Below are 72,089 nucleotides of genomic sequence, written 5' to 3'. Positions count from 1 at the left end.
CTGCGGCAGGTAGCCTAGTGGTTAGAGCACTGGGTCAGTAACTGAAAGGTTGCTAGATTGAATCCCTGTGCTGACGAGGTAAAAATCTGTTGTTCTGCCCCTGAACAAGGCTGTCATTGTAAAAATAATTTGTTCTTAACTGACTTGCATAATTAAAAGAAACTTGTTAAAAAGCTAAGATTTAAAGTGGCCTTTTTTTTAATAGATCTTGCCTCTCCCTAAACAGCAGGAAACAGACTGTACAGTCAACTTTCACAATACCCAGAATGCAACAAGCAGCCACTAACTACTCTTAAACCTTAGGATGCTGTCAACCATAGTGCCCTTCACTTTATCACAGGTGACAGTTTTAATACTCACCACTGCATCCTGTTTAAAAATTTGGCTGGTACTCATTGAAGTCCCGTAGATCAATTCATTACTCCCTTTTTCTTTACAAAGCTTGTTTACAATGAGATGTTCTGGTGCCGCTCGGGCAGTTTAAGGTGTTAATTGAATACCTTGTAGCTGAGGACTGTAACTGGTGCCGCTCGGGCAGTTTAAGGTGTTAATTGAAGACCTTGTAGCTGAGGACTGTAACTGGTGCCGCTCGGGCAGTTTAAGGTGTTAATTGAAGACCTTGTAGCTGAGGACTGTAACTGGTGCCGCTCGGGCAGTTTAAGGTGTTAATTGAATACCTTGTAGCTGAGGACTGTAACTGGTGCCGCTCGGGCAGTTTAAGGTGTTAATTGAATACCTTGTAGCTGAGGACTGTAACTGGTGCCGCTCGGGCAGTTTAAGGTGTTAATTGAATACCTTGTAGCTGAGGACTGTAACTGGTGCCGCTCGGGCAGTTTAAGGTGTTAATTGAATACCTTGTAGCTGAGGACTGTAACTGGTGCCGCTCGGGCAGTTTAAGGTGTTAATTGAATACCTTGTAGCTGAGGACTGTAACTGGTGCCGCTCGGGCAGTTTAAGGTGTTAATTGAATACCTTGTAGCTGAGGACTGTAACTGGTGCCGCTCGGGCAGTTTAAGGTGTTAATTGAATACCTTGTAGCTGAGGACTGTAACTGGTGCCGCTCGGGCAGTTTAAGGTGTTAATTGAATACCTTGTAGCTGAGGACTGTAACTGGTGCCGCTCGGGCAGTTTAAGGTGTTAATTGAATACCTTGTAGCTGAGGACTGTAACTGGTGCCGCTCGGGCAGTTTAAGGTGTTAATTGAATACCTTGTAGCTGAGGACTGTAACTGGTGCCGCTCGGGCAGTTTAAGGTGTTAATTGAATACCTTGTAGCTGAGGACTGTAACTGGTGCCGCTCGGGCAGTTTAAGGTGTTAATTGAATACCTTGTAGCTGAGGACTGTAACTGGTGCCGCTCGGGCAGTTTAAGGTGTTAATTGAATACCTTGTAGCTGAGGACTGTAACTGGTGCCGCTCGGGCAGTTTAAGGTGTTAATTGAATACCTTGTAGCTGAGGACTGTAACTGGTGCCGCTCGGGCAGTTTAAGGTGTTAATTGAATACCTTGTAGCTGAGGACTGTAACTGGTGCCGCTCGGGCAGTTTAAGGTGTTAATTGAATACCTTGTAGCTGAGGACTGTAACTGGTGCCGCTCGGGCAGTTTAAGGTGTTAATTGAATACCTTGTAGCTGAGGACTGTAACTGGTGCCGCTCGGGCAGTTTAAGGTGTTAATTGAATACCTTGTAGCTGAGGACTGTAACTGGTGCCGCTCGGGCAGTTTAAGGTGTTAATTGAATACCTTGTAGCTGAGGACTGTAACTGGTGCCGCTCGGGCAGTTTAAGGTGTTAATTGAAGACCTTGTAGCTGAGGACTGTAACTGGTGCCGCTCGGGCAGTTTAAGGTGTTAATTGAATACCTTGTAGCTGAGGACTGTAACTGGTGCCGCTCGGGCAGTTTAAGGTGTTAATTGAATACCTTGTAGCTGAGGACTGTAACTGGTGCCGCTCGGGCAGTTTAAGGTGTTAATTGAATACCTTGTAGCTGAGGACTGTAACTGGTGCCGCTCGGGCAGTTTAAGGTGTTAATTGAATACCTTGTAGCTGAGGACTGTAACTGGTGCCGCTCGGGCAGTTTAAGGTGTTAATTGAATACCTTGTAGCTGAGGACTGTAACTGGTGCCGCTCGGGCAGTTTAAGGTGTTAATTGAATACCTTGTAGCTGAGGACTGTAACTGGTGCCGCTCGGGCAGTTTAAGGTGTTAATTGAATACCTTGTAGCTGAGGACTGTAACTGGTGCCGCTCGGGCAGTTTAAGGTGTTAATTGAATACCTTGTAGCTGAGGACTGTAACTGGTGCCGCTCGGGCAGTTTAAGGTGTTAATTGAATACCTTGTAGCTGAGGACTGTAACTGGTGCCGCTCGGGCAGTTTAAGGTGTTAATTGAATACCTTGTAGCTGAGGACTGTAACTGGTGCCGCTCGGGCAGTTTAAGGTGTTAATTGAATACCTTGTAGCTGAGGACTGTAACTGGTGCCGCTCGGGCAGTTTAAGGTGTTAATTGAATACCTTGTAGCTGAGGACTGTAACTGGTGCCGCTCGGGCAGTTTAAGGTGTTAATTGAAGACCTTGTAGCTGAGGACTGTAACTGGTGCCGCTCGGGCAGTTTAAGGTGTTAATTGAAGACCTTGTAGCTGAGGACTGTAACTGGTGCCGCTCGGGCAGTTTAAGGTGTTAATTGAAGACCTTGTAGCTGAGGACTGTAACTGGTGCCGCTCGGGCAGTTTAAGGTGTTAATTGAAGACCTTGTAGCTGAGGACTGTAACTGGTGCCGCTCGGGCAGTTTAAGGTGTTAATTGAATACCTTGTAGCTGAGGACTGTAACTGGTGCCGCTCGGGCAGTTTAAGGTGTTAATTGAAGACCTTGTAGCTGAGGACTGTAACTGGTGCCGCTCGGGCAGTTTAAGGTGTTAATTGAAGACCTTGTAGCTGAGGACTGTAACTGGTGCCGCTCGGGCAGTTTAAGGTGTTAATTGAAGACCTTGTAGCTGAGGACTGTAACTGGTGCCGCTCGGGCAGTTTAAGGTGTTAATTGAAGACCTTGTAGCTGAGGACTGTAACTGGTGCCGCTCGGGCAGTTTAAGGTGTTAATTGAAGACCTTGTAGCTGAGGACTGTAACTGGTGCCGCTCGGGCAGTTTAAGGTGTTAATTGAAGACCTTGTAGCTGAGGACTGTAACTGGTGCCGCTCGGGCAGTTTAAGGTGTTAATTGAAGACCTTGTAGCTGAGGACTGTAACTGGTGCCGCTCGGGCAGTTTAAGGTGTTAATTGAAGACCTTGTAGCTGAGGACTGTAACTGGTGCCGCTCGGGCAGTTTAAGGTGTTAATTGAAGACCTTGTAGCTGAGGACTGTAACTGGTGCCGCTCGGGCAGTTTAAGGTGTTAATTGAATACCTTGTAGCTGAGGACTGTAACTGGTGCCGCTCGGGCAGTTTAAGGTGTTAATTGAAGACCTTGTAGCTGAGGACTGTAACTGGTGCCGCTCGGGCAGTTTAAGGTGTTAATTGAAGACCTTGTAGCTGAGGACTGTAACTGGTGCCGCTCGGGCAGTTTAAGGTGTTAATTGAATACCTTGTAGCTGAGGACTGTAACTGGTGCCGCTCGGGCAGTTTAAGGTGTTAATTGAAGACCTTGTAGCTGAGGACTGTAACTGGTGCCGCTCGGGCAGTTTAAGGTGTTAATTGAAGACCTTGTAGCTGAGGACTGTAACTGGTGCCGCTCGGGCAGTTTAAGGTGTTAATTGAATACCTTGTAGCTGAGGACTGTAACTGGTGCCGCTCGGGCAGTTTAAGGTGTTAATTGAAGACCTTGTAGCTGAGGACTGTAACTGGTGCCGCTCGGGCAGTTTAAGGTGTTAATTGAAGACCTTGTAGCTGAGGACTGTAACTGGTGCCGCTCGGGCAGTTTAAGGTGTTAATTGAAGACCTTGTAGCTGAGGACTGTAACTGGTGCCGCTCGGGCAGTTTAAGGTGTTAATTGAAGACCTTGTAGCTGAGGACTGTAACTGGTGCCGCTCGGGCAGTTTAAGGTGTTAATTGAATACCTTGTAGCTGAGGACTGTAACTGGTGCCGCTCGGGCAGTTTAAGGTGTTAATTGAATACCTTGTAGCTGAGGACTGTAACTGGTGCCGCTCGGGCAGTTTAAGGTGTTAATTGAATACCTTGTAGCTGAGGACTGTAACTGGTGCCGCTCGGGCAGTTTAAGGTGTTAATTGAATACCTTGTAGCTGAGGACTGTAACTGGTGCCGCTCGGGCAGTTTAAGGTGTTAATTGAATACCTTGTAGCTGAGGACTGTAACTGGTGCCGCTCGGGCAGTTTAAGGTGTTAATTGAAGACCTTGTAGCTGAGGACTGTAACTGGTGCCGCTCGGGCAGTTTAAGGTGTTAATTGAATACCTTGTAGCTGAGGACTGTAACTGGTGCCGCTCGGGCAGTTTAAGGTGTTAATTGAATACCTTGTAGCTGAGGACTGTAACTGGTGCCGCTCGGGCAGTTTAAGGTGTTAATTGAAGACCTTGTAGCTGAGGACTGTAACTGGTGCCGCTCGGGCAGTTTAAGGTGTTAATTGAATACCTTGTAGCTGAGGACTGTAACTGGTGCCGCTCGGGCAGTTTAAGGTGTTAATTGAAGACCTTGTAGCTGAGGACTGTAACTGGTGCCGCTCGGGCAGTTTAAGGTGTTAATTGAATACCTTGTAGCTGAGGACTGTAACTGGTGCCGCTCGGGCAGTTTAAGGTGTTAATTGAATACCTTGTAGCTGAGGACTGTAACTGGTGCCGCTCGGGCAGTTTAAGGTGTTAATTGAAGACCTTGTAGCTGAGGACTGTAACTGGTGCCGCTCGGGCAGTTTAAGGTGTTAATTGAAGACCTTGTAGCTGAGGACTGTAACTGGTGCCGCTCGGGCAGTTTAAGGTGTTAATTGAATACCTTGTAGCTGAGGACTGTAACTGGTGCCGCTCGGGCAGTTTAAGGTGTTAATTGAAGACCTTGTAGCTGAGGACTGTAACTGGTGCCGCCGGGCAGTTTAAGGTGTTAATTGAAGACCTTGTAGCTGAGGACTGTAACTGGTGCCGCTCGGGCAGTTTAAGGTGTTAATTGAAGACCTTGTAGCTGAGGACTGTAACTGGTGCCGCTCGGGCAGTTTAAGGTGTTAATTGAATACCTTGTAGCTGAGGACTGTAACTGGTGCCGCTCGGGCAGTTTAAGGTGTTAATTGAATACCTTGTAGCTGAGGACTGTAACTGGTGCCGCTCGGGCAGTTTAAGGTGTTAATTGAATACCTTGTAGCTGAGGACTGTAACTGGTGCCGCTCGGGCAGTTTAAGGTGTTAATTGAAGACCTTGTAGCTGAGGACTGTAACTGGTGCCGCTCGGGCAGTTTAAGGTGTTAATTGAAGACCTTGTAGCTGAGGACTGTAACTGGTGCCGCTCGGGCAGTTTAAGGTGTTAATTGAAGACCTTGTAGCTGAGGACTGTAACTGGTGCCGCTCGGGCAGTTTAAGGTGTTAATTGAATACCTTGTAGCTGAGGACTGTAACTGGTGCCGCTCGGGCAGTTTAAGGTGTTAATTGAAGACCTTGTAGCTGAGGACTGTAACTGGTGCCGCTCGGGCAGTTTAAGGTGTTAATTGAATACCTTGTAGCTGAGGACTGTAACTGGTGCCGCTCGGGCAGTTTAAGGTGTTAATTGAAGACCTTGTAGCTGAGGACTGTAACTCGTGCCGCTCGGGCAGTTTAAGGTGTTAATTGAAGACCTTGTAGCTGAGGACTGTAACTGGTGCCGCTCGGGCAGTTTAAGGTGTTAATTGAAGACCTTGTAGCTGAGGACTGTAACTGGTGCCGCTCGGGCAGTTTAAGGTGTTAATTGAATACCTTGTAGCTGAGGACTGTAACTGGTGCCGCTCGGGCAGTTTAAGGTGTTAATTGAAGACCTTGTAGCTGAGGACTGTAACTGGTGCCGCTCGGGCAGTTTAAGGTGTTAATTGAAGACCTTGTAGCTGAGGACTGTAACTGGTGCCGCTCGGGCAGTTTAAGGTGTTAATTGAAGACCTTGTAGCTGAGGACTGTAACTGGTGCCGCTCGGGCAGTTTAAGGTGTTAATTGAATACCTTGTAGCTGAGGACTGTAACTGGTGCCGCTCGGGCAGTTTAAGGTGTTAATTGAAGACCTTGTAGCTGAGGACTGTAACTGGTGCCGCTCGGGCAGTTTAAGGTGTTAATTGAATACCTTGTAGCTGAGGACTGTAACTGGTGCCGCTCGGGCAGTTTAAGGTGTTAATTGAAGACCTTGTAGCTGAGGACTGTAACTGGTGCCGCTCGGGCAGTTTAAGGTGTTAATTGAAGACCTTGTAGCTGAGGACTGTAACTGGTGCCGCTCGGGCAGTTTAAGGTGTTAATTGAAGACCTTGTAGCTGAGGACTGTAACTGGTGCCGCTCGGGCAGTTTAAGGTGTTAATTGAAGACCTTGTAGCTGAGGACTGTAACTGGTGCCGCTCGGGCAGTTTAAGGTGTTAATTGAATACCTTGTAGCTGAGGACTGTAACTGGTGCCGCTCGGGCAGTTTAAGGTGTTAATTGAAGACCTTGTAGCTGAGTACTGTAACTGGTGCCGCTCGGGCAGTTTAAGGTGTTAATTGAATACCTTGTAGCTGAGGACTGTAACTGGTGCCGCTCGGGCAGTTTAAGGTGTTAATTGAATACCTTGTAACTGAGGACTGTAACTGTTTTTCACAAATGTTGTGTTTGTATTGATTGTTGTTTTGTTGTATTTCTGTGATCAGGGTACTCTTGGGATTCAGACCATGGTCTCAATGGGTTTTCCCTGAATAAATAAAGAATAATCATTTTAAAATAATAATACATTACATCTACAGCACTAGCCGCCCACTGGATCTGTGCTATTTATCTTGTGTTAATTCTGAAGTTGAATGCTGGCCCTATTTTGTAGGCAACATGCTGAGAGGTTGATCCAGGCCCCTTTTGAACTGTTCGTCTTCTGGCCAGCTCAGCAATGTGAAACTGGGACATGATATAAAAACCTTTTGGGAGGATAAAGTACATTAGGGATACTTGTTGAAGTGGATAGTTTTAATTTTAATTTTTTTTAATTGTTGTTTTGATCTCAGTAGTGTGAACTCTCACCTGGGAAACTATCCTCTCCGACCTTAATCGGAGGACACAGGCCCTGCTCAGTTTGAATGTCAGCTCCAGAGGAAAAAGACACCCCTGCAAAGAGGAAGAGACAGACTGACTTGCCTTGGCTGAAGTAGGATATGTGTGTGTGTGTGTGTGTGTGTGTGTGTGTGTGTGTGTGTGTGTGTGTGTGTGTGCGCATCCAAGTGCCACCTTCTTCCTAGCCTGCACCCGTGCTGATTTCCTTGTAGCCTGACCAACACACTGAAAGAAGCTGCTCCTGCAGTGATTACAGTACGTGGACAGACAGACATCCAATCACCCATCCAATCATCCAGTGTTTGGAAAGCTGCTGCACTGCTGTACGTAGCCCTGCTGTGAGCACTGAATAAATATGATCTCTGAGTGTCAGTTGTTTCCTCTTAAGCCTAACACCCTGGCTCGAGACTTGACATCTTGGCTCACTGATGCAGTCCTACCTAGCTGCACCATTGTATCAATCAGTTTCTTACCATCATGAAATGTTGAAATTAGATTACCACCATCATCATTATCGTCATCATCAGCATCCCTAATTCCTGACCTCACATCTTTAGTAACATCTCCTAAGGCAGCAGTGTAAGCCATACATTTCTATAAGAACTGTTCAAGGGTCATCATAAATTGGGAATTCACATCGCCTATACATTCAGCTTTTGCCAGGGTTTAAGAAGATATTTAAACGCACTACTCTATTGTCTATATGTCTTCTACAGAGTATTAAACAATACTTACTCTGCGAGTGAAGGCCTGTGCTGAGGCATTGTGGGATCACATAGCATAACAAGTAGAGGAGGACCTCCCTAAAATACAAATGTCATGTCATCACAGATTGTTAGAAACGCAGATGTTAGGAACACAGATGTTAGGAACGCAGATGTTAGGTTAGGAATACAGATGTTAGGAACACAGATGTTAGGATCACAGATGTTAGGTTAGGAATACAGATGTTAGGAACACAGAAGTTAGGAACACAGATGTTAGGAACACAGATGTTAGGAACACATATATTAGGTTAGGAACACAGATGTTAGGAACACAGATGTTAGGAACACAGATGTTAGGTTAGGAACACAGATGTTAGGTTAGGAACACAGATGTTAGGAACACAGATGTTAGGAATACAGATGTTAGCAGATTAATAAGTCCTCTTTGTACCAAAACAGAATCCTATATATAGAATCCTATATCATCAACAGCAGGGCTCTGTAACCCTCTTCCTGGAGAGCTACCGTCCTGCACGTTTTAACTTCCAACCCTAATCTAGTGCACCTGATTTTAATCATTAACTGCTTGATAAAATGAATCAGGTTAGTTACAACAGGGGCTGGAGCAAAAGCCTACAGTAGGGGAGCTCTCCAGGAACAAGGTCGGGGACCCAAGATCTACAGATTTACAGTTCAGTTCAAAATGTATAGCCTAGTCTGTGAACTTTAATACATGAATGACTGTATAATAGCAGCATGCATGCATAATGCAAAGCAATACCTGCATACATCAATCAATAAATGAATGTTTACCTTTTGAATCCACCCATTCAGTAGGCCTTTAGCAGTTTTTTTGTGGTTGGAAGAGTCTGACCACAGGTCTCAGCTGTGTGAGGAACAAGAAGAACCTACAAAATAACACCTCTGGTAAGACTGGCAAACTGAGAAGGTTTTCTTTGAGGCGTGACTTATACTGTTCTCTGGGGGTGGGGAGTGGGTCCGGTGGTTAAACACTGTACTAGGGTTAGTATCCCATATCAAATCAAATTGTATTTGTCACATACACAGTTTACAGCAGGTATAAAAGGTGCTCCCTCAACAGTGCAGTACAATATCAATATCCATAATAATCATAAGTCAAGAAGTAGTAAGAAGGTATTATGCATAGTAATAAAACAGTTATGTACACAATCAGATATACAGTATAAATGATGAATGTACTATGTCAAGTATGACTGTTTTTACAATAATAAAGTGGGTAGTGTCTTGGTCACACAGGTGAATAAATAGTGTACAAATAGAACAACAGCATTGACTGTGTGTGTTAATGTGTGTGTGTGTTAATGTGTGCGTGTGTTAATATGTGTGTTAATGTGCGTGTGTGTGTGTGTGTGTTAATGTGTGCGTGTGTGTTAATGTGTGTGTTAATGTGTGTGTATGTGTGTGTGAGAGAGAGAGCTTCTGTGAAAGGGATGACTATATGGAGAGTCAAGGCAAATCAGGGGCGAAAATCTGATATCAACTTTGGAGGGGACAATTACATGAAATTTTCTCAAGAGCAATTCCTGAGGGGGACACCAAAAGTAGTGCTGTAACACATTGTAATATGGTAAATGTATATTGAGGAACCAAAGAAATAAGGTGTTTGCCGTACTCCTAACTACCGGTACCCAAAACTACACAACTAATCACAACAGCAATACCATTGCCTTTAACAAATCTTAGTTCAGTCACCAGTTTAAGTTGAGAGTGGGGGTATCCATGGCATTTTCCAATTATGTTCCTATTTTACAAGTCAAAAAAATTGAGAACCTTTCATAATGTTGCCAAACAAAGACTCAACAATCTTACCTGAGACTCCCTGTCTCTGCCAGTCTGTCCCTGCATATCTGTCCCCAACTCTGCTGTCTGTGTGCCATCTGTTGCCTGCTCTGCCTAATGACATCATTGTGAAACATTTCCATTAGAATTTCATTCCTTTCTTATGAACATTTTATCAACTAGTCTTTGAAATATTAGGCTACTAGGGTTCTTACTTTGCATTTTGGTGTACTGAAAAATACTCTGATGTCCGTCTTTTATTTTTCTGCCATTTTTCTACCTGGCTGGCTGGCTACACACACACACACAGTGTGTAGGTTATTTACAGTAGGAGATGGGCTTCTATCATCTTATCTTTTATCATTCTATTTGGGCTTCGATCTAAAAGGTCGCTAGCAAATGTGAAACGGTTTAAAATGACAAGAGTTGACAGGTGTATGAGTTCAGCATTTACACAACATATGCTGCAACCTTTTGTAATTTTAATAGTTTGTTTCATATTGGCTGGCTTCCAACAATAGCTCAATTTGCAAAGCTAGCGAGCACCAATTGCGTTTCAGTGGTGTTTGCTATAATCTTTGCTACCCGGGTTAAATAAAGGTGAAATAAATAAATAAATAAAAGTTCCCTTGCAACAATTTAGCTTTTGCAACGAGACCATTAAATATATTTAAGACAATAAATTGACGATAGCAAAGATTCCATCTTTGACGAGGCCACATAAATGGAATAATTACTAGCTAGCTTAACAGTTAATATTTGCCCGCTAGCTCTGCATATTCAACTAGTGTGTGTGCGCGATTGACTGGATTATCCTCACGTCAATTACGTTCATTGAGTGCCTTTCAGACAGTGGATACCACCCCTCTGTTACCTTGCCAACTAAGGAACTGGCAGTGGATCAAACCATTGTGAGGCAAAGGGTGGGGGGGGTCGCAATCTTTTGAAACTTAAAAACGCGCTATTAAGTGTCTATAATCAGCACAATTGCTTTCTTTGTGTATTATTAATATTATTTAAATTACATAGTTATGTTTCAGTGATAAATTGGGGGGGGACAAATCATATTTTTCCCAGGATGGGGGGGTCGGGTCCCCCCCGTCCCCCCCGGGATTTCCGTCCCTGAGGCAAATAGTCTCTGAGCAGATAGACAGCTAGGCTTAGCTGCTCAGCAGTCTGATGGCCTGATGGTAGAAGCTGTCTCGGAGCCTGTTGGTTTGAGACTGGATGCTCCGACACCGTTTGGTCTGGTGGTAGAAGCTGTCTCGGAGCCTGTTGGTTTGAGACTGGATGCTCCGACACCGTTTGGTCTGGTGGTAGAAGCTGTCTCGGAGCCTAGGGTGGCCCATAGGGTATCTATAGGGTGGCCCATCAGGTGGCTCATAGGCTATCCCACAGGGTATCCATAGAGTATCCATAGGGTATCCATGGGGTATCCATAGAGTATCCATAGGGTATCCATAGGGTATCCCATAGGGTATCCCATAAGGTATCCCATAGGGTGGGCCATAGGGTATCCATTGGGTGGCCCATAGGTTATCCCATAGGGTATCCATAGCTAATCCATAGAGTATCCATAGGGTATGCATAGAGTATCCATAGGGTATCCACAGGGTATCCATAGGGTATCCCATAGGGTGGCCCATAGGGTGGCCCATAGGGTATCCCATAGGGTATACATAGGGTGGCCCATAGGGTACCCCATAGGGTATCCATAGGGTGGCCCATAGGTTATCCCATAGGGTATCCATAGGGTATCCATTGGGTGGCCCATAGGTTATCCATAGGGTATCCCATAGGTTATCCCATAGGGTATCCCATAGGGTGGCCCATAGGGTATCCATAGGGTGGCCCATAGGTTATCCCATAGGGTATCCATAGGTTATCCCATAGGGTGGCCCATAGGTTATCCCATAGGGCTCTGGTCAAAATAAATGCACAATAGGGTGCCATCTGGGACATACTCCACTCCTTTATCACATGCATTACTGTGTACATTTTAATTTCACCTTTATTTAACCAGGTAGGCAAGTTGAGAACACGTTCTCATTTACAATTGCGACCTGGCCAAGATAAAGCAAAGCAGTTCGACAACATACAACAACACAGAGTTACACATGGAGTAAAAACAAACATTCAGTCAATAATACAGTAGAAAAATAAGTCTATATACAATACATACAAGTCAAAGATCAAATTAAAGTAGAATGGAAACAGACTACTGGCTCAGAATATGATATTTTATTTTGTAGCCTATAGCCTACCACCTGCATTAATGTGTAATACATAGCCTACAGCAGGGGTAGACAACCCTGTTCCTGGTGTGCCACAGGTACTGTAGGATTCTATCACAACTAGGCAGCACGTTGAGCTGAGCAACTTAGTTAATTGATCAGTTCAGTGATTGCCTAAATTCAACACACTTGGTCTTCCAGGTCGGTTAAATCAAAAACAGGAAGTTTCTGCGGCCCTCCAGGACCAGGGTTACCTACCCCTGGTTTACACTATAGCATTACAGAAATCTTTGGGAGTTGCATCATTCATTTTTCACAAGATCCAATAGGTGTTAGAGATCACATGTCAACAGAAAGTTAACAGAGTAGTCTAAAGACTACTGCACGTCTGCGTCTGCAAAGTCAGGGCTTTTATGGCACAGGTGGTCGCCACCCTACAGTGTCACTGGTTCAAGCCCCGTTCTGTCAGTTCCCCCTCAACCACTATAATAGATAGTAGTTATAAAATATGATTTCACATTTACCCTGCCATGCCTCATCTCTAACCATATCCAGATGGGAGGGGTGGACCAAGCAATCCATCTAAACTCAATCAGTGAGGAATCTGGATCTGTCATATCAGTCCTAACAATTACCACTCATAGAGAATGATAGAGGACTCTTCTTTGTATCTGTCCCATTATGGAGTCTGTGAGCGCGCCATTGAGGCCATCTCCATTTTGAAGTAGTCCATTTTCAATGAGTTGATAAACCAACTGAAAGTGTGCATACTACCACCTTGAGTGTGTTTGAACTGCTATAAAGGCAAGGTTGGGGACTTACTGCCACCTGCAGGTATGGAATATTTGCTCACAGGTATAATTCATTGGCTGATCCCTCCTGCTGACCTGGATGGCATTGTGTGATCCCTCCTCAACACATAGGAAGTCCCACCCAGTAAACAACTTAAATGTTGAAAGCCCTCACTGACCCTGACAATGCTAAAACAGGCTTTTGGGCACTACAGTCCTCTATCATTCTCTATGGTACCTAAAAGAGAGTGACTCTCCATTTGGGCTGATCTTTAACCTGCTAGCACCTCCCCCAGTAAAAGGGGAATAAGGCAACCTCAGAGTTACACACAAGGATACTTTATTGACACACACACACACAGACACACATACATGGATGAAATGTACATGGAAAGGTAGTGGAATGGTAGTAGTTCTGTACTGGACAGAAAACAGGGGTAATGAATAAATTGTACATACTATATGATAGCAAGAGAGCAATGATAATTGTAATGAAGGACTGTATAAATGGGTATGCTACCAACGATATACACAGAGGCAGAATGCAATAGGCAATAGTAAAAACTATAAAGAACAACAAGCAATAATTATATACATCTTACACACTCACTTTGTGCAAGTACACCATCCCACATGTCAAAGAGATATGAGTGAGTCCAGCTGTTGTTGTGCAGGTCAGAGATGAGCTTGCTGGTCTCTCTGTGTCTGCTTGAAGGAGACAGAGAGGGAGGCAGGATTTGGGGATCTGGAACCAAAAATGTGATTGGCTGACCTCACTGTGTGATAAGGCCCCTGGCAACCATGAGCCCTAGCAAACAATCGGTTTGGCTATGGCCAGAGGTGTGAAGGGCAAGTTCATGATTTGACCTCGGTTATTTCTGAGTTCCCAGTTGTCTTGAAAGCACCAAAAGAGTCACCGGCAAGGACGTCAGAGTACCGCTTGACAGGATCTGCGCAGCAACTGCGCAGTTTTTATGTTCGAGAACGTGCGTGGTCGCTTCCACTGTTTTCCTTTTTTTCAACCCAAACGTCGCTAGCCTTGCCAGGCTGCCGAAGCTGTGTGCAAGATCAAGGGACTGGATTGACTACCCATGTCGTTGTCCCGTTTGGTTTTGAAGTCGGCTTAATGCTGTTTTGTTATAGTATTTGGTATTTTAACTATCAGAAGAAGTGATCTATCGTCACAGAATCTGGTGAGTACTGAGTAGATCAACGCGCCAACGAGCTAGCTAGCTCGCTACTAGATGACGGTACCGTTACAGCACAGATCCGATGTGTGAAAATAAAGCCATTGGCTGCTGCTTTACAGCTTGAAAGATTAGCTAGTTAGCTAGCTACGAGTTTAAAGTTATCGTGCTGGCTAGCTAAGTAAGGACGGTTAGCTAGTTACTGCAAAACTAGCAATGAAACGTTAGCTAGCTAACGTTATGTGGTGAGACTGACAGCTACTTTAACTAACTACTGTAGTCAACACATTATCTATATAACTACTGTACGTTGTTGACTCAATATGTTGTTGTCTGTTTCTTCTGAAGAAACCCCAGCTAGTTAGTTAGTTGACAGAATTCCCAGTTAACTAGTTATCTTGCTATGACGTTTTGACGGTAGAAACGGGCTAGGTAGCTAACTACACTAGGGAGACAGATTTTGTGTGGTGATTCATTCTGTCCTTGTTTGCAGTAAGGGATGGTCACAGAATATTTCAACATCTGAGAATGAGCCTGTGAAACTTTAGAGGAAATAGTAGGCCTATGTAAGTTGCTCAATCAACAGGACCTTTATAAACTAAGTGTTGTATGTCTGTGTTACATAGCAATCTAACTACCGAAGCATAACCCTTAATTAGTACGCTCCTAGACCTGGGGATATTAATGTTACTCTCCCCTGAACTGTCATACGTTCCGTCAGTCAAGGTAACTAGTTAACGTTAGCTAACTAGCTATACCACGTTGTTATACCTCTTCTCAGTCAGTATTTCTTCTCAGTAAGTTGTCAAAATGTTATTGCTGTTCAGTTGCGTAACTAACTACCTTGCAAGCTACCTACACAATGTTGAAGTATCCTCATAGACTCACTGTCAAGAGTGTGACTAGGTTGGAAAAAGAGCCAGGTAGACTACAGGTATGATTGTTAAAGACGCTCAGAGAGCATTCACAGACACAGGTAGCTAGTTGTTTTGCTTGGCAAAGATCAATAAACTGAAACTGTCATATTCATGAATGGAGTGTACTGTTTCTCTACAATCATTTAACTTGCAGGAATAGCACTGGCTTCAAAAGACCAGGGAGTGGAGTGTGAATTCCATAGATTATTATAAGGTGAATTATTAATCAGCCAGTGCACATAGCTGCGCTCAGGAAGGAAACGGGTTGGCACCACACTACACAACTGATTAGAAAAGCACATGCATACTAGCTAAGTATACTGTACTGTAACCTAGATGTGTTCTAGTCTGCATCATGATGAGTTATGAGGGAAGAACAATAAGGGTGACTCTCCGGTTGATCTTAAGTAGGCTACATTCCCCAGTTTCCTCATCAGTACAATCTGTAATGTTGTCTTAGATCTAGACTGTATTGTTGTGCGCCATTCTGTCAGTTCAGTTGTGAATTGTGATTGAGTTGCTAAATCTCAGTCATTTGACTGTTTGTTTGTTTGTTCACTTAGTAAATGGGTAGCTGGCCATGCAAACAGTAGCCTAAACCAGCGTGCACACTCTGCTATGCAAAGCAAATACCCTGCTGGACAGCAAATACCCTGCTGGTAGACATAGCTTAGTGGATCTAGGCTTTGTAACTGCACTTGAAGCAGCTCACCACCACAACGTTTTCAAACTATTTCCAACTTAAAGGAACCCATTTGATCACTCAAACTGAAACTTTGCACTCAGTTGAGAAATATAACACATGTTCTAATTAAAGTTGGCTAGGCACAACTATCTCTGGCCCTGTTTCAGATAGCCATGCCATCTCCATTTGAATGCACTTTGCTTTGTGAAGCATGCAGATGCAGGTACTGGTGTTGTCCCATATAAGAGAAATGTGTAACAGGTTTTAACACGCCCTGCTCCCAGCACCTCCACTTTATGACATGGCTATGGAAACTATGGAAACCCAGAGACAGTGTTCTCATTTTCTTGCAGCCTGTCTATGGATGATGCTACTGTTAGACAAGAATATCACTGTCTAACTCTATCCTATAATTTATGTGCCTGTATTAATAAGTAAAGCATTGCCTAGAGGAGGAGTGCTGATCTAGAATCAGGTCCTCCCTGTCCATTCATTATAATCTAAAATGCATAAATGTTCCCAGATCAGCACTCCTACTCTGAGGAGAAGCTTTATGAATACGGTGTTGATATGATTAAAGTAAATTCCCTGCATTTTCACTCAATAATTTACAGCCTTCCTTGCTGTAAGATGGAGAGCTTGTTATATATGGTGACTTGCCTTGGTTCTTTATGAATACATAAGAGTCTCTCTGGTTATCTGCCTGAGAAAACCATGCCAGTCTTGTTGTTTGTCTCCCTCCTTCATCTCTGAGTGAACGAGTGGGGGCAGGGGGATGGAGAGAGAGGAAAATGAGAGAAGGGAAGAGAGAAACGGATAGAGGGCCAGAGAGAGAGGTAGAGACGGAGAGAGAAAGTCAGAGATCAGAGAGACAGAACATGACAGACTTGGTGGGAGAAAGAGAGTGTTAGGGAGAGATCTATACAGTCTGTATTCAAGGCTTCCTTGGCATTAGATATCATAACAACCCTGCTAGCTGTACCCTCTCTGCCCTACTTGGCCTCTTTCCTGTGTGTTTTCTAAACAACCCAGCCCAGGTCTCTTTAGTTCAGTCACATCTAAGCCATCTATCTCCTTCAAATCGCAGCCGGCCATATTGCCTTCCCCCTCCAACTCAAGTCTGCTTTCATTGCCAGGAACATGTCACCATTAGGTCTACAAGACTGTCATTTATTCATTCCTCACATGAGTAATTTAAAGGGCTTCTGGGTGATTTTGCTATGCCAATTTCTCTCAGCTCCACTGCACCGAATCTGCCCTCTGGGTCTTCGTCCCACCTGTGTGTGTCAGACTAGTTTCAATTCTCCTCTGTCCCTAAGACTTGGCTTGACTAAGTTTAGAGCAAAACATATTGAATTAATTTAAGGCCTGTAGGAGGGCCTGTAGGAGGGCCTGTAGGAGGGCCTGTAGGAGGGCCTGTAGGAGGGCCTGTAGGAGGGCCTGTAGGGGATGTACTTGGTGTATTTCTAATATTGTCCAGTAGTTGATATAGTATTTCAGGACTATTTTAGCATGTGATTCATAGCTGTTCCTTCCCCCCCATACTCTCTCTGTCCCCCATTCCTCTCTCTCTGTCTCCCCCCACCCTCTCTCTCTGTTTGGCTGAGCTGCCAGCCAGTTAGGAAAGACATGTTATTTACATCTGAAGCAGAGTACCCAGCAGGCAGCAGCCCTCATGGGTCTGTTTGGGTTGGGTGTTCGGTGCTTGTTATTGGAAACAGCTGAGCCAAGTACGACTGTTTGTTTGCTGTTGACTAGGTGTGTGCGTGTCTGTGTGATTTTTACTTTGTGTGTGGCTGAGTGCCTGACCGCCCGATGGTGTGTGTGATGAGAACACATGCTCCACTGTAATTCTCTACTAGTGTGAAGAGAGAAAGACCTGGAGGTTGTTCCTGTATTTGTGGCCAGTGTGATGATAAGTCCTCTTCACATCAGTTCAGGTAACTCACATGGATGCTCTCCTCCTTCCACAGGAGTCATAATGTCCCAGGTGATGTAAGCCCTCTGTCTGCCTCTGAAGCCAAAGATGAGCGAGGTGCAGGCCACGGTGGAGTTCTCTGTTGAGCTCCACAAGTTCTACAATGTGGACCTGTTCCAGAGAGGGTGAGTGAGTCTGTCTCTTCGTCACTGCTCTGCAGACTGACTGTCAGCCCTCTGTGGTGTTACTTCTACACTGTCCTGTTTATCAAGCACACCAAGGCTTTCTGGGGAAATTCCACGGGCCTCGATTTTCAACTTTCTGAATAACTTTACATTTAGTGTTATACTGTTGTTATTGCTTGAAGTTACAGCGACTGAAACGTTCATCCTCACTTAGCCCTCAGTCCCTATTTTGTAAATGAAAGGAAGTTTGATGGTGACGTTTTGATGTCAATATAGATGTCACATGCCCTGTTCTAATCAATATGATTAAGATATGGTGGCAATGCCAGGTATCTTGTGGTGGGCCACTTTTTCTCAGCCGAACCATAATGATGATACCAGGAGGATTATTCAAATCCGTTTCAAGGCAAAGAGGTTGAATTGAGACATGTTGGTCAGTGATAATAACAAGCCTATATCCTCCACGTAGGTTCCTCTCTCTGCACGTGAACATTCTGATCGTGACATTCTTCCATCTCATAATCATGTTAAAATGATGTCCAGCTTTTCAGACACGCTATTGATCATTCATTCAAATGCCCGTTTATATCGATTTGTGCGTGGAAAAGTCCTCATCCCCCACCTTCTAAATCAGTCTGAGTAGAAAACACCCGCCTGGGGTCGTTGAGTTGACTAGCAAGTAAACACTGTCTCACCTCAAGAGGCCTGACTGACTTTATTTAAAGGGACACTATTTGTAGACATTTTGAGCACAGGGACTCTGTCATATCTATGTTAAGCAAGACTACCGCACGCTTCCAGACTACTACTGTTGCTATAGGCTATTAGTCCCGTTTGTAGATGCACTCGTTTGACTAGGAGTTGTTATTTCCATCCACCGCTGATGCATGCCATGTGCAAGCTTCATGCTACCTTTTGAGAGGAATCCAGTCTAGATTTGTCACGATGGTTCCTGTACGTGGTATCAGAAACCTGTCACCCAAGTCATCAGGTCTGAGTAGTTAAACACACAACCATTATGTCTGATGAGTGATCTCTTCATTATGGTCTGGGTTGTGTTCAATAAGACACACACTGGTAAACAAAATGAAAATGAGTGTTTCTTATTGGACAAGTTCAGGTAGTCCCTCCTTGTTTCAATCTGTTTCCTTCCATTTAATACCTAATGAACACAGCCCTGATGGTGGAGCATGGTGTGATAATGGCCTTGGAACCCCGTCTTCACTGGCATACATGTAGTGCAGAGACCAGAAGTAGCAGTCTTCCTCAGCCAAGTAGAAAAACAGGCTTTTTCAGGGTCCAAGGGTTTGTGTATATTAACACAGGACCTGATGACCATTGTCTTGACAAGGACAGGTCACATGACTTGCCATTGTTGTGGTGTTTCATTCCGTGTTAGAATGCAGAGTTCCCTTAGGTTCCCTTATTGCTTCACAATGGCAGTGTAGCTGTGCTGTGACAGCTAGGTAGTGGTTTGTGTTAACAGTGGCTGTGGGTCTAACCTTTACAATAAGATCCTTGGCCTTTCCAGCTTTCACAAAACAATGTGTGGTTTATGGCGTGACATTTTAAGCTCAATGATAAACATGAATTTAGTAGTGATTTGGGCTCTTCTCCGCACATCATTCTACAATGAACTCATTAGAAAGTCTATCTAGCCTCTCCTCTTGTACACATTGATGCCTTTGTAATGTTTACAACCTTAAGGCCAAATGTCCTTCTTGCAGCAACGGTTGGCGTCAGCAAGACAAGACCACTGAGATACTGACATGCCTTCAGATCTTTATCTCCACACTGTACATTGATGTTCATCATGGAGATCGTCCTACTGTAACATTGACTCTTCACGGTCCCTGAGGCCTGAACTACTCTGGAAGCTGACATTCCAGTGTAGCGTGACACTAGTCTGCGCTAAGTGAACAATGTGTCTGTAGCCATCAGAATGCAGCCTGGCTGAGTGTCTGGTTGTAGTGGACTCAGCTGTGGAGCAGAGCAGGAAGCCGGCTGCGGCCTAGATATTCCCCCAACAGAGTTCCCATGACGTCGGCTTCAGAGAGGATGGAAAGCTCTCTTTTTGCTTCCTGCTTCTCAGTGGCCTCTATCCACCGTTGTATTGTAGGGATTTTTCTTCCATTGTAATCCTTGGGCAGGCAGCCTAAACTGTTCACCTAAGTCCAAACTGTTTTTTATTTTATGAATTTTCGTGATGGAAAAACAATTACATTGTAAACTTAAATGACTAAAACCAGATATAAAATATGTAGAACAAATAATGGACCTATATACATTGAGTGGACAAAACATTATGAATACCTAGTCTTTCCATGACATAGCTTTCACCTGTTCAGTCTATCATCCCTTATTGATGTCACTTGTTAAATCCACTTCCATCAGTGTAGATGAATGGGAGGAGACAGGTTAAATAAGGATTTTGAAGCTTTGAGACAATTGAGACATGGATTGTGTATGTGTGCCATTCAGAGGATGAATGGACAAGACAAAACATTGAAGTGCCTTTGAATGGGGTATGGTAGTAGGTGCCAGGCACACCGGTTTGAGTGTGTCAAGAATTGCAACGCTGCTGGGTTTTTCACGTTCAACAGTTTCCCGTGTGTATCAAGAATGGTCCACCTCCCAAATGACATCCAGCCAACTTGACACAACTGTGGGAAGCATTGGAGTCAACATGGGCCAGCATCCCTGTGGAACACTTTCCTAACGTTCCTAATGTTCTGTACACTCAGTGAATATTTTAAATAATATCATCTTTAAGAATGAACCATCACCAAAATAAAAGTTTGACATTCAGGGAGAATAAAAAATTCCAAAACCATGAATTTAGCGGTATTAATTTTATAATGTTTGAGAAAAAGAACACAGCATTAGCCATGGCAAAATGCGTAAAATAGCAGGAAACTAGCATTAAAACTGCATCATTTTTTCTCAGTTCCATGGCAGAATATGTAGAATCGCAGAAAATTTGCTTTAAAACTGCAAAATGTTATATCTATAGAGCCAAGAAGGGGGCCTCTAAAATGTTCTTTAAGATGTAGCCACGCTGAGATGTGCTCATTGCCACGCCCAGCACCTAAGCCCCTTTTTGAGCCAGAAAAAAAACGGTATAGTTTCCATAGCAATGTTCCCTCTCATTTTCAGGTCTGCTGAGTGCAAACTTGAAAGTTGTGAAAATTCTGTGCAACTTCCAGCGTGTGTTTACTGTGAACACTGAGGCTGTACCTGCTTTAAGTTACACTTTCGGACAATGATCAGGTAGGCAACTGTGGCTATTTGATCATCATTCAGAGTGGTCTACCAGAGTGGCCTACCATCAAAAACAATGGAGAAAATGCATCCCATAACATTTTAACATGGAAACAGCTGTTATATCATTCAGCCTACAGTAGGAGCCAATGTGTGGTGTTCAATGTAGGCCCACATTCCATGAGACTTTAGACTTGACATTAACCTGTTAATCCACTTGTCCTTCAGACAAGGAGGTGACTGAGAATGTTGTTGTTGGATACAAGAAACCACTTTCCAAAATAAAATGCATTATTATTCCCATACCATTATTACAGAGAATCAGACAAATGATTCTACTGTCTGCCTATTGGCTACTTAGATTATTCAAGCCTGTCTCATAATACAACACTCCCCTTTTTAAGAAAAACAAAGTGCTCTTTACCAGACTGGCTTTTCAAAGATGTCTAGAAATGTAGGAAGCAATCACTCCCCTATTGTTGACTACTAATGATCTATAACTGGACTAATAACTAACTAACTAGTAATCACTCCCCTATTGCTGACTACTAATGCTCTATAACTGGGTTAATAACTAACTAGTAATCACTCCCCTATTGCTGACTACTAATGCTCTATAACTGGGTTAATAACTAACTAGTAATCACTCCCCTATTGTTGACTACTAATGATCTATAACTGGACTAATAACTAACTAACTAGTAATCACTCCCCTATTGCTGACTACTAATGCTCTATAACTGGGTTAATAACTAACTAGTAATCACTCCCCTATTGTTGACTACTAATGATCTATAACTGGACTAATAACTAACTAACAGGATATGAACAGAGTGTGAACACGTGGCTACATGCAGCTTTTTCTTTGATCTCAAATCAAACACATCTTGGTGCAGAGTACACTGAGTCCTACATGTCAATACAATAGATTCCTACTCCGATGTGTTCTGCCTACAACAAAATCTCTTGCACAGTTAGTTTTGCATACTATGTCTTGCATAGTTTGTTTTGTTTCGATATGTTACATTGAAAGTGGCTAATATTGCATTGATTCGATCACAATTCCCACAGTAGAGCGAATCGTTGATAGTTTTAACTAAAGGGGAAAACTCTATAAAGTTGAATAATGTTCCATCTCCTGCTTCTCTGCGAGGGCTGATATTTCTTCTGTCCGGCAGTCCCAGGGAGCTACGCACCAGCGTAGATGTGATATAAGACTAGTCCATATCCTAGTGTATTTTGGTCTGTCCTGCTGTCTGCTTTCCTTCCATTGGAAACATAGGCAGTCACGAAACACACATGATGTGTTCACACGACACACACATGGGATAGCTGCTCCTTTCTTCTCCAGCACATCACACACACACACACACACACACACACACACACACACACACACACACACACACACACACACACACACACACACACACACACACACGGCTTCGAGTCAGCCTAGTAGTCAGGTTATACCAGCCACGGCTCCGAGCTAGTCTAGTAGTCAGGTTATACCAGCCACGGCTCCGAGCTAGTCTAGTAGTCAGGTTATACCAGCCACGGCTCCGAGCTAGTCTAGTAGTCAGGTTATACCAGCCACGGCTTCGAGCTAGTCTAGTAGTCAGGTTATACCAGCCACGGCTCCGAGCTAGTCTAGTAGTCAGGTTATACCAGCCACGGCTTCGAGTCAGCCTAGTAGTCAGGTTATACCAGCCACGGCTTCGAGTCAGCCTAGTAGTCAGGTTATACCAGCCACGGCTTCGAGTCAGCCTAGTAGTCAGGTTATACCAGCCACGGCTTTGAGCCAGTCTAGTAGTCAGGTTATACCAGCCACGGCTTCGAGTCAGCCTAGTAGTCAGGTTATACCAGCCACGGCTCCGAGCTAGTCTAGTAGTCAGGTTATACCAGCCACGGCTTCGAGTCAGCCTAGTAGTCAGGTTATACCAGCCACGGCTCCGAGCTAGTCTAGTAGTCAGGTTATACCAGCCACGGCTTCGAGCTAGTCTAGTAGTCAGGTTATACCAGCCACGGCTTCGAGCTAGTCTAGTAGTCAGGTTATACCAGCCATGGCTTCGAGCTAGTCTAGTAGTCAGGTTATACCAGCCAAACATCTCTTCCACATCTGGGAAATGTACATTCAAAAGGAGATCGCATGTTGTAATACTGTCCTGAGCAGAGCACTGACCAGCAGACAGTCTCAGAGTAGGACAGCTGTTCTAGGATCAGGTCCACCCAGGCTGTCATGTGATCTTATTCATTATGATCGTAAAGAGAGAACTGATCCCAGATCAGTACATGTTTGTTTGAATATGGGCCCTGGTCTTTCTTTACTCATCAATACTTTAAATGCGAGTTTAACACACGAGTGAGTGTTAAAGAAAGTGCTCATTATTCATTCATGAAAAGTGAAAGCTCGTTTTACATGCCTTTAGTAAACCTACACAGACTGTTCTCTTCTTACGAGGCTGTCTCTCCCGTTTCCGCTCCTAACTACAGGCCTATAGGTTACTCCAACAGAGCCAGACGCTTACTCTTTCTATACACTGCCTTCAAAGTATTCATACTTCCTGACCTGTTCCACATGTTGTTACAGCCTGGATTCAAAATGGATTAAATAGATGTTTCTCACCCATCTACACACACAACCTCATGACAAAATGTTTTTAGAAATGTTTGCAAATTTATTGAAAATTAAATACAGTAATCTCAGGATGCATGTTTTGGAATATTTTTATTCTGTACAGACATTTTTTTCTCTGTCATTTAGGTTCGTATTGTAGAGTAACTACAATGTTGTTGATTGAGTTTTCTCCTATCACAGCCATTAAACTCTAACCTTTTTAAACTAACCATTGGCCTCATGGTGAAATCCCTGAGCGGTTTCCTTCCTCTCTGGCAACTGAGTTAGGAAGGACGCCTGTATCTTTGTAGTGACAGGGTGTATTGATACACCATCCAAAGTGTAGTTAATAACTTCATGCTCAAAGGGATATTCAATCGCTGCTTTTTTTATTGGTACCAATCTACCAATAGGTGCCCTTTGCGAGGCATTAGAATCTGTGTTTGAAATTCACTACTCGACTAAGGGATCTTACAGATAATTCTGTGTGTGGGGTACAGAGATGAGGTAGTCATTCAAAAATCATATTAAACACTTATTGCACACACAGTGAGTCCAAGCAACTTATTATGTGACTTGTTAAGCACATGTTTACTCCTGAACTTATTTAGGCTTGACTCAACAAAGGGGTTGAATACTTATTGATTTAAGACATTTCAGCTTTTCATCTTTTATTAATCTGTCCAAAAAATCTAAAAACATATTCCACTTTGTAATTATGGGGTATGGTGTGTAGGCCAGTGACCAAAAAAATGACATTTAGTCCATTTGAAATTCAGGCTGTAACATACCAGAATGTGGAAAAAGTCAAGGGGTGTGAATACTTCCTGAAGGCTCTGTAGGCTAGAGATTTTTAATAGGCCAATTGTTCTAATTTCCATTGGGTTAAAGCTACAGTATGTCCCATCAAATGAGTTCTGTGCTTAGAATTCCTACATTTTGTAGAGACCTTGGACTAGAACATGCCGTGTCTACCTGCCTCATCAAGATGTTGGACTGACAGCTGCAAGAGCCTGGGTTCCAGTCCTGGTAGGGCTGACCTCTGAACACTATGTCCTCCCTGTTGTTTTCATTGCTAACTGTTCGTTTGTCTCCCAGGTTCTACCAGATCCGTGCCAGTATGAAAGTGCCACCACGAGTCCCTCACAAAGTAGAGGCCAGTCTACTCCACCCACCAGGTCAGTTAACACACACACTCGTTTTCTCTCTCTCTCGCTCTCTCTCTCGCTCTCTCTCTCGCTAAAATGCTTTAGTTGTGTCTGTTTCAACCATAAAGAAATCGCCTTCTTTTGTATTATTAATCATAATTATTTGTGTGTCTGTTTTCAGGAAATTTGTCTTGCATCTCAAACCACATCACAGCACAGTAGGGGTTAGTTGTTTATTCAGTTGACTTATACTGGTGGGAATTGCTGATTTCTGGGCTCTGGGGTTTTTGTAAAGATGGAGTCAGTATCTGCAGCCTGATGGTAGGAGCTGTACTCCTGGTTGAGTGGGTGTGTCAGGTCAGTGGCAATTCTCACTCCTGCCCTCACTACTCTCTCCAAGAACAGCGCTTCCATGTTCTTCAGATTAACTCCACTTCTTTTGCAGCTGTTTTTATTACAGATGGATAGCTGTTTGTACCAGGCTTGGTAACACAATGTGGTTGTTTTTATTACAGATGGATAGCTGTTTGTACCAGGCTTGGTAACACAATGTGGTTGTTTTTATTACAGATGGATAGCTGTTTGTACCAGGCTTGGTAACACAATGTGGTTGTTTTTATTACAGATGGATAGCTGTTTGTACCAGGCTTGGTAACACAATGTGGTTGTTTTTATTACAGATGGATAGCTGTTTGTACCAGGCTTGGTAACACAATGTGGTTGTTTTTATTACAGATGGATAGCTGTTTGTACCAGGCTTGGTAACACAATGTGGTTGTTTTTATTACAGATGGATAGCTGTTTGTACCAGGCTTGGTAACACAATGTGGTTGTTTTTATTACAGATGGATAGCTGTTTGTACCAGGCTTGGTAACACAATGTGGTTTTTTTTATTACAGATGGATAGCTGTTTGTACCAGGCTTGGAAACACAATGTGTTTTTTTTTATTACAGATGGATAGCTGTTTGTACCAGGCTTGGTAACACAATGTGGTTGTTTTTATTACAGATGGATAGCTGTTTGTACCAGGCTTGGTAACACAATGTGGTTGTTTTTATTACAGATGGATAGCTGTTTGTACCAGGCTTGGAAACACAATGTGGTTGTTTTTATTACAGATGGATAGCTGTTTGTACCAGGCTTGGAAACACAATGTGGTTGTTTTTATTACAGATGGATAGCTGTTTGTACCAGGCTTGGTAACACAATGTGGTTGTTTTTATTACAGATGGATAGCTGTTTGTACCAGGCTTGGTAACACAATGTGGTTGTTTTTATTACAGATGGATAGCTGTTTGTACCAGGCTTGGTAACACAATGTGGTTGTTTTTATTACAGATGGATAGCTGTTTGTACCAGGCTTGGTAACACAATGTGGTTGTTTTTATTACAGATGGATAGCTGTTTGTACCAGGCTTGGAAACACAATGTGGTTGTTTTTATTACAGATGGATAGCTGTTTGTACCAGGCTTGGAAACACAATGTGGTTGTTTTTATTACAGATGGATAGCTGTTTGTACCAGGCTTGGTAACACAATGTGGTTGTTTTTATTACAGATGGATAGCTGTTTGTACCAGGCTTGGTAACACAATGTGGTTGTTTTTATTACAGATGGATAGCTGTTTGTACCAGGCTTGGTAACACAATGTGGTTGTTTTTATTACAGAGGGATAGCTGTTTGTACCAGGCTTGGTAACACAATGTGGTTGTTTTTATTACAGATGCATAGCTGTTTGTACCAGGCTTGGTAACACAATGTGGTTGTTTTTATTACAGATGGATAGCTCTTTGTACCAGGCTTGGTAACACAATGTGGTTGTTTTTATTACAGAGGGATAGCTGTTTGTACCAGGCTTGGTAACACAATGTGGTTGTTTTTATTACAGAGGGATAGCTGTTTGTACCAGGCTTGGTAACACAATGTGGTTGTTTTTATTACAGATGGATAGCTGTTTGTACCAGGCTTGGTAACACAATGTGGTTGTTTTTATTACAGATGGATAGCTGTTTGTACCAGGCTTGGTAACACAATGTGGTTGTTTTTATTACAGATGGATAGCTGTTTGTACCAGGCTTGGTAACACAATGTGGTTGTTTTTATTACAGATGGATAGCTGTTTGTACCAGGCTTGGTAACACAATGTGGTTGTTTTTATTACAGAGGGATAGCTGTTTGTACCAGGCTTGGTAACACAATGTGGTTGTTTTTATTACAGATGGATAGCTGTTTGTACCAGGCTTGGTAACACAATGTGGTTGTTTTTATTACAGATGGATAGCTGTTTGTACCAGGCTTGGTAACACAATGTGGTTGTTTTTATTACAGATGGATAGCTGTTTGTACCAGGCTTGGTAACACAATGTGGTTGTTTTTATTACAGATGGATAGCTGTTTGTACCAGGCTTGGTAACACAATGTGGTTGTTTTTATTACAGATGGATAGCTGTTTGTACCAGGCTTGGAAACACAATGTGGTTGTTTTTATTACAGATGGATAGCTGTTTGTACCAGGCTTGGTAACACAATGTGGTTGTTTTTATTACAGATGGATAGCTGTTTGTACCAGGCTTGGTAACACAATGTGGTTGTTTTTATTACAGATGGATAGCTGTTTGTACCAGGCTTGGTAACACAATGTGGTTGTTTTTATTACAGATGGATAGCTGTTTGTACCAGGCTTGGAAACACAATGTGGTTGTTTTTTATTTTGTTCACCTGATATTTCTTTAATCTCCTCATGAAATACAGTCCTTGTTGTCCCTTGTTTATCTGTTGTGTTTGAGTCCAGGAGAGTTTTGAGTCAATTATAGTTCCAAGATATTTGTATTGCTCAACTGATTCTATTTTAAGTCGATGTGGATGGGCCCGGTATCATCTTTTATATTTCTGAGGTTTGTCATTTCCTTTGTTTTCCCTCATTTTAAGAATGTGTTTTCCTTATTTCTGTCCTGTAGTCGTCCCGGACACCTCTATTAAACCAACGCTTGCTGTATCATCTGCATACTTTACTGTTGCACCGTCTGGTGTTATTTGGGTGCAAACGTTAGTGTAGAGGGTGAACTGAACCAGCAAAAGGACACTGCTCTGGGATACCCTTCTATTGGTGGTTAGTGGGTTCTGATGTATTCACACTGAACCTCACTCTTCTGACCCGACTGGTGAGAGCACCTGATCCAGTTGATGAGACGTGTGTTGATGTCCATGGTTGCACGTTTCTTCACCAGAATATCAGGATGTAATGTGTCCAGATAAAGAAATCTACAAAAAGTATTGTGGCATATGAACATGGTTTATCCAGATCATGTAGATTTTATGAAGGAGGAAGGCCAGTGTATCTTCAGTTCCACGGCCTGGTTTATATGCCAGCTGGAACGAGTCCAGAGGCTCTCTGTGTGCAGGAGAAGGTGTCCCAGGACAATGGGGTCCAAACATTAGATTATCACAGAGGTCAAGCAGATGGGATGACCAGCAGATGTGAATGGGCACAATAGTTTCAGCCAGATTTGGGCGGTTCTGCTGCTGTCCAATGACATTTGAAAAAGTATTCTGTACATGTTACACAGCCATTTACACTCCCTGATAACATCCCACTTAGACCATCACAGCCTTTTGCTTTCTGAGGTTTGAGTTTGGAGAAGACCTGAAAGACAACCTTTTCAGAGATGATTCTGGGACTGTCATTCGGGAGGGGTAAGTCAGTATTACCTGCATCACTGCATCACTTAACTTAACCTGCATCACTTAACTTCCTGCCTAGCAATAAAGATATAATATTTTAGAGGGAAGGAGGAGACTTCACCCAAATTGGGGTGTATATACTTGTGCTGGTGGGAACATGTCTTTGTCTGTTTGCTGTCTGACCCTTTGGGTGAATAATCTTGGTTTGAACTTTAAAAATCATCCATGAGTTTTTACTCGGTTCATTTAGAACCTAACACTCAGTACTTTGTTGAAGTACCTTTGGCAGCGATTACAGCCTCAAGTCTTCTTGGGTATGACGCTATAAGCTCAGCACACCTGTATTTGGGGAGTTTCTCCCATTCTTCTCTGAAGATTCTCTCATGGTCTATCAGGTTGGATGGGGAGCGTCGCTGCACAGCTATTTTCAGGTCTCTCCAGAGAAGAGGTCGACCGATTAATCGGAATGGCCGGTTTAATTAGGGCCGATTTCAAGTTTTCATAACACTCGGAAATCGGTATTTTTGGACGCCGATTTGTCGAATTTTTTATTAATGTTTTTTATATATATATTTTACATCTTTATTTAACTAGGCAAGTCAGTTAAGAACGCATTCTTATTTTCAATGACGGCCTAGGAACGGTGGGTTAACTGCCTTGTTCAGGGGCAGAACGACAGATTTTTACCTTGTCAGCTCGGGGATTCAATCTTGCAACCTTATGGTTAACTAATCCAATGCTCTAACCACCTGCTTTACATTGCACTCCACGAGGAGCCTGCCTGTTACGCGAATGCAGTAAGAAGCCAAGGTAAGTTGCTAGCTAGCATTAAACTTATCTTATAAAAAACAATCAATCAATCATAATCACTAGTTAACTACACATGGTTGATGATATTACTAGTTTATCTAGCCTGTCCTGCGTTGCATATAATCGCTTAGGTACACGTTGCTCCAACCATAAACATCAATGCCTTTCTTAAAATAAATACACAAGTATATATTTTTAAACCTGCATATTTAGTTAATATTGCCTGCTAACATGAATTTCTTTTAACTAGGGAAAATGTGTCACTTCTCTTGCAACAGAGTCAGGGTATATGCAGCAGTTTGGGCCGCCTGGCTCGTTGCGAACTGTGTGAAGACTATTTCTTCCTAACAAAGACAGCCAACTTCGCCAAACGGGGGATGATTTAACAAAAGCGCATTTGCGAAAAAAGCACAATCGTTGCATGACTGTACCTAACCATAAACATCAATGCCTTTCTTAATCAATGCACAAAGTATATATTTTTAAACCTGCATATTTAGCTAAAATAAATCCAGGTTAGCAGGCAATATTAACCAGGTGAAATTGTGTCACTTGCGTTCATTGCACGCAGAGTTAGGGTATATGCAACAGTTTGGGCCGCCTGGCTCGTTGCGAACTAATTTGCCAGAATTGTACGTAATTATGACATAACATTGAAGTTTGTGCAATGTAACAGGAATATTTAGACTTAGGGATGCCACCGTTAGATAAAATACGGAACGGTTCCGTATTTCACTGAAAGAATAAACGTTTTGTTTTCGAGATGATAGTTACCGGATTCGACCATATTAATGACCTAAGGCTCGTATTTCTGTGTGTTTATTATATTATAATTAAGTCTATGATTTGATAGAGCAGTCTGGCTGAGCGGTGGTAGGCACCAGCAGGCTCGTAAGCATTCATTCAAACAGCACTTTTGTGCGTTTTGCCAGCAGCTCTTCGCTGTGCTTCAAGCATTGCGCTGTTTATGACTTCAAGCCTGTCAACTCCCAAGATTAGGCTGGTGTAACCGATGTGAAATGGCTAGCTAGTTAGCGGGTGCGCGCTAATAGCGTTTCAAACGTCACTCGCTCTGAGACTTGGAGTAGTTGTTCCCCTTGCTCTACATGGGTAACGCTGCTTCGAGGGTGGCTGTTGTCGATGTGTTCCTGGTTCGAGCCCAGGTTGGAGCGAGGAGAGGGACGGAAGCTATACTGTTACACTGGCAATACTAAAGTGCCTATAAGAACATCCTATAGTCAAAGGTATATGAAATACAAATCGTATAGAGAGAAATAGTCCTATAATTCCTATAATAACTACAACCTAAAACTTCTTACCTGGGAATATTGAAGACTCATGTTAAAAGGAACCACCAGCTTTCATATGTTCTCATGTTCTGAGCAAGGAACTTAAACATTAGCTTTCTTACATGGCACATATTGCACTTTTACTTTCTTCTCCAACACTTTGTTTTTGCATTATTTAAACCAAATTGAACATGTTTCATTATTTATTTGAGGCTAAATTGATTTTATTGATGTATTATATTAAGTTAGTGTTCATTCAGTATTATTGTAATTGTCATTATTACAAATAAAAATAAAAAAATTGTTCGATGAATCGGTATCGGCTTTTTTTGTTCCTCCAATAATCGGTATCGGCGTTGAAGAATCTTAATCGGTCGACCTCTACTCCAGAGATGTTCGATCGGGTTCAAGTCCGGGCTCCGGCTGGGCCACTCAAGGACATTCAGAGACTTGTCCCGAAGCCACTCCTGCGTTGTCTTGGCTGTGTGCTTAGGGTCGTTGTCCTGTTGGAAGGTGAACCTTCGCCCCAGTCTGAAGTCCTGAGCACTCTGGAACATGTTTTCATCAATGATCTCTGTACTTTGCTCCGTTCATCTTTCCCTCGATCCTGACTAGTCTCTCAGTCCCTGCTGCTGAAAAACATCCCCACAGCATGATGCTGCCACCACCATACTTCACTGTAGGGATGGTGCCAGGTTTCCTCCAGACTTGATGCTTGGCATTCAGGTCAGAGGAACTCTGGAGCTCTGTCAGAGTTACCATCGTGTTCTTGGTCACTTCCCTGACCAAAGCCCTTCTCCCCTGATTGCTGCAGACATTGTTTGATACCCTTTCCCAGATCTGTGCCTCGACACAATCCTGTCTCGGAGCTGTACGGACAATTCCTTCGATCTCATGGCTTGGTTTTTCCTCTGACATGCAATGTCAACTGTGACCCCTTTAAATAGACAGCTGTGTGGCTTTCCAAATCATGTCCAATCAATTGAATTTACAACAGGTGGACTGCAATCAAGTTGTAGAAACATCCTCAAGGATGATCAATGGAAACAGGATGCACCTGAGCTCAATATCGAGTCTCATAGCAAAGGGTCTGAATACTTATGTAAATAAGGTATTTCAGTTTTTTTTTTGGGGGGGGGTGTTGCAAACATTTCTAAAAACCTGTTTTCGCTTTGTCATTATGGGGTATTGTGTGTAGATTATTTTTTTTAAATCAATTTTAGAATAAGGCTGTAATGTAACAACATGTAGAAAATGTCAAGGGTGTCTGAATACTTTCAGAACACACTGTATGTAGTCAGCGATGGTCCCATTCAGAACACACTGTATGTAGTCAGCGATGGTCCCATTCAGAACACACTGTATGTAGTCAGCGATGGTCCCATTCAGAACACACTATGTAGTCAGCGATGGTCCCATTCAGAACACACTATGTAGTCAGCGATGGTCCCATTCAGAACACACTGTATGTAGTCAGCGATGGTCCCATTCAGAACACACTATGTAGTCAGCGATGGTCCCATTCAGAACACACTGTATGTAGTCAGCGATGGTCCCATTCAGAACACACTATGTAGTCAGCGATGGTCCCATTCAGAACACACTATGTAGTCAGCGATGGTCCCATTCAGAACACACTATGTAGTCAGCGATGGTCCCATTCAGAACACACTATGTAGTCAGCGATGGTCCCATTCAGAACACACTGTATGTAGTCAGCGACGGTCACATTCAGAACACACTGTATGTAGTCAGCAATGGTCCCATTCAGAACACACTGTATGTAGTCAGCGACGGTCCCATTCAGAACACACTATGTAGTCAGCGACGGTCACATTCAGAACACACTATGTAGTCAGTGATGGTCCCATTCAGAACACACTATGTAGTCAGCGATGGTCCCATTCAGAACACACTGTATGTAGTCAGCGATGGTCCCATTCAGAACACACTATGTAGTCAGTGATGGTCCCATTCAGAACACACTATGTAGTCAGCGATGGTCCCATTCAGAACACACTGTATGTAGTCAGCGATGGTCCCATTCAGAACACACTATGTAGTCAGCGACGGTCACATTCAGAACACACTGTATGTAGTCAGTAATGGTCTTATTCAGAACACACTGTATGTAGTCAGCGACGGTCCCATTCAGAACACACTATGTAGTCAGCGACGGTCACATTCAGAACACACTGTATGTAGTCAGTAATGGTCTTATTCAGAACACACTGTATGTAGTCAGCGACGGTCCCATTCAGAACACACTGTATGTAGTCAGCGACGGTCCCATTCAGAACACACTGTATGTAGTCAGCGACGGTCCCATTCAGAACACACTGTATGTAGTCAGCGATGGTCCCATTCAGAACACACTGTATGTAGTCAGCGATGGTCCCATTCAGAACACACTGTATGTAGTCAGCGATGGTCCCATTCAGAACACACTGTATGTAGTCAGCGATGGTCCCATTCAGTTCCTCAATGTTTTTGTTTGTCACATAATTCCTCCCAAATGGTACAGTCAAAGCAGCCTTTTAACATGTCCATATTTATTTCAGACCAATCCTTCACATACTTTATCCAAGGTTTTTCAGATGTAATGTTCTGTTTGTAGCGATGTGAGAGGAAGATGGAATTATGATCCGAGTCCAAGTGGTGCCATATGCTTTATAACCATTCGTTATGCTTCATTAACAGAGATGTAGTGTTTTTGGATTGCGAGTGTAGCAGGTTACATATTGTTCATCATTTGGGAGGCTTTTGTTTAAGTTCTTGGTTCTCCTTCAACATATTTTACTATGAAGGGAATGATTAGGCTGGACATTAAGGAACTGGGTCCTTGATACTATTTTCTAGTGTACGTGACCACCTATAAAAGCTAGGCTGTGTGGTTGATTCATTTGTCAGAGAGGTTATCTCAAAGGGCACCAAGCTGACAGATGGTAAATATGATATGAAGTTCTCTAACATTTACATTACATTTACATTTAAGTCATTTATCCAGAGCGACTTACAAATTGGTGGATTCACCTTATGATATCCAGTGGAACAACCACTTTACAATAGTGCATCTAAATCTTTTAAGGGGGGGTTAGAAGGATTACTTTATCCTATCCCAGGTATTCCTTAAAGAGGTGGGGTTTCAGGTGTCTCCGGAAGGTGGTGATTGACTCCACTGTCCTGGCGTCGTGAGGGAGCTTGTTCCACCATTGGGGTGCCGGAGCAGCGAACAGTTTTGACTGGGCTGAGCGGGAACTGTGCTTCCTCAGAGGTAGGGAGGCGAGCAGGCCAGAGGTGGATGAACGCAGTGCCCTTGTTTGGGTGTAGGGCCTGATCAGAGCCTGAAGGTACGGAGGTGCCGTTCCCCTCACAGCTCCGTAGGCAAGCACCATGGTCTTGTAGCGGATGCGAGCTTCAACAGGAAGCCAGTGGAGAGAGCGGAGGAGCGGGGTGACATGAGAGAACTTGAGAAGGTTGAACACCAGACGGGCTGCGGCGTTCTGGATGAGTTGTAGGGGTTTAATGGCACAGGCAGGGAGCCCAGCCAACAGCGAGTTGCAGTAATCCAGACGGGAGATGACAAGTGCCTGGATTAGGACCTGCGCTGCTTCCTGTGTGAGGCAGGGTCGTACTCTGCGAATGTTGTAGAGCATGAACCTACAGGATCGGGTCACCGCCTTGATCTAAATCGTCTGATCTGATTTTGTGCGTTCCAGAATGGTGAAGCTGTCTATTTTAATGTGAAAGATGCTATTCACCTACAGTTCCAATGTGTTAGTTGAATATCCATTGGAACTGACAGTGATACTCTTGGTTGAAAGACATTGAGGGAAGCCCTTCAGATGAATGTGGATTTGGTCTACTCCTCCTTTTGGGTTTTGTTGTTGCTTTGGAGCTGGCAGAGTGGCAGGACTGGTTGATCTCACAAAACCAGCCATGTTCCCAGCTCTTTTCTGAGTCCTGGCAGCCTGGAGCAGTCACAGCTCATCCCTGCCCTGGTCGGCACTGAGAGGAATGCCTTCGCTTCCTCCACTCCAGCCTCACAATACGCTGCATTCTGTCCCCCAACAACCAATCCTCCTGTCACAATGAGGATTATCAGGGGACAAATGAGGATGAGATTGCAGGATGCTCCAGTGTTTTCTGCTCTGAGCCTGATATGATTGCAGGATGCTCCAGTGTTTTCTGCTCTGAGCCTGATATGATTGCAGGATGCTCCAGTGTTTTCTGCTCTGAGCCTGATATGATTGCAGGATGCTCCAGTGTTTTCTGCTCTGAGCCTGATATGATTGCAGGATGCTCCAGTGTTTTCTGCTCTGAGCCTGATATGATTGCAGGATGCTCCAGTGTTTTCTGCTCTGAGCCTGATATGATTGCAGGATGCTCCAGTGTTTTCTGCTCTGAGCCTGATATGATTGCAGGATGCTCCAGTGTTTTCTGCTCTGAGCCTGATATGATTGCAGGATGCTCCAGTGTTTTCTGCTCTGAGCCTGATATGATTGCAGGATGCTCCAGTGTTTTCTGCTCTGAGTCTGATAGGAGTCAGTGAGAGGCTGAGGGCTTTAGCTGAATGTGATTGGTTCTTCCTCCTCACCTCAACCCTGGCGTTTCTAAGTGGCCTATTAATAGGAGGCCTTGTCTCTGGTCTCTTGCCAGCCAGGTCTCTCTGACATTGGTAGTACACCCAATTGACTAGACTTGGTGTTATACTTTAACTGGTGAAAAAGGCAAATTCCACAAAATTGGGTTGTTTCATTTTCATGTTCATTTTCAGCAGAAAGCTGTTCCATTAGCTTGTGTTCTATTTTCCTCCTGCAGTATGGTGTTTTCCATCCTGGGTTGGTGGAGTCCTGTTCCTCACTGGTCTTTCCCTCCACAGCTGATCTCATAGTTGCAGGTTCTATAGTGCCGTTAGTTCCTCCACGGCTGATCTCATAGTTGCAGGTTCTATAGTGCCGTTAGTTCCTGCACGGCTGATCTCATAGTTGCAGGTTCTATAGTGCCGTTAGTTCCTGCACGGCTGATCTCATAGTTGCAGGTTCTATAGTGCCGTAAGTTCCTGCACGGCTGATCTCATAGTTGCAGGTTCTATAGTGCCGTAAGTTCCTGCACGGCTGATCTCATAGTTGCAGGTTCTATAGTGCCGTAAGTTCCTCCACGGCTGATCTCATAGTTGCAGGTTCTATAGTGCCGTAAGTTCCTCCACGGCTGATCTCATAGTTGCAGGTTCTGTAGTGCTGTTAATCACCTAGAAAGGATAGGACATGGTTAGTCAGGCTTGTAAGCCATCAGCCATGTGTGAAAACAACCAACAGACTGACTGCGTCTGTTTGCTGTGTCTATGCTGCCAGGACATGCCTCAGACTGCTGCCAGGTCACAGCTGACATCCTGGATGTCTGCTAGAGGGAACATGTACTGTAAGCTGTTCATAGGAAGATAACTGGCCAACTTCTCACCGGTACCTAGTAGTGCGTATTGATGTACGTTTTCTGCATTCAAACAAATATCTTCTCATTACAGGTTCTGATCTGGCCTTCCCTGCAGCTGTGGTCGATGACGTCATCTGCAGCAAGACCTTCCAGATCCTCTATAAGAACGAGGAGGTTGTTGTCAATGATGTGCTGGTGTTCAAAATCATGATGCTGCTGGATGAGAAGAAGGTAAGGAAGCTAGACTGTAGGCTAAGACGAGGAAGCTAGACTGTAGGCTGAGACGAGGAAGCTAGACTGTAGGCTGAGACGAGGAAGCTAGACTGTAGGCTGAGACGAGGAAGCTAGACTGTAGGCTGAGACGAGGAAGCTAGACTGTAGGCTGAGACGAGGAAGCTAGACTGTAGGCTGAGACGAGGAAGCTAGACTGTAGGCTGAGACGAGGGAGCTAGACTGTAGGCTGAGACGAGGGAGCTAGACTGTAGGCTGAGACGAGGGAGCTAGACTCTAGGCTGAGACGAGGGAGCTAGACTCTAGGCTGAGACGAGGGAGCTAGACTCTAGGCTGAGACGAGGGAGCTAGACTCTAGGCTGAGACGAGGGAGCTAGACTCTAGGCTGAGACGAGGGAGCTAGACTGTAGGCTGAGACGAGGGAGCTAGACTGTAGGCTGAGACGAGGAAGCTAGACTGTAGGCTAAGACCTTGACCAATGACCAAGTTGTCGTTGTGCTGGTTAGAATCAGTTCTGCTATAGAGGACAATATGCTCACTTTCACTGAGGCTCTGGCTAGCCTGTGTTCAAATGTCCACAGTAGCATACTACTTACAATGCCCAATACATTGCTTCATACTGAGTGTGTTTGAGCTACACTGCAGTGATCCATATGATTGGCCAATTAGATGCAGGCTATTTAGCTATAATGTAGACAATTTAGCCTAATATCTCACATGGATATTGTTCACAATAGCATGTTATAAAATAAATACATGGTGTGATGGTATGGATATAGGAAGAGAGACGCGGTGTGATGGTATGGATATAGGAAGAGAGACGCGGTGTGATGGTATGGATATAGGAAGAGAGACGCGGTATGATGGTATGGATATAGGAAGAGAGACGCGGTGTGATGGTATGGATATAGGAAGAGAGACGCGGTGTGATGGTATGGATATAGGAAGAGAGACGCGGTGTGATGGTATGGATATAGGAAGAGAGACGCGGTATGATGGTATGGATATAGGAAGAGAGACGTGGTATGATGGTATGGATATAGGAAGAGAGACGTGGTATGATGGTATGGATATAGGAAGAGAGACGTGGTATGATGGTATGGATATAGGAAGAGAGACGCGGTGTGATGGTATGGATATAGGAAGAGAGACGCGGTGTGATGGTATGGATATAGGAAGAGAGACGCGGTGTGATGGTATGGATATAGGAAGAGAGACGCGGTGTGATGGTATGGATATAGGAAGAGAGACGCGGTGTGATGGTATGGATATAGGAAGAGAGACGCGGTGTGATGGTATGGATATAGGAAGAGAGACATGGTGTGATGGTATGGATATAGGAAGAGAGACGCGTTGTGATGGTATGGATATAGGAAGAGAGACGCGGTGTGATGGTATGGATATAGGAAGAGAGACGCGGTGTGATGGTATGGATATAGGAAGAGAGACGCGGTGTGATGGTATGGATATAGGAAGAGAGACGCGGTGTGATGGTATGGATATAGGAAGAGAGACGCGGTGTGATGGTATGGATATAGGAAGAGAGACGCGTTGTGATGGTATGGATATAGGAAGAGAGACGCGGTGTGATGGTATGGATATAGGAAGAGAGACGGTGTGATGGTATGGATATAGGAAGAGAGACGGTGTGATGGTATGGATATAGGAAGAGAGACGCGGTGTGATGGTATGGATATAGGAAGAGAGACGCGGTGTGATGGTATGGATATAGGAAGAGAGACGCGGTGTGATGGTATGGATATAGGAAGAGAGACGCGGTGTGATGGTATGGATATAGGAAGAGAGACGGTGTGATGGTATGGATATAGGAAGAGAGACGCGGTGTGATGGTATGGATATAGGAAGAGAGACGCGGTGTGATGGTATGGATATAGGAAGAGAGACGCGGTGTGATGGTATGGATATAGGAAGAGAGACGCGGTGTGATGGTATGGATATAGGAAGAGAGACGCGGTATGATGGTATGGATATAGGAAGAGAGACGTGGTGTGATGGTATGGATATAGGAAGAGAGACGTGGTATGATGGTATGGATATAGGAAGAGAGACGCGGTGTGATGGTATGGATATAGGAAGAGAGACGTGGTATGATGGTATGGATATAGGAAGAGAGACGCGGTGTGATGGTATGGATATAGGAAGAGAGACGCGGTGTGATGGTATGGATATAGGAAGAGAGACGCGGTGTGATGGTATGGATATAGGAAGAGAGACGTGGTATGATGGTATGGATATAGGAAGAGAGACGCGGTGTGATGGTATGGATATAGGAAGAGAGACGCGGTGTGATGGTATGGATATAGGAAGAGAGACGCGGTGTGATGTTATGGATATAGGAAGAGACTCTTGATATGGTTTTTCCTCTCTGAAGCGTTTCCTCTGATTTCTATCCATTCATACTAATGTACTACTAAGAATGCATGCCCAGTACTGCACATTGCTTCATACTACATAGTACGTACTACTAAGAATGCATGCCCAGTACTGCACATTGCTTCATACTACATAGTACGCTAGTGAATGGTGCTCTTGGGTTGTTGTCATGGTGGAAATCAGTTCCTCTGTCGATGGGAAATAGGCTCACTTTCACTATCACTCACTCAGTTTTTTCCCCCTCTGAAATGATTGTTTCCCCTGTCTGTTTCTATCCCTCTTCAGGTAGAAGAATCCCTCAATGACATGGACTTCCAGCTCTCTCTGGAGTTATACTTCACAGATGGAGACTTCTCGTACGTTTCATGATGGCCGAACACTGTGCTTCTCATGCTGTTACCAAACCTGTGTTCAAACACCATTTGAAATCTTAGATACTGTACTTTTAGTGTTTTCTTTAGCCTGCCCAGAAAGACGGATGGATGGGGGTTGCAGGTTTGCAACTAATACACCAGGCAAGCTCAGTCAAGCCCAGATTAAGTTTTTTTTAAATTCTTCAAGTAGTATTTTAACCCAGATCTGGCTATTTTTAGATAAAGATTGTGTTTTTGAACCTCTGCTATGGTGTCCTTAATAAACCCTGTCTGCCAGCACGTTTTAGACATGTCTGTATATACCAAGGGAGTGTGCAGCAGTGCATTTCAAGTATATTTTCCAATACTTTAGATGGAAACATTGCACACAGTTTTTTATATTCTTTATGTTTCTATATGAATACATGTTTGTATTGTATGATTTGAGTTTCTCCAGCAGATGCGTTGTTTCCCACTAGGCCCGAGGAGCTCAGCTCCCTGCAGAACATCAGCAGTCGTTCGCTCCGCTTGCACTTTAGCCTGAACCGAGGCATCCACCAACACATCAATATCATGTTCGACTACTTCCACCTGTCTGTCATCTCTATGGCCGTCCACGCATCCCTGGTTGCCCTGCACCAACCCCTCATCAGGTAACACACACACACACACACACACACACACACTGTATAGGGAATAGGGTGTGACTTCAGACTGACTTGGATATATCATCACTTCAATAAATAAGCATAGATCCTGTAAATCTGTCTGGATAAGAGCATCTGCTAAATGACTTAAATGTAAATGTACACTATATTCCTCCAACCTCCAGTTCAGACTTTGTCTTCAGTGCAGTAGAACTGAAAGCTGTTCACCAGTAAGGCCTGATTCCTTACTGGCTGTTTGTCTGTTGTAGTTTCCCCCGGCTAGTGAAGAGTACATGGCTGAACCGCAACGCCCCCCAGCAGAGTAAAGACTCTGTCATCCCGGCCCTGGAGAATGTGGTGTTTGGAACCAGCTATGTCAAACAGCTGTCTGTTGATGTAAGTATAGATTAGGCCTCAGGGCTGTCTTCCTCTAAAACAAAATGTTGGTCGACTGAGAGTCGTCTGTTCTAAAACATGTCTTTTTCCATATATAGACACACCCTATGTGTTTTAATAAAATGAACTGTATGTACTGAGCTTGTGATTAAATAATTAAGATGCACAAATTACTTGAGGGAGCCAGAGATCAGCATAACCAAATGAAAAATACATTTTCCTGACCCTCCTCCTCCCGCTCCTGCTATGGCGTTTCCACTGGATCAGACCATGATATTTTCCCTTTTATCGAAGGGAGAAAGCTGGAAAGATTTTTCAAATACATTCAGGAACTATTGTCATTCTCAGTGGGTGTAAAAACATACTTTGTTGACTTGCTGTTTGAGGTAAAGAAATAAACACTTTGATAAGCTCCACAGCTCATTAGTGGTGGTGAGGTAAGACCATCACAGATACTATCAGACTTCCCCAAATGGCCACATTTCTACATTTCCACATTTGCACACAGGCCAGGAAGCCTAGGTCTACTTCTATGGATAATCAGATGCGCATCCTTACACAATATTATCAGGTGCGCTCCAAACATAATACAATGAATAAATGAACCAAACTCTTAAATGGAATGAAATAAACCAAAACGTGTTTCTCACGAGTGTAGCATAGGTTGTGAGCTCTGCAAACAACGTGTTCACTCTGACAATGAGAATGGTCATTCCAAACCAATTACTCCTAGACCTCCAGATAAATCAGTCATCTCTCACTAATGGTTCCAGTAGCTCTTCTTCTTCCCTGACTGTAGGCCGAATAATAACATGTTGAATCTATTACAGAAATGGCCCTAACAAAACAAACGTAGGTAATGAGATATGATGAGAATGAAAGGTAAATGTAGTACTGGTGTAATGGGGAATTGATAGAAGTTAACAATCAAAGGACAAACCATTCACACAGTTAATATGAAACAATGAATTGGCCGGAGAAGACACATTCTGAAGAGAGACGAGTCTTGTCCATCTAAGCCACACTCACCTTCTTAACTCAACATTTTAAAGGATACCCAAAGCATTATCTTCACACATACTGTACTGTAGGCCTAAGGAATACTCTCATAAACGGTGTCGGGTCCAAAGCACTAGACATTTATGGAAAACCAATGCAATTTCGCTTATTTTCTCCATTCTATGAAATTGCTTGAGGTACCAAAGCAAACACCCTCTCGGCACGCGTGCCTTACATTGCCGATGCCTGTCTTAGAGTGATGGACTGTGCCATCACTGCTGCCTCCAACGGATTAGTCCACTGAGACAGGCAGGAATCAGACAGCTGTCTCGTGTGCCATGAAAAAATATCTAAAGAAATCTGTCGACCAACAGCATATCAACCAAACAATCGACCCGTCTAGTACACCTTCATCCAGAAATCCTGTTGGAGGATTCACAGATTTCATACTTATTCCCCTCCTAATTCCGGGAATCTTCCAACCATGATGTTCAAAAGTTATGTATTTTTTTTACCCTTTTTCTGCTAGTAATGACTTCTATAGGAATGAGTGTTCTGCTGCCAGGGACAAGCTGCTAGTAATGACTTCTATAGGAATGAGTGTTCTGCTGCCAGGGACAAGCTGCTAGTAATGCCTTCTATAGGAATGAGTGTTCTGCTGCCAGGGACAAGCTGCTAGTAATGCCTTCTATAGGAATGAGTGTTCTGCTGCCAGGGACAAGCTGCTAGTAATGACTTCTATAGGAATGAGTGTTCTGCTGCCAGGGACAAGCTGCTAGTAATGACTTCTATAGGAATGAGTGTTCTGCTGCCAGGGACAAGCTGCTAGTAATGACTTCTATAGGAATGAGTGTTCTGCTGCCAGGGACAAGCTGCTAGTAATGACTTCTATAGGAATGAGTGTTCTGCTGCCAGGGACAAGCTGTACTTTATGAAGACTGTGAGGTACAGGGCAGAAGGAAAACAAGTTGTGGTAGGAGAGGTTATTGACTGATGAGATGGGGAAGAAGAAGCTCTACTAGAAGCCATTAGGGAGAGATGTTGGATTTAGCTGGAGGTCTAGGAGTAACTTGTTTGTAATAACACCGACATGTAGGAGGGTAGCTAATAGCTAGCCCCCCCCACATTCAGGCATCAGGGTTGATGCCCGAATGCAACATGCTCACTGAAGTGCAATGCTAGAGACAATGCTCAGTCCCCACCAAAGATACATGTAGCCAGACCTAATGGGACAGCTCAGAACACACACACACACACACACACACACACACACACACACACACACCACAGCTCAGAAAGCATTGAAATCCATCGACCTCTTCTCCTGGTTTCATAACAGCCATCCTCCTTAGTAATGGCTATCCAGTCAGGAGTACCATACAGGTTATTTCACATCATATTAATTGCAGGCAGTAAATGGAAGGGATAAGGTTATATGATTCATATTGATTCCAGGCAGTAAATGGAAGGGATAAGGTTATATGATTCATATCACGTTCTAGCTGCATATTTAAAATGTTACATTTTGCCAAATGACAGGCCTGATGAGATGCTGGTCTTTGAGTGATGTATTTGGGGATTTCTCCAGATATGAAAGTTACCTAGCCTAGTGTGCTTCTGCTGCTTGTAGAAAATGGATGGATTTACCAAGCCAGCTAATTCTGGGCCAAGAAATATCTTGCCTATTAGAAAGATCTTGCCTATGAGAAAGATCTTGCCCTATTAGAAAGATCTTGCCCTATTAGAAAGATCTTGCCCTATTAGAAAGATCTTGCCCCATTTAGAAAGATCTTGCCCCATTTAGAAAGATCTTGCCCCATTTAGAAAGATCTTGGCCCATTTAGAAATATCTTGGCCCATTTAGAAATATCTTGGCCCATTTAGAAATATCTTGGCCCATTTAGAAATATCTTGGCCCATTTTAGAAAGATCTTGGCCCATTTAGAAAGATCTTGGCCCATTTAGAAAGATCTTGGCTCATTTAAGAAATATCTTGGCCCATTTAGAAAGATCTTGGCCTATTAGAAAGATCGTGGCCTATTAGAAAGATCGTGGCCCATTTAGAAAGATCTTGGCTTATCAGAAAGATCTTGGCCCATTTAGAAAGATCTTGGCCCATTTATAAATATCTTGGCCCATTTATAAAGATCTTGGCCCAATTAGAAAGATCGTGGCCTATTAGAAAGATCGTGGCCTATTAGAAATATCTTGGCCTATTAGAAAGATCTTGGCCTATTAGAAATATCGTGGCCCATTTAGAAAGATCTTGGCCCATTTAAAAATATCTTGGCCCATTTATAAAGATCTTGGCCTATTAGAAAGATCGTGGCCTATTAGAAAGATCGTGGCCCATTTAGAAAGATCTTGGCTTATCAGAAAGATCTTGGCCCATTTAGAAAGATCTTGGCCCATTTAGAAAGATCTTGGCCCATTTATAAAGATCTTGGCCCAATTAGAAAGATCGTGGCCTATTAGAAAGATCGTGGCCTATTAGAAAGATCTTGGCCTATTAGAAAGATCGTGGCCTATTAGAAAGATCGTGGCCTATTAGAAAGATCTTGGCCTATTAGAAAGATCTTGGCCTATTAGAAAGATCGTGGCCTATTAGAAAGATCGTGGCCTATTAGAAAGATCGTGGCCTATTAGAAAGATCGTGGCCTATTAGAAAGATCGTGGCCTATTAGAAAGATCGTGGCCTATTAGAAAGATCGTGGCCCATTTAGAAAGATCGTGGCCTATTTAGAAAGATCGTGGCCCATTTAGAAAGATCGTGGCCCATTTAGAAAGATTGTGGCCCATTTAGAAAGATTGTGGCCCATTTAGAAAGATTGTGGCCCATTTAGAAAGATTGTGGCCCATTTCGAAAGATTGTGGCCCATTTCGAAAGATTGTGGCCCATTTCGAAAGATCGTGGCCCATTTAGAAAGATCGTGGCCCATTTCCATTTAGAAAGATCTTGGCCCATTTTAGAAAGATCTTGGCCTATTAGAAAAATCTTGGCATAGGCAATGCAGCATAATAGTATCAATAGGATAAAAGGGGAACAATCGATTGACGTTAAGCAGCCATTACTTAGTAAACCATAAAGGAGTGCAATGAGGAATCCATTCTCTTCACTGTGACCTTGTCTTAACTGTGTGTGTGTCACAGCATCTGTGACATGTTATAGCCTGTTATGACCTGTTATTAACACCCTGTGTGTCTCCCTCCCTTCAGGGCAGAACATTCCTGGTGTCAGACCAATGTCTGCAGCATGCATTCAGCCTTCACCATAGTCTCTGTGCCAGCCTACTGCTGGCCTACCAGGGCCTGTTTGGTTACTTCACCTCTGTCAGCAAGGACCTGCCCTCCTCACACCGCATGGAGCTAGGTAGGCCTACACTACACCATGGTAACACCGGCTCTCTGACACTAGAAACAGTCAGTCACACACCCCATCACATTGCCAGGTGGCTGCATGGAGAAAAACAGTGTCAACTGAAATGGAAAGAAACTCCAGGATGTTGATGCGCCACAGATGTAATGGATCTGTGGCTCTGACAGACTGGGTCATTCCTGCATAGTCCATTTATTACCTCCGTTTTGGTGTTGACATTACAACGCTGGACATGCTGCTTGATTTGACTGCAGGGTTTGAGTTGATGAATTAGATTTACAGAGCTCTGATACCCAGTGAGAGAATTACTGGAGATTCAGCTCTGTATTACACCCCAACATGATCCAGAAACACAAACGCTCTTGTTTAATGTTGTGCTCTTCTCTCTTTTGCTTTTTAGAATGTCTATCTAGAATGAGTATGATGTATTTTACGTTTGTCTTCATGAACTGACTGTGCTGTTTATCATAGTATTTGCATGTCATCATTTGCTCCCTGCCCCCTACAAAAAAAGAGTCATTTTAACCGTTCTAGAAGGAACTTGATGGTAGTAGTTCACTTGCTCACCTTTGGAGTGCTGACTTCCTGCGGTAGTGTCCTGGTGGTGGGCCACATCTCTAATCCTATTCACCACTATCTGGAACTGATGTGATACAACTGAGCTTTTAGCTTATTCTGACCCTTCACTTTGTAGCCTAGTGAACACTCTTGCCCTGCACTGTAAGAAGGTATTGGGATGTTCCTCCTCATTGATGTTCCTCCTCTTATGTCCTGAAGTTTAAAGGGACAGTACAACATTGTTGTAGTTGGTTTTAGATGTTCAGATGTTCTTAAAGGGATATAGTGCAAGATTTGGGCCTTGAAGCCGTTTTCTACTTCCCCAGAGTCGGATGTACTTATTGATTCCATTTTCATGTCTCTGCATTTAGTATATAATGAAAGTTCTAGATGGTTAACAGAGGCAGAAAAATGGTATCCACAAGTTCATCTGACTCTTGGGAAGTAGATAAAGGGCATCATTGCCAGAATCTCGTACTATCCCTTTAAAACACCTGAACAAGTCAAACCAGCTACATGTATAACTTAACACCTCCACACGCAACATCAACTCTCCTCCCTACAACTAGCTGTGGTCCTTCACAGACTGTTAGTCACAGTCACAACATCAACTCTCCTCCCTACAACTAGCTGTGGTCCTTCACAGACTGTTAGTCACAGTCACAACATCAACTCTCCTCCCTACAACTAGCTGTGGTCCTTCACAGACTGTTAGTCACAGTCACAACATCAACTCTCCTCCCTACAACTAGCTGTGGTCCTTCACAGACTGTTACTCACAGTCACAACATCAACTCTCCTCCCTACAACTAGCTGTGGTCCTTCACAGACTGTTAGTCACAGTCACAACATCAACTCTCCTCCCTACAACTAGCTGTGGTCCTTCACAGACTGTTAGTCACAGTCACAACATCAACTTTCCTCCCTACAACTAGCTGTGGTCCTTCACAGACTGTTACTCACAGTCACAACATCAACTCTCCTCCCTACAACTAGCTGTGGTCCTTCACAGACTGTTAGTCACAGTCACAACATCAACTCTCCTCCCTACAACTAGCTGTGGTCCTTCACAGACTGTTAGTCACAGTCACAACATCAACTCTCCTCCCTACAACTAGCTGTGGTCCTTCACAGACTGTTAGTCACAGTCACAACATCAACTCTCCTCCCTACAACTAGCTGTGGTCCTTCACAGACTGTTAGTCACAGTCACAACATCAACTCTCCTCCCTACAACTAGCTGTGGTCCTTCACAGACTGTTAGTCACAGTCACAACATCAACTCTCCTCCCTACAACTAGCTGTGGTCCTTCACAGACTGTTAGTCACAGTCACAACGTCAACTCTCCTCCCTACAACTAGCTGTGGTCCTTCACAGACTGTTAGTCACAGTCACAACGTCAACTTTCCTCCCTACAACTAGCTGTGGTCTGGTTCTTCACAGACTGTTAGTTACAGTCACAACATCAACTCTCCTCCCTACAACTAGCTGTGGTCCTTCACAGACTGTTAGTCACAGTCACAACATCAACTCTCCTCCCTACAACTAGCTGTGGTCTGGTCCTTCACAGACTGTTAGTTACAGTCAAAACAAACGTTTCATCCTGAACATGATCAAGTACTTATTAATCCATTCTAACCTTAGAGGGCATAGTAACAACAACAAGGTTAAACATGCCCTTATATATGTGCCAATCACTCCTACTAGCCAAGCCCAGCATGCAAGTCCTTTATGAGAGAGTACTCAGAAGACCCTTCCCTCCAGACCAAAGACACGTCTTCATAGGTATGTCCCCCCTACCTGAACCCTACCCCTCCGTCCCTTCCCTCTACCCTCAATTCATCCTGCTTCTTCATTTATTTTCTTTTCCCGTTTGGTTTCTTTGCTTTCTCCTCTTTTGGTTCCTTTCTTTTTTCCCCACATACCTGGTAATCTTTCTGTGTGCTTCAATACTTCAGTCTTTCAGTCACTATAAGTCCTAGAGGTCAGTGCCTGTCATAGTCCTCTGTCTGTCGTTTATTCACACACTTCCTTCTCTCCACAGGTGGGCCGCCTTCTAGTCCTTTTCTGTCACAGTCATATCTCCGGGGCCCAGGTTTCTCTCTCTCTCTGGCTCTCTTCTATCTTCTAGTCCTTTTCTGTCACAGTCATATCTCCGGGGACCAGGTTTCTCTCTCTCTCTGGCTCTCTTCTATCTTCTAGTCCTTTTCTGTCACAGTCATATCTCCGGGGGCCAGGTTTCTCTCTCTCTCTGGCTCTCTTCTATCTTCTAGTCCTTTTCTGTCACAGTCATATCTCCGGGGGCCAGGTTTCTCTCTCTCTCTGGCTCTCTTCTATCTTCTAGTCCTTTTCTGTCACAGTCATATCTCCGGGGGCCAGGTCTCTCTCTCTCTCTGGCTCTCTTCTATCTTCTAGTCCTTTTCTGTCACAGTCATATCTCCGGGGGCCAGGTCTCTCTCTCTCTCTCTCTGGCTCTCTCCTATCTTCTTGTCTTCTCTTCATCCATCTGATTGGCTCTTATGTCTAATGATACCGTTGACTTTACAGCCTGTCTGTCAGACTTGACAGATCTGTGTATGATTGTGGAATTGACAACAAAAAAATGACCTATTTTAATGCTCTTTGTTTTGTTCTCCAGAGGAACTAGACATTGAGAACCGTCTCACTGAGCTCTGTGATCAAGTCAAGGTACGATATTAGTTTCTGCCATCAGCTCACTGTCTGAGCCCTTTTCATAGTCAAGTCGATAGGTCTACTTAGTGGACTAATCACTTCCAGCACTATGGCAGGTCTCCCTGACCCAGATTAAACTCCTGGACTAAGTTCTTCATTGAGTATGATTGGATTTGAACTCAAATAGAGATGTGCTTACCTCAAGGAAACATGGAAGTATTGGAACAGGGCCTGTGTTTGTGTTTTAGCTTGTCTTTGTGGCGCCCCCTGGTGTCTATACTGGTCGAATCTATGTCCCCCTCTCTCCAACAGCAGAGGGCACAGAGCCCGGACGAGCTGGCAGAGCTGGTCAATATGAACCTGGCCCAGCTGTGTTCCCTCCTCATGGCTCTGTGGGGTCAGTTCCTGGAGGTGGTCTCACTGCAGGAGAATGTTGCTGCCCTGCTGGCTGTGGAGCATCACACACTCAGAGTGAGTAGATTAGTAGCACCTAGCACCTCACTAACCCTGCTGACCATGGTGCACCTCACTAACCCTGCTGACCTTGGAACCCCTCACTAACCCTGCTGACCATGGAGCCCCTCACTAACCCTGCTGACCATGGAACCCCTCACTAACCCTGCTGACCATGGAACCCCTCACTAACCCTGCTGACCATGGAGCCCCTCACTAACCCTGCTGACCTTGGAACCCCTCACTAACCCTGCTGACCATGGAGCACCTCACTAACCCTGCTGACCATGGAGCCCCTCACTAACCCTGCTGACCATGGAGCACCTCACTAACCCTGCTGACCATGGAACCCCTCACTAACCCTGCTGACCATGGAACCCCTCACTAACCCTACTGACCATGGAGCACCTCACTAACCCTGCTGACCATGGAGCACCTCACTAACCCTGCTGACCATGGAGCACCTCACTAACCCTGCTGACCATGGAGCCCCTCACTAACCCTGCTGACCATGGAGCACCTCACTAACCCTGCTGACCATGGAACCCCTCACTAACCCTGCTGACCATGGAGCCCCTCACTAACCCTGCTGACCATGGAGCACCTCACTAACCCTGCTGACCATGGAGCACCTCACTAACCCTGCTGACCATGGAGCACCTCACTAACCCTGCTGACCATGGAGCCCCTCACTAACCCTGCTGACCTTGGAGCACCTCACTAACCCTGCTGACCTTGGAGCACCTCACTAACCCTGCTGACCATGGAGCACCTCACTAACCCTGCTGACCATGGAACCCCTCACTAACCCTGCTGACCATGGAACCCCTCACTAACCCTGCTGACCATGGAACCCCTCACTAACCCTGCTGACCATGGAGCACCTCACTAACCCTGCTGACCATGGAGCACCTCACTAACCCTGCTGACCATGGAGCACCTCACTAACCCTGCTGACCATGGAGCACCTCACTAACCCTGCTGACCATGGAGCACCTCACTAACCCTGCTGACCATGGAGCACCTCACTAACCCTGCTGACCATGGAGCCCCTCACTAACCCTGCTGACCATGGAGCCCCTCACTAACCCTGCTGACCATGGAGCACCTCACTAACCCTGCTGACCATGGAGCACCTCACTAACCCTGCTGACCATGGAGCCCCTCACTAACCCTGCTGACCATGGAGCACCTCACTAACCCTGCTGACCATGGAGCACCTCACTAACCCTGCTGACCATGGAGCACCTCACTAACCCTGCTGACCATGGAGCCCCTCACTAACCCTGCTGACCTTGGAGCACCTCACTAACCCTGCTGACCATGGAGCACCTCACTAACCCTGCTGACCATGGAGCACCTCACTAACCCTGCTGACCATGGAGCCCCTCACCATGGAACCCCTCACTAACCCTGCTGACCATGGAGCACCTCACTAACCCTGCTGACCATGGAACACCTCACTAACCCTGCTGACCATGGAGCACCTCACTAACCCTGCTGACCATGGAACCCCTCACTAACCCTGCTGACCATGGAACCCCTCACTAACCCTGCTGACCATGGAACACCTCACTAACCCTGCTGACCATGGAGCACCTCACTAACCCTGCTGACCATGGAGCACCTCACTAACCCTGCTGACCATGGAACACCTCACACTGTTCATGTGTTCTCATTCTGGTCTCTTGCTCTCCTTATTTGAGGTGCGGAGATTTGCAGAGGCCTTCTTTTGTCTGGAACACCCGAGACAAACGGCGCTGGCCTATCAGGAACTACAGTAAGACAAACTACTAACACGTCTTCTGTGTGTGTCCTGTTTCTATTTGTTTGTTTTTATATGATGAATTAACCACCAATTCACAACAACAGAAAATGAAGATTTGTACCGTTTTATTTTTCCCTCCTCACATCTTCTCTCTCTCCCCTCCTCACATCTTCTCTCTCTCCCCTCCTCACGTCTTCTCTCTCTCCCCTCCTCATGTCTTCTCTCTCCCCCCTCCTCACATCTTCTCTCTCCCCCCTCCCCTCGTCTTCTCTCTCTCCCCCCTCCTCACATCTTCTCTCCCCCCCTCCCCTCGTCTTCTCTCTCTCGCCCCTCCTCACGTCTTCTCTCTCCCCCCCTCCCCTCGTCTTCTCTCTCTCCCCTCCTCACGTCTTCTCTCTCTCCCCTCCCCACGTCTTCTCTCTCCCCCCTCCTCACGTCTTCTCTCTCCCCCCTCCTCACGTCTTCTCTCTCTCCCCCCCCTCCCCTCGTCTTCTCTCTCTCCCCCTCCGCCCTCGTCTTCTCTCTCTCTCCTCCCCTCCCCTTCTCTCTCTCCCCTCCTCTCTCTCCCATCCCCTTCTCTCTCTCCCCTCCTCACGTCTTCTCTCTCTCTCCCCTCCTCACGTCTTCTCTCTCTCCCCTCCTCCGTCAGTGCTCACAGCCACCAGCAGATGACCACAGCCATCAAGAGTTCCTCCTACTTCCTGTCTCTACCACCACTTCCTGTTGCGTGTGCCGACCTGGACGGGGACGTCAGCTCCCTGCCAATCATCTTCGAGGACAGATACCTGGACTCTATCACGGAAGGTCAGCGACGAAATAGAATGAAATAGATTGTGTTTCTATATTTCTATGAGTAACATGGCAGACCGTTAGAGAGACAGCTATTTAAAACAGGGATGTAATCACTTCAATTTAGAAAAGTCAGGAAAGTAAATATTGTTTTCGGGCTAGGTTATGATGTATGTATAGAGAGCTATGTCATAAAAGAAGGAATTTGTGATTAATCAGGGAAAATCACATTCACGCTTACGCTTTGAAATATGATTTCTACAATCACAGTAACTTGTTCATCTAAGTGCCTTGAACATTTGAAGTGACACTGGAAAGTGGCAACATGGAAGTGTTTCTTTGTCTTTCTCTATGAATATATTTAGTCTGTTGTGTATCGCCTCTGTATATCTGTCTGTTGATTCAGTTTACGGTGGCAGCACCATTTCACCTAATGTAATTCTGGGTATATGTAAATCTACTTGGTGGATTGAGATTTTCTCCATACTCTGGTTTCCCCTGCTTCAGATCGGGACGGGCCGTGGCTGGGCATACATAACCCCCGGAGTGGCTCCACGTCCTCCGGTAACTCTAAGGCCAGCTCATCCTCTTCCACTGCAGCTGCCGCAGCATCCTTCCCCAGCCCCATCCTGGAGCCTCGGCCTCCAACCATGATGGACACAACCTGGCCCGATGACTGCCCAGACCTGCCCAAGTCCAAAGGTGTGTTGTTATTATTCATAGGAATAGTTACTCTCATAGTTACTACGCTAGACGTTCAGGTGATAGTTACTACGCTACACGTTCAGGTGATAGTTACTACGCTAGACGTTCAGGTGATCGTTACTACGCTAGACGTTCAGGTGATAGTTACTACGCTACACGTTCAGGTGATAGTTACTACGCTACACGTTCAGGTGATAGTTACTACGCTACACGTTCAGGTGATAGTTACTACGCTACACGTTCAGGTGATAGTTACTACGCTACACGTTCAGGTGATAGTTACTACGCTACCGTTCAGGTGATAGTTACTACGCTACACGTTCAGGTGATAGTTACTACGCTACACGTTCAGGTGATAGTTACTACGCTACACGTTCAGGTGATAGTTACTACGCTACACGTTCAGGTGATAGTTACTACGCTACACGTTCAGGTGATAGTTAGTACGCTACACGTTCAGGTGATAGTTAGTACGCTACACGTTCAGGTGATAGTTAGTACGCTACACGTTCAGGTGATAGTTACTACGCTAGACGTGTTCAGGTGATAGTTACTACGCTAGACGTGTTCAGGTGATAGTTACTCCGCTACACGTTCAGGTGATGGTTACTCCGCTACACGTTCAGGTGATGGTTACTCCGCTACACGTTCAGGTGATGGTTACTCCGCTAGACGTTCAGGTGATGGTTACGCCGCTAGACGTTCAGGTGATGGTTACTACGCTACACGTTCAGGTGATGGTTACTACGCTACACGTTCAGGTGATGGTTACTCCGCTAGACGTTCAGGTGATGGTTACTCCGCTAGACGTTCAGGTGATTGTTACTCCGCTAGACGTTCAGGTGATTGTTACTCCGCTAGACGTTCAGGTGATGGTTACTCCGCTAGACGTTCAGGTGATTGTTACTCCGCTAGACGTTCAGGTGATTGTTACTCCGCTAGACGTTCAGGTGATTGTTACTCCGCTAGACGTTCAGGTGATTGTTACTCCGCTAGACGTTCAGGTGATTGTTACTCCGCTAGACGTTCAGGTGATTGTTACTCCGCTAGACGTTCAGGTGATGGTTACTCCGCTAGACGTTCAGGTGATTGTTACTCCGCTAGACGTTCAGGTGATTGTTACTCCGCTAGACGTTCAGGTGATTGTTACTCCGCTAGACGTTCAGGTGATTGTTACTCCGCTAGACGTTCAGGTGATTGTTACTCCGCTAGACGTTCAGGTGATTGTTACTCCGCTAGACGTTCAGGTGATTGTTACTCCGCTAGACGTTCAGGTGATTGTTACTCCGCTAGACGTTCAGGTGATTGTTACTCCGCTAGACGTTCAGGTGATTGTTACTCCGCTAGACGTTCAGGTGATAGTTACTATGTCTTGGTAAATATGGCACTGACAAATCCTTGACAATGCTTCCTTGAATAGAGTGGGAACCATGATGTTTTATCAGTTCATCTGAAGCACGTTGGGTTTGTGATAAAATCCCTTAAAAATAAAACAAATACTTTTTCTTTGTATTAAAGTCAAGTCGGTGAAACTGAAGAAGAATGCCAAGACGGAGAGGGAGAACGCCAAGAAGCTCATCAGACAGGGATCCAAGGACTCTGTGGTTCTGGTGGCCTATAAGAACCTGGGGAAGGCCGCTAACTCGGCTAACCCTTCACAGCTAACACATGGAGAAACGGACCAGGACAGAGCGGCCCAGGGACAGGGAGAGGCTGGCCTGAAGCAGCAGAGGGAGGCGAGGGAGCAGGGGGAGAGGGATGCCTTGCTGGGGGTGACTGGGGGAGACTCCAACACTGACCTAAGGACTAGGATCTCCAAATATTTTCCTGAGCCTGGTGCTACCACCACCACCGCTGGACAGGCAAATGCTGTTCTTAATTTTGACTCTCTCCTTGAGGATGACGTCCTAGTAGCTAGTGGCGTGGCTAGCCAGAAAGGTTACTTCACAGCCTTAGTGAGCTTGGACCCACAGAACAAGCCGGCCCAGGCTGGTCCTGGAGCTGTAGCCGGATTAACCACCACAGATAATAACCAAGTAATTCACAAAAATGCTGCCGTTGACCACTGCAGCCAGCAGCTGCCCGATCAATACACGCCTGGTTCTACCACCACTGGACTCAGGCACATCGAGGTCCAACCCAGTGACAAGGACCCGTACCAAGGAGACACAGTGACAGTTCTCCTGCCCTGTCGGACGGATGGGGATGGGACCTCCAAAAGAGAGATCCCAGAAATCACCCAGACAGACCTGTCTATGTCCGACTCTAAACACCTTGCTATGAGAGACTGGAGGTCTGAGGTGTCTGACAGGCCTGGGGGTAGAGAGGTAATGACAGAGGTTAGTCAGAGGCCAGGTCTGGTGCTTCTACAGCAGGTGAAAGGTGATTGTATCAGGCTGCCACCAGACGGAGGTGCTGCAGTCCCCAGTGCCTCCTCCCGTCTCTCTGACTCTGGTATTGAGAGCGAGCCCAGCTCCTTCGCTATCCAGCTGGCTACCCTGGCTGGGGCCCCTGAGACGGAGTTGGGCCCCCAGCAGGCCGAACGGCCCCTATTCAGCCCTGCTCCCCGGCCCGTCCAGCCCACCTCTGTCCATAAGGGCAGCATGGGGGCTGGAGAGGGCCTCAACCCGGAGAGCACAGTCAGTGCGGTCAGCGGCGTCCAGTCTTCCCTCACCTCCATCAACTCGCTGCCCTCGGATGACGAGGGGGAGGGGGGTACATCTGTGTCCAGGGGCTCCAGCGGCGTAGGAGGAGGGGAGGCCGAGGGGCCACCAGGCCCAGGGGGAATGAGGAAGTCCAGCGTTCTGGTACAGGAGCAACAGAGCCTGGTGTTCTCTGGAGGACCACCACCATCAGTCCCAACACGCTGCTCCGTACCCAGCCAAACGCACCCCGACGCTGGGATGGGCCTCAACACCACCGCTAGTGGGGGTTCTGCTTCTCAATATCTGCCTCCTAGGACTTTTTCCTCAACCTCTGAGTCAACACTTAACACTGATCCCAGGTTGTTAACAGGTTTCTCTGAGGGGGCTGTAGGGGGTCCAGGTGCCACCCGTAGTGAGCCCCAGACAGCCTCCTACCCCTCCTCTAACTCCACCGCCAGCAGCAGTGACCTGGTCAAGAAGGGACTGGTAGAAAACTACTTTGGCTCGCGCTCCAGCACAGACGTCTCCGAGATCAGCCCTGTAGAGACGTCAGCTATCACCCTGGGGATACTGTCCGGAGCGGGGCCGGGGCCGCCTGTGGAGGAAGACGAGGAAGAGGACAATGAGATGATAGAGAACGGTTTCTACGAGGAAGGAGACGGCTTGGCGTTCGTGAACGGTGTCGTTGATGAGGAGGAGGAGGATGAAGGGGATGGAGGGGCAGTAGGGAGGAGTCTGTTGTTTGAACAGTTGGGACTGGACCATGTTCAGGAGCCCAGGGGTCTTCCTCCAGGCTACGGTGCCCCTATCCGCTCCCCCCTGGCCCCCAGCTCAGTGGGCTCTTCCCAGGGGAGACCTCTAGTCCCTACCCCCTCCACCTCCCTCACCTCCAACAGCCTGCGCTGGTATGACAGCGCCCCCACACCACAGATGAAAGCGTGAGTCCACAGTCTAGTCATCTCATGTCCTACAGTCCACAGTCTAGTCATCTCATGTCCTACAGTCCACAGTCTAGTCATCTCATGTCCTACAGTCCACAGTCTAGTCATCTCATGTCCTACAGTCCACAGTCTAGAGGTTGACCGATTAATCGGAATGGCCGATTAATTAGGGACGATTTCAAGTTTTCATAACAATCGGAAATCGGTATTTTTGGACGCCGATTTGGCCGTTTAAAATTTTTTTTTTTACCTTTATTTAACTAGGCAAGTCAGTTAAGAACACATTTTAATTTTCAATGACGGCCTAGGAACGGTGGGTTAACTGCCTTGCTCAGGGGCAGAAAGACAGATTTTTACCTTGTCAGCTCAGGGATTCAATCTTGCAACCTTATGGTTAACTAGTCCAACGCTCTAACCACCTGCTTTACATTGCACTCCACGAGGTTACGCAAATGCAGTAAGAAGCTAAGGTAAGTTGCTAGCTAGCATTAAACTTATCTTATAAAAAAATAATCAATCATAATCACTAGTTAACTACACATGGTTGATGATATTACTAGTTTATCTAGCCTGTCCTGCGTTGCATATAATCGCTTAGGTACACGTTGCTCCAACCATAAACATCAATGCCTTTCTTGAAATCAATACACAAGTGTATATTTTTTAAACCTGCATATTTAGTTAATATTGCCTGCTAACATGAATTTCTTTTAACTAGGGAAAATGTGTCACTTCTCTTGCAAACAGAGTCAGGGTATATGCAGCAGTTTGGGCCGCCTGGCTCGTTGCGAACTGTGAAGACTATTTCTTCCTAACAAAGACAGCCGACTTCGCCAAACGGGGATGATTTAACCCCTGTGCGGCCTACGGGACGGACATCCAGCGAAAAATCATATCGCCATTAGCATAACAAAATGTAATAATTAAAAAAATAAAAAATAATAATCAAATTATATCGTTTTATAGATACACCTCTCCTGAATCGAACCACGTTGTCCGATTTCAAAAAGGCTTTACAGCATAAGCAAAACATTAGATTATGTTAGAGGAGTATATCGTAAAAGTAGCCACATAGCCATTTTCCGACCAACCACATGCATCACAAATAACCAAAAAACAGCTAAATGCAGCACTAACCTTTGACAATCTTCATCAGATGACACATCTAGGACATCATGTTACACAATACATGCATTCTTTTGTTCGATAAAGTTTATATTTATATATAAAAACAGCATTTTACATCGGTGCGTAACGTTGACTAAGTATTTTCCCTCAAATGCATCCGATGAAACAGAGCTACAATTTACTAAATTACTATTCGAAAACATTTTTAAAATGTAATATTGTCATTCTAAGATTTATAGATTAATATCTCTTGAAAGCACCTGTAATGCCAGATTTAAAATTAACTTTACTGGGTAATCATACTTTGCGATGAAAGGGGATGCGATACTCTGAAAAATAGGCTAACGTTACAGGTCAGCGCCATCTTGGAACAATCGCATATCACATCTAGTCTTGTATACTATTGTCAATAATCCCTTACCTTTGGTTGTCTTCATCAGAAAGCACTTCCAGGAATCCCAGGTCCACAACAAATGTATTTTAGTTCGAAAAAAATACTCCTTTATGTTCCAAGAGCTTGTTCTTGTTAGCGCGTCTGAAGGCAATTATGACAAAGGCGTAATTATGACATAACACTGAAGGTTGTGCAATGTAACAGGAATAACGTTTTGTTTTCGAGATGATAGTTTCCGGATTCGACCATATTAATGACCTAAGGCTCGTGTTTCTGTGTGTTATTATGTTATAATTAAGTCTATGATTTGATCGAGCAGTCTGACTGAGCGGTGGTAGGCAGCAGCAGGCTCGTAAGCATTCATTCAAACAGCACTTTCGTGCGTTTGCCAGCAGCCCTTCGCAATGCATTGTGCGGTTTATGACTTCAAGCCTGTCAACTCCCAAGATTAGGCTGGTGTAACCGATGTGAAATGGCTAGCTATTTAGCCGGGTGCGCGCTAATAGCGTTTCAAACGTCACTCGCTCTGAGACTTGGAGTCGTTTTTTCCCTTCCTCTACATGGGTAACGCTGCTTCGAGGGTGGCTATTGTCGATGTGTTTCTGGTTCGAGCCCAGGTAGGAGCGAGGAGAGGGACGGAAGCTATACTGTTACACTGGCAATACTAAAGTGCCTATAAGAACATCCAATAGTCAAAGGTATATGAAATACAAATCGTATAGAGAGAAATATTCCTATAATTCCTATAATAACTACAACCTAAAACATTTAACCTGGGAATATTGAAGACTCATGTTAAAAGGAACCACCAGCTTTCATATGTTCTCATGTTCTGAGCAAGGAACTTAAACATTAGCTTTTTTACATGGCACATATTGCACTTTTACTTTCTTCTCCAACACTTTGTTTTTGCATTATTTAAATCAAATTGAACATGTTTCATTATTTATTTGAGGCTAAATTGATTTTATTGATGTATTATATTAAGTTAAAATAAGTTCATTCAGTATTATTGTAATTGTCATTATTACAAATAAATAAATAAATAATAATAAAAGTAAAAAAATCGGCCGATTTAATGGTATCGGGGTTTTGGGCCTCCAATAATCGGTATCGGCGTTGAAAAATCATAATCGGTCGACCTCTAGTCCAGTCTAGTCATCTCATGTCCTTCAGTCCAGTCTAGTCATCTCATGTCCTTCAGTCCAGTCTAGTCATCTCATGTCCTTCAGTCCAGTCTAGTCATCTCATGTCCTACAGTCCACAGTCTAGTCATATCATGTGCTACAGTCCAGTCTAGTCATCTCATGTCCTACAGTCCACAGTCTAGTCATCTCATGTCCTACAGTCCACAGTCTAGTCATCTCATGTCCTACAGTCCACAGTCTAGTCATCTCATGTCCTACAGTCCACAGTCTAGTCATCTCATGTCCTACAGTCTAGTCATCTCATGTCCTACAGTCTAGTCATCTCATGTCATACAGTTCAATCATTTCAGTTCTGCTTCTTTGATGGTAATGTCTTCAGCCTTAGCTAGGGAAATGTTGCTCCGTTAACTTTACTGTATTAGGTTGATTTGACAGGGATGATGCACCATTTGCACATTAATGTGGTCCTTTGTGGTTCAGTCTGTAGATAATGGCGCTTGCAACGCCAAGGGTCGTAGGTTTGATTTCCGTTGGGACCACCCATATGCAAAATGTATGCATGCATGACTGTAAGTCAATTTGGATTAAAGCATCTGCTATATGGCATATACACTGAGTGTACAAAACATTAGGAACACCTTCCTTATATTGCATTGCACCCCCCTTTTGTCCTCAGTTCTTCACACAAACCGGTGCGCCTGGCACCCACTACGATACCCTGTTCAGAGGCACTTCAATCTTTTGTCTTGCCCATTAACCCTCTGAATGGCACACACACAATCCATGTCTCAATTGTCTCAAGGCTTCAATATCCTTCTTTAATCTGTCTCCTCCCCTTCATCTACACTGATTGAAGTGGATTTAACAAGTGACATCAATAAAGGATTGTATCTTTCACATGGATTCGCCTGGTCTGTCTATGTCATGGAAAGAGCAGGTGTTCTTAATGTTTTGTAAACTGTGCATATGCTCAGTGTACAGTAGTAGTATTATTATGATTATCATAATAGCAGATATTATTAATCAACATTACTGGGCAGGCAAATAATAAAAATGTCTTCCTTATCCTGGTGGTGTAGTTTTGTTGCGGCCAAAGAGGAGTTGAAGCAGCTGAGACTACCAGGGTTCCTGTACAGTGAGGTGGGAGACCTGGCCTCCAGTGTTCCTTACTTTAGCCTGGAGGAGGATGACAACTGTGACGAGGGCATCCACCTCATCGTCTGTGTCCACGGCCTCGATGGTAACTACACTTTATCCATTTAGTCAGATAATCAACCCATCTTGTTATCTGCTTCAGTTCTTTTGGCACAGGACATGTGGTCCGATATGTTGAAAACCGATCTGGGTTCAAATACTATTGAAATAATTTCAAATCCTTTACCTGGGCTTGATCAAGCTTGACTTGGCAATGGAACCAATAGGAAAGCCCCAGTAGTGGTATTCCAGACAGGTTAAAAACCTGTTTGGGATAGGAGGCAGTATTTTCACGTCCGGATGAAATGTGTGCCCAAAGTAAACTGCCTGCTACTCAGGCCCAGAAGCTATGATATGCATATAATAGGTAGATTTGGCTAGACAACACTCTAAAGTTTCTAAAACTGTTCAAATGATGTCTGTGTGTATAACATAACTTATTTGGCAGGCGAAACCCCGAGGGCAAACCATCCAGGATTTTGTTTTTGAGGTGACAGTGTTTTCAATGGGTTTGTATGTGAATCTAGATTTCTGTGGCACTTGCTTGCAGTTCCTATCGCTTCCACTGGATATCAACAGTCTTTAGAAATTGGTTGATGTTTTTCTTTTGAGTAATGAAGAAGTAGCCCTGTTCAGAACGAGGGTCGAGTCTAGTGTACTGTTTGTTAGGGGCGCACAACCTGAAAGCTCGCTCCACTTTGTTTTCATCCTGTATTGAACGCAGTTTATCCCATCTTAAATTTTATTGATTATTTACGTAAAAAAATACCTAAAGTTGTATTAGGAAAGTTGTTTGCAATGTTTGGATCAAGATTACAGGTAACTTATTAGATATTTTGTAGTCATGTTGCGCCAGTTGGAACCGGTGTTTTGTCTGAGTCAAACGTGCCAAATAAATGGACATTTTGGACATATAACGACGGAATTTATCGAACAAAAGGACCATTTATGATGTTTATGGGACATATTGAAGTGCCAACAGAGGAAGCTCTTCAAAGGTAAGGCATGATTTATATCGTTATTTCTGACTTTTGTGTCGTGCCTAGCGAGTTGAATTATGATTGTCATGTGTTTGTTTGATGGGGTGCTGTCCTCAGATAATAGCATGGTTTTCTTTCGCCGTAAAGCCTTTTTGAAATCTGACACGGTGGCTAGATTAACAAGAAGTTAAGCTTTAATTTGGTGTATTGCACTTGTGAATGTATGAAAGTTAAATATTTCAAATTAAAAAAATATATATTTTGTGTTCTGCCATTTCACCGGATGGTGTCGAAACGTTCCGCTATCAGAACCCCTAGCCATAAATTAATGCATCGCTCATAGTATTTGAAAGATTTCAAACGGTATTTGAACCCAGGTCTAATGTGAAATATCTTGGGTGTTCCTTCATTCTGTGTCTTCCAGGTAACAGTGCTGACCTGCGTCTGGTGAAGACCTACCTGGAGCTGGGACTACCTGGTGCTAGGATAGACTTCCTCATGTCCGAACGCAACCAGGTAACTAACCATAGTGTACCACACCTGAACCAACCGACACTACCTCATTATGGGACACCTGAACCAACCGACACCACCTCATTATGGGACACCTGAACCAACCGACACCACCTCATTGTGGGACACCTGAACCAACCGACACTACCTCATTGTGGGACACCTGAACCAACCGACACCACCTCATTATGGGACACCTAAACCAACCCGACACTACAAACATCCACCAAACAAGCAAAAACCAACTATGAGAATGAGTGACACCTAAACCAACCGACACTACCTCATCCGCCTCTTTACTTCACATTATTATGGGACGTTATGTATTTCAAGTCCATTCGTACTTGAATGACAATCAACAATGGATGGTTAATAGGAATTTCTTCTAGTTTCGTCTCATGGGAGTGCAGTATTGTCATGGGAGTGCAGTATTGTCTTGGGAGTGCAGTATTGTCTTGGGAGTGCAGTATTGTCTTGGGAGTGCAGTATTGTCTTGGGAGTGCAGTATTGTCTTGGGAGTGCAGTATTGTCATGGGAGTGCAGTATTGTCATGGGAGTGCAGTAAACAATGCCGTGTCCTTGTCAGTCTGTAGAACTTTAGGTCTGACTTTTTGTTTTCCCCACAGAATGATACGTTTGCTGACTTTGAGCAGATGACAGACCGGCTGTTGGATGAAATAGTTCAGTACATTCAGATCTACAACCTCACTGTCTCTAAGATCAGGTACATATGGATTCTTCAGCTCTACAACCTCACCATCTCTAAGATCAGGTACATATGGGTTCTTCAGATCTACAACCTCACCGTCTCTAAGATCAGGTACATATGGGTTCTTCAGATCTTCAACCTCACCGTCTCTAAGATCAGGTACATATGGGTTCTTCAGATCTACAACCTCACCGTCTCTAAGATCAGGTACATATGGGTTCTTCAGCTCTACAACCTCGCCGTCTCTGAGATCAGGTACATATGGGTTCTTCAGATCTACAACCTCACCGTCTCTAAGATCAGGTACATATGGGTTCTTCAGCTCTACAACCTCGCCGTCTCTGAGATCAGGTACATATGGGTTCTTCAGCTCTACAACCTCACCGTCTCTAAGATCAGGTACATATGGGTTCTTCAGCTCTACAACCTCGCCGTCTCTAAGATCAGGTACATATGGGTTCCAACCTCACCGTCTCTTCTTCTTGCCCAGTCTGACTACTATGGGTGCTGAAGTGTGAAGTGTGTCCCTCTCCTCTTCTTCATCTGCGCTGATGGAAAGAAGTAATAATGGGATGGGTTGAAGCAACATCGTGGATCTCTAGCACCCATGAATTGGCTTTCCCACTGTCCAGTCAGTCACCCCTTTCCCCCTGTCCAGTCAGTCACCCCTTTCCCCCTGTCCAGTCAGTCACCCCTTTCCCCCTGTCCAGTCAGTCACCCCTTTCCCCCTGTCCAGTCAGTCACCCCTTTCCCCCCTGTCCAGTCAGTCACCCCTTTCCCCCCTGTCCAGTCAGTCACCCCTTTCCCCCTGTCCAGTCAGTCACCCCTTTCCCCCTGTCCAGTCAGTCACCCCTTTCCCCCTGTCCAGTCAGTCACCCCGTTCCCCCTGTCCAGTCAGTCACCCCTTTCCCCCTGTCCAGTCAGTCACCCCTTTCCCCCTGTCCAGTCAGTCACCCCTTTCCCCGTGTCCAGTCAGTCACCCCTTTCCCCGTGTCCAGTCAGTCACCCCTTTCCCCGTGTCCAGTCAGTCACCCCGTTCCCCGTGTCCAGTCAGTCACCCCGTTCCCCGTGTCCAGTCAGTCACCCCGTTCCCCGTGTCCAGTCAGTCACCCCGTTCCCCGTGTCCAGTCAGTCACCCCTTTCCCCGTGTCCAGTCAGTCACCCCTTTCCCCCTGTCCAGTCAGTCACCCCGTTCTCCCTGTCCAGTCAGTCACCCCTTTCCCCCTGTCCAGTCAGTCACCCCGTTCCCCGTGTCCAGTCAGTCACCCCGTTCCCGTGTCCAGTCAGTCACCCCGTTCCCCGTGTCCAGTCAGTCACCCCTTTCCCCGTGTCCAGTCAGTCACCCCTTTCCCCGTGTCCAGTCAGTCACCCCGTTCTCCCTGTCCAGTCAGTCACCCCGTTCCCCCTGTCCAGTCAGTCACCCCGTTCCCCCTGTCCAGTCAGTCACCCCGTTCCCCCTGTCCAGTCAGTCACCCCTTTCCCCGTGTCCAGTCAGTCACCCCGTTCTCCCTGTCCAGTCAGTCACCCCTTTCCCCGTGTCCAGTCAGTCACCCCTTTCCCCGTGTCCAGTCAGACACCCCGTTCTCCCCTGTCCAGTCAGCCACCCCGTTCCCCCTGTCCAGTCAGTCACCCCTTTCCCCCCTGTCCAGTCAGTCACCCCTTTCCCCCTGTCCAGTCAGTCACCCCTTTCCCCCTGTCCAGTCAGTCACCCCTTTCCCCCTGTCCAGTCAGTCACCCCTTTCCCCCTGTCCAGTCAGTCACCCCTTTCCCCCTGTCCAGTCAGTCACCCCTTTCCCCCTGTCCAGTCAGTCACCCCTTTCCCCCTGTCCAGTCAGTCACCCCTTTCCCCCTGTCCAGTCAGTCACCCCTTTCCCCCTGTCCAGTCAGTCACCCCTTTCCCCGTGTCCAGTCAGTCACCCCTTTCCCCGTGTCCAGTCAGTCACCCCTTTCCCCGTGTCCAGTCAGTCACCCCGTTCCCCGTGTCCAGTCAGTCACCCCGTTCCCCGTGTCCAGTCAGTCACCCCTTTCCCCGTGTCCAGTCAGTCACCCCTTTCCCCGTGTCCAGTCAGTCACCCCGTTCTCCCTGTCCAGTCAGTCACCCCTTTCCCCCTGTCCAGTCAGTCACCCCGTTCCCCGTGTCCAGTCAGTCACCCCGTTCCCCGTGTCCAGTCAGTCACCCCGTTCCCCGTGTCCAGTCAGTCACCCCGTTCCCCGTGTCCAGTCAGTCACCCCGTTCCCCGTGTCCAGTCAGTCACCCCGTTCCCCGTGTCCAGTCAGTCACCCCTTTCCCCGTGTCCAGTCAGTCACCCCTTTCCCCGTGTCCAGTCAGTCACCCCGTTCTCCCTGTCCAGTCAGTCACCCCGTTCCCCCTGTCCAGTCAGTCACCCCGTTCCCCCTGTCCAGTCAGTCACCCCTTTCCCCGTGTCCAGTCAGTCACCCCGTTCTCCCTGTCCAGTCAGTCACCCCTTTCCCCGTGTCCAGTCAGTCACCCCTTTCCCCGTGTCCAGTCAGTCACCCCGTTCTCCCTGTCCAGTCAGCCACCCCGTTCTCCCTGTCCAGTCAGTCACCCCTTTCCCCGTGTCCAGTCAGTCACCCCGTTCTCCCTGTCCAGTCAGTCACCCCGTTCTCCCTGTCCAGTCAGTCACCCCGTTCCCCGTGTCCAGTCAGTCAACCCTTTTCCATCAGTGCAGATGGAGGAAAGAAGACAAGAAGTTGAATCAGCTTAATACTATTGAGATGCCCCCTGTTATATAACAGTGCTCTCCACATCAGCCATATTTAATTGTCCCCCACCATGAAATCGGGGAGGGGATCTGTCTTGGTCCTTTAATACATTAGTCCCTCATGATATCTCAGAAACCACTGGCCCAATTCTGAGGAAACTTGGGTGAATGATGCATCTTGCCATAGAGATCCGGCATTTACAAAAGGACACTGATTGGCCCAAGCTAATCAGTGTCATTCGTGGGGGATGACACGTTTACTATTGCCTTGTTTGATTTGAGCTCCTGCGTGATCTCTGACCTGTATCTATATTCTCTGTTTCTCAGCTTCGTAGGCCACTCCCTGGGGAACCTGATAGTTCGTTCAGTACTGACCAGACCCAGGTTTAAATGTTACCTGAGCAGACTTCACACCTTCCTCTCTCTGTCTGGACCTCACCTGGGTACCCTGTACAACAGCTCTGCTCTGGTCAACACAGGTATCTCTCTACACTATACCCTCTACAGCAGGGATCATCACCTAGATTCAGACAGGGACCGATTTTGTTTCTTTTCTGGAGCGGATGGTTGGGGAGGCCGGAACAATTAGAAATAATATGCAAATTGACCGCAAGAAGCCCAAATATAATGTTTGACTAAAACACAGCAGTTTCAAACCTTGCTTATATTTGTATAAGATTGTGTCTCTTTTATGCGTGGGAATACTTGAACAGATTTCTTAAATTCACTTCATTTGGAGCTGTTTTCCTGGTGTTTTTAGCATCTTATGTCCAACGATGAAAATTCCTCACACAATTTATATTTATTTATTTTTGCTCAGAAAACTTGGGGGTGCAAATAAAACCATCCATGGGCCAAATTCAGCCCACTGGCCACCAGTTGGGATTTTGAAGAATCTGACAAATATCCTGCCTTATTAGATTTATTTAGTTCATGCTCGCAGTGTGTTTGCGAGATGCCGTACAAAAGGCAGTTTTAAAACCGCCCCGTGACTCCTGCAGTGTCTACAGACATCCACCAAACAAGCAAAAACCCACTCTATGAGTGTGACAACTGATAGTCACTTATAGATGGGCTATGTCAGTCAGGCAGGTGGCTAGCTGCCTGTAAAGCTGAAGGGCTCTGGCTAGTAGTACTTAGCCAGTTAGAAGGATGATGTCAGAAGCTAACATTTAAACGGATCATTTAAATAGGTTACTAATTTGTAGTAACTGTGCTTTACAGAGAGTAGGTTACTGAGCCAAACAGTGATGTGGTGCTCAGTGGTGAGGCTGAGGCAGGCTACAATGCATGCAGGAGGAAGCGGAGGAGACATTTAGACAATACTTTAAAAACACAGGATACAACATTCCATTTAAAAAGCTCCTAGCTTACAATTAAAAAAATAAAAAATGATGAATACTATTCCAGGAATATTTCCCTTTAACTACGGCAGTGTGCTACGCTCAGTCAAGGAAACAAGTCATTGTCTTCCTCTCCCTGGTTGATTTAGTCGGTCTTTAACCCCTGTATTCCTCCTCCTTCCTCCTCCCAGGCCTGTGGTTCATGCAGAAGTGGAAGAAGTCTGGCTCCCTGCTCCAGCTGACCTGCAGAGACCACTCTGATCCCAGACAGACCTTCCTCTACAAGCTTAGCAAGAAATCTGGTGAGTTGAGCAGAGTAAAGATCATTTGTTGTTGATGTTTTTTACAGTGCAATTTGTTACATTGTTAATGCCTGATATCCATCTGTTCTGCTGGGCATTTAAATGAAGCTTGCTGTCTATTGTTCCATGAATAACAGGTGTGCTGTGTCAATGTGTTGTGGCAGGTCTTCATCACTTCAGGAACGTGGTGTTAGTGGGCTCTCTGCAGGATCGTTACGTCCCGTATCACTCAGCCAGGATCGAGATGTGTAAGACAGCCCTGAAGGACAAACAAACAGGTGGGCCCTACATATTTATCAGAGCAGGCCACAAACATGTGTCCTACAGGACATTTGTTCACAGTGTAGACAAGCTACTGGACCAATAGCCTGGTTCCTCTTGCTTGCTGTTGGGGCTTTGCTAGGCCGGGTTACAGTTAAGCACTTTGTGACAACTGTTGATGTCGAAGTGGCTTCATGAATACATTTGATTGATTGTTGTCGTGTACGGCTCAGTTGGTTAGAGCATGGCCCTTGCAACACCAGGATTGTGGGTTTGATTCCCGGGCCACCCAGATGTAAAATGTATGCACACGCTTCTAAATGGAGTTTATTCTTCTTCTTATTCTCTCTGTCACCCCCTTTTTTCTCTTTTACTCCCTTTCTGTCTCTCCCCCTCTCGCACTCCCCCTCCCTCTTTCTCACTTTCCCTCTCCCCCTATCCATCTCTCACTCCCTCTCTACCTCTCTCCCTCTCTCCCTCCCCCTCTCTCCCTCCCCCTCTCCCAGGTTCGGTATATGTAGAGATGATAGAGAACCTGTTGCTGCCGGTGCTCCAGAACAGAGACTGTAACCTGGTGCGTTACGATGTCATCCACGCCCTGCCCAACACCGCCAACTCCCTGATTGGCCGAGCAGCACACATCGCCGTCCTCGACTCGGAAATCTTCCTGGAGAAGTTCTTCCTGGTCGCAGGCCTGAAGTTCTTTCAGTAGGAGAGGAGGGGTCTATGAATCCAACCAATGGCTGGAAGGGGGGATGGGAGGGGGCTCTACCAATCTAACCAATGGCTGGAGCGGAGGGACATTTTTTCAGTAGGAAGTAGAAGTGGCCACCCAATCAAATCAATGACTGGAGGAGGGAGAATGGGGGCCTCCCAATCAATAACATGGTCCCATATCTGTTTTGGTCAACTCCTATAGTCATTGACATGCCAAAAAAATGTATGCATTGTATCCTGTGGAGGTCACCAGGTGGAAGGAGTTTACACATTTAAGACCATGTCAGTGGTGCTGAAGTGAGATCTCTGCCCATCTCCACCCAATGACCATAGAAGTTGACAAGACTGCACAAACTGATCTGGGACCAGGCTAGCAAATAAAACCTGTGGCTGGAGGGAGAGGGGAAGAGAGGTGAACGTGGAGCATACATAGAATATAATTACTAGACCATCAATCTAGTGATGCTGTTTCTATCATGTGTAGCTTATATTACCTCACTGCATCCAAAACCCAGTTCTCAATATTGTATCTGGTTGACGCGTATGGTTTTATAGATGCATCTGCTTCCATATGGAAGGTCAGAATTCTAATATCAGTGTTTATTTTTATTTATTTTTTGTTAATTTTTTTATCGGTTTATTAGTGAATGTTCCTCATTTTTATTGTTCTACTTCCATTTTTCAAAGGATGATTTCAAGTTGATTTTATGAATGTACTTGTGGTGGGGGGATGGTTTTCCTTATCATATTGCTGTCCTTTCAGTGTTATTTATCTATGAAATTGTTATATTTTCACATGGTTTTGTTCAAGCCATTCATTTATTAAGACGATTGCAATACCGATCTGGAAATGTAGCTGCTAAAAATGGTGAGCTAACTCATCTTCTCATATTGTCGTCACCTTTATTTAAAAGGTGCATTTTCTTCAACAACAACAAATTAGTCGTAAAGTTAAACTATTATACTCTTGCATTACTTTGCACCACAACTGTATAAAAAAACGGATTTTCTACTGAGAATGGTCATTTTTACTAAGTACATATTTTACTATCAGAATTTTCATTTGTGTTATTTTTTCATTTTACAACGGTAAAGGCTTCCAGTCTAGTCGAACTAACTTAACGGAATCAATTTGATTGTAACTCGGACAATGCAGCCTGGGACTTAAAAGGCTTTGTGGTTTTCTATAGCTCTGGACCAGGGCGTTCGGTGCAGGTTGTTGGCGCTGAGCCTTCCTGAACAGGGGAAGAGACAACTCGTTGCGCAATGGACCAGAGCTAGGTTTTATACTGTATGCTGTTACTTTGCCATAACAGCATCGTGCACAACACTAAACCCAACCTGGTGTTGGGAACATTATACGAGCCTTGCTTGATTAAAGCATGAGAACATTTTATTACAAGGGGTTTTAAATAAACTTGTTCAACTGTTATAGCCAGAAGGGTCGTGTTCATTAGGGCTCACCGTAGCAAAACATTTTCTCACAGAAAGCAAAGAAAGCCTTGCTTATTGGACAAGTTCATGTAGGGAAGAACCCTGTTTTGATTGTGTTTTCTTCCGCCTGGTGCCAAATGAATACGACCCAGATGTAAAGGTGGGGTGTAGCCAAGGGTCAGTACTTATGAATAGCACATATCTTGGTTCATGGAGAGTATTTATGTTTTGCTGTCATGGATGGGTGGGTGTATTATTTATGGTTTTTAACATGAGTATTGTTTTTAGATATAAAATCAACTTCTCATTTCTTTGTGAAAATGGTTTGTATCATTGCACTCTTTACCATTAAATAAATGTATTATAAATATTTGTTGGTCTTTTTTTGCTCATTTATGCAATTTGGTTGAAAGTTAAGAACTCAAATGTTTGACTAGATAGCAGTGTATGTGGATTCCACTGCAAGATGATCACCTTTCCCTGCCAGAGTAAAAAACAATAGGCAGTGGTATGGTTTCTAATATATTCCATCTCCAGAAAAGGTTATCTAGACTTGAAGAGGACGAGCCTGGATGAAAAGGTTATCTAGACTTGAAGAGGACGAGCCTGGATGAAAAGGTTATCTAGACTTGAAGCGGACGAGTCTGGATCCCAGTCTGGGTCTGCTCTCTCTCCTTATTGAACTGTCATGCCAACGGCAAGATGGCTGACAATGAAATGGCAATGGAGTAGGCTAAAAACAAATAAGGCTATTTTATTCCGCCATCAAATAAAGTCTCTGGTTGAAATGTTTGGATTTGGGATTATTTGGGATTACCTCATTATTTGAGGTTGTGGTGTAAAACAAATGACAGTCAACCGTCCTAGGAATGTGTGAATGGACATTTTTTAGTAGGCTATCCCATTTATTCAGTGTCTACAAGCCTAGTTTACCCCTCTCTCCCTTGCCCCTGTTTGGAGTAAATTATAAAAGCCTGTTGCAACCATCTGATTTTAGGAATGTTGTCTCCCATGGTAACACAATGGAGTCCCGATTGACCTCCCTCTCCACACACACTCACTACACAAATGCCTCCCCTTTTACCCCAGTCTCTCCTCTCTCGACGCCCCCTTTCAGAGAGCAGAGGGGCATTGTGGGATGACGTAATGTGTTCCTAAATGAGACAGTCCTCCAAAGGGACTAAACTATGTTGAGCTGACTGCAAGAAAGGGGAGTGGGGGTGTAGGGGTCAGAGGGCGATAGATGAGGGGTGACGGCGTGGTGAGGTTGGGGGGGGGTGTTATTAGGCTCATCCCCCCCTGAGATGACGGGAAGTAGACAATGGATGGCCATCTTTTCTTGACTTGAAGAAAAGGTCTACAGGGCCAGGGAAACCAAATTCAACAACACCAGGTGTGAGTCTGTCAACAGTACTGTCCAGAGATCACAGTCCTGGGGGCAGTTTATCCATCCATGGCCTTACAAACCCTCTTTTACACATCCTGTCTACCAGCAGACTGCAAAGTTGTTTAACATCTCACACAGTCTAATTAAGGCTTGATAAGAGGACTGGGGCTGTTTTCTTTCTCTCAGACAGGTGTTATGTAGTATATATGTGTCAGATGATTGTCAGGAAAGTAGCAACTGCTTAAACATGTAATCTAACTCTAGAGAATATCCCTTGAAATGACCTATTAGTTCAAGACTAGCCTTAATCTGTGTCCTCGAAACCCTCCTATGCCATTAAAGCATCTGTTAGAAAATCTAATCACAACCATTAGCTAAACTAGATAACAATATAAATCAACAGGTTGATATGGAGACAGCAGTATGGTCTCAGACTGTGGACCTAATCAGCTATAATCTCATATGAACTAATGCTAATCTGGGTAATCTGCCTCTTATTGGAGTAAACCCTGCCAGACTGGCTCAAACATTCATTATTGTTGCATTCCCTGGATTATTTACCCAAACAATTAAAGAGGCTTGAAACTGAATGCAGCATGGCTAGCTCATAGGACATGGTGGAGATACAAGGTTGTGTTTTTAGTTCAGGGAAGGTTAGACTTCCTTAATTTTTCAACATCAAATTAGAAAATACATTCTCATATAATTTAAATTAGGGAGGCAAATTTTAGACTTGTTTTACATTTCAATTTGATTAATTGGATTCTAAGAATGTCTCATTTATAATTTCCATTAAATATTTCTAAAAAATATTTTCTTTCTCACGTTGATGGGCTATATTAGCATATTATAGTGGCGAGTAATGAAATTAGCATGATGTCAATCATGCTGAATCATCCAGTTTACCATGCAATAAAAACGTGACCAATAAATTATAGCGAGTCATTCCATGCCGTGTACTTTGGGATATCCTGGTTTCATACTCAACTCACCTATTGAACCAAACACAAATGTAATTGCAATATGCATAGTCACTTCACCCCTACCTACATGTACAAATTACCTCAACTGACCTGTACCTCCCTGTATATAGCCTCGTTATTGTTATTTTATTCTGTTACTTTCTACTATTTTTTACTTTAGTTTATTTGGTAGATATTTTCTTAACTCTTCTTGAACTGCACTGTTGGATAAGGGCTTGTAAGTAAGCATTTTACCGTAAATTCTAAAGTTCTACACTTGTATTCGACGCATGTGACAAATAAAGTTTGATTTGAATATTGAATATCAAACTTGGTTGATTAACATGGACGTTATGTCAGTATGAGAAAGTACATTGTTACAAGTATAGAGACCGTCATTGTAAATACGAATTTGTTCTATTAATTGCGAAATATAGAGAGTATAGTTGTCAGTGAGAAAACGACATTTCATACTAGACTATGGTAAAACATCCACCCCTTCGGTTCATTGCAGTTGGTCCAGTCCAGTGTGTAACGTCTGGCTCAGCGACGAGCGTCTTGAAAGTTTTTCAACATCACCTTCTGTTTCACTGTCCGTCAAAACTCTCAAACTACGTTCCGTTATTTCAGGGATAATTTGTCTCATTTCTATGCCTGGATAACCTCAACAACATCGTTTTGTTTAAGATATTCAGGTGTTTGCTGGTTTCATCTGTTGGTAAGTGTTACTTTTCAACTATTTAGGGCGGCGATTGGCATAACATGCAAGCACTTGTTGCTCTTCTATTCCGCGTTAATGTTTTTGTTTATGTGTGTTCATGATGCGTTTAATGTCTCCATTATTCATTCAATACAGTATTGCTTTCTTTCGGCTACTATTTTAGTTTGTAGGCTACTTAGTATGCTCCAACGTTGCCTAATAAATAAATTTTTATGAATCGAATCAATTTTGATAAGTATACACCTGCTCCAATGTGATATCATCATGATCATTCTCTAACTGAATTCCATCACATTGATGTCCCACTTTTAACTAGGTTGGATGTACATTTGCATTCAGCAAGGAAAGTATGAATATGATTATTTTGTAAGCAGGTGCGCTCATAGCCTCTATTGCTCAGAGGCTACTTGGAGATGCTTTATGAAATGTCTCTCTAATCTCCCAGGTTCCTTCAATGACACCCTCCTCTCTAACCTTTGTCTATGTTCTGAAGAAGTGTTGTACACTATATTACAGAGGGCTGTTAGTGTTCAAGCTCTCTGTTTTGCTTTCTGCATGATTAGTTCTAAAAAACAAAGATTATTGTTACCCCAAGCGTCCACAGAAAATATACACGTTTCCACGTCCTCAGCCTTCCATACCTCTCTCCCTAACTCTATCCCTCACTCTAAAACTCTCTGTCTCTCTCTGTCTGTCTGTCTCTGTCTGTCTGTCTCTGTCTGTCTGTCTCTGTCTGTCTGTCTCTGTCTGTCTGTCTCTGTCTGTCTCTGTCTGTCTGTCTGTCTCTGTCTGTCTGTCTGTCTGTCTGTCTGTCTGTCTGTCTGTCTGTCTGTCTTTCTCTGTCTGTCTGTCTGTCTGTCTCTGTCTCTCTCTGTCTGTCTCTCTCTCTCTGCTCCTTGTGTAATAATTGAATGTTACTCTCATATTCTTGGAAACCCCCAGATTTTAGTGTTGGATCACTCTCAATGTTTCTATCAAAGGTTTCTAGTCTCTGCAGCATGAAATGGATGCCTTGCTCATCTGAGATTGGAATGCTGGATGGTTATGAGGTGATTAGTTTCGGTCTGGTGGTTGTGTGTGTTTCATGCGACTGTGTGTATGCTTCCCCAGTCCCCTCATCGAGATTCTACCGGTACACTGAAGTGTTCACTTCACTGTCCAAAGTGTTCAACAGAGCAGTCCGTTGGCAGCTCTTTGCACCTTAAAGGGCTTGAACACTACAGTGCAGTAGTCCGCGGTGCAGTAGTCCAATGTGCACCTCAAATGGCACCCTATTCCCTATACAGTGCACACATTTTGACCAGAGCCCTATGGGCCTTGGTCTAACGTAGTGCATTAAATAGGGAATAGGGTGCCATTTGAGATGCAGACGGCATGTAGAGTGCAGCGGTCT

At 44.7% G+C, this 72,089-nt stretch overlaps 2 protein-coding genes across 3 annotated transcripts in view; both read left to right on the top strand.

Annotated features, from left to right (window-relative positions):
- The first annotated feature begins 13,720 nt into the window (after positions 1-13,720).
- f135a (FAM135A) lies at positions 13,721-39,125 on the top strand. Its single transcript, NM_001141653.1, is given in 5 exon segments — positions 13,721-13,911; positions 17,481-17,610; positions 24,587-24,666; positions 35,943-36,082; positions 38,762-39,125. Coding segments are annotated over 4 exon segments (381 nt in total). The 5' UTR covers positions 13,721-13,911; positions 17,481-17,533; the 3' UTR covers positions 38,846-39,125.
- Positions 39,126-70,481: 31,356 nt separating this feature from the next.
- LOC106613623 (FERM domain-containing protein 6) overlaps positions 70,482-72,089 on the top strand; it is a 35,606-nt gene continuing 33,998 nt past the window's right edge. For both annotated transcript variants that reach the window (XM_045701042.1, XM_045701041.1), the window contains exon 1: positions 70,482-70,693. The gene's annotated coding sequence lies outside the window, so the exon portion shown is untranslated. The remainder of the gene's footprint in view (positions 70,694-72,089) is intronic.

This window comes from Salmo salar, chromosome ssa18, assembly GCF_905237065.1.
Source record: "Salmo salar chromosome ssa18, Ssal_v3.1, whole genome shotgun sequence".
In the NCBI taxonomy this organism is placed as follows: Eukaryota; Metazoa; Chordata; class Actinopteri; order Salmoniformes; family Salmonidae; genus Salmo; species Salmo salar.
This window is presented reverse-complemented; position numbering and strand designations above follow the sequence as displayed.